Source organism: Aphidius gifuensis, linkage group LG4 (genome assembly GCF_014905175.1).
Source record: "Aphidius gifuensis isolate YNYX2018 linkage group LG4, ASM1490517v1, whole genome shotgun sequence".
Taxonomy (NCBI): Eukaryota; Metazoa; Arthropoda; class Insecta; order Hymenoptera; family Braconidae; genus Aphidius; species Aphidius gifuensis.
In genome coordinates, this window is record NC_057791.1 from 6,084,903 (window position 1) to 6,146,972 (window position 62,070).

At 24.2% G+C, this 62,070-nt stretch overlaps 9 protein-coding genes across 15 annotated transcripts; 4 read left to right on the forward strand and 5 right to left on the reverse strand.

Annotated features, from left to right (window-relative positions):
• Nucleotides 1–3,795: 3,795 nt before the first annotated feature.
• Nucleotides 3,796–5,473, forward strand: LOC122853788 (zinc finger protein 830). The gene is made up of 4 exons (XM_044154208.1): nucleotides 3,796–3,997; nucleotides 4,089–4,539; nucleotides 4,609–4,778; nucleotides 5,323–5,473. Exons 1-4 carry the CDS (start codon nucleotides 3,897–3,899, stop codon nucleotides 5,471–5,473), a joined length of 873 nt encoding a protein of 290 aa, XP_044010143.1. The 5' UTR covers nucleotides 3,796–3,896.
• A 1,651-nt stretch (nucleotides 5,474–7,124) lies between these two features.
• Nucleotides 7,125–16,591, reverse strand: LOC122854889. 6 transcript variants are annotated; one of them, XM_044155918.1, is made up of 6 exons: nucleotides 16,120–16,591; nucleotides 10,099–10,251; nucleotides 9,873–10,013; nucleotides 9,219–9,333; nucleotides 8,883–9,076; nucleotides 7,125–7,717 (listed from the first exon to the last, which is right to left on the reverse strand). In XM_044155918.1, the coding sequence occupies exons 1-6, from the start codon at nucleotides 16,241–16,243 to the stop codon at nucleotides 7,557–7,559; spliced, it is 888 nt and encodes a 295-aa protein (XP_044011853.1). In that variant the 5' UTR covers nucleotides 16,244–16,591; the 3' UTR covers nucleotides 7,125–7,556. The 6 variants fall into 6 exon arrangements, with proteins under 6 accessions (XP_044011853.1, XP_044011852.1, XP_044011855.1 ...); XM_044155917.1 differs by having other exon boundaries at nucleotides 7,125–7,732; XM_044155920.1 differs by having other exon boundaries at nucleotides 7,125–7,762.
• A 1,102-nt stretch (nucleotides 16,592–17,693) lies between these two features.
• Nucleotides 17,694–19,552, reverse strand: LOC122854890 (putative ferric-chelate reductase 1). Of its 2 annotated transcripts, XM_044155922.1 has the most exons (5): nucleotides 19,427–19,552; nucleotides 19,057–19,305; nucleotides 18,389–18,596; nucleotides 18,035–18,104; nucleotides 17,694–17,952 (listed from the first exon to the last, which is right to left on the reverse strand). In XM_044155922.1, the coding sequence occupies exons 2-4, from the start codon at nucleotides 19,265–19,267 to the stop codon at nucleotides 18,050–18,052; spliced, it is 474 nt and encodes a 157-aa protein (XP_044011857.1). In that variant the 5' UTR covers nucleotides 19,268–19,305; nucleotides 19,427–19,552; the 3' UTR covers nucleotides 17,694–17,952; nucleotides 18,035–18,049. The 2 variants fall into 2 exon arrangements, with proteins under 2 accessions (XP_044011857.1, XP_044011858.1); XM_044155923.1 differs by lacking the exon at nucleotides 17,694–17,952 and having other exon boundaries at nucleotides 18,029–18,104.
• Nucleotides 19,553–20,205: 653 nt separating this feature from the next.
• LOC122854888 (uncharacterized protein PFB0765w-like) lies at nucleotides 20,206–23,966 on the reverse strand. The gene is made up of 2 exons (XM_044155914.1): nucleotides 23,705–23,966; nucleotides 20,206–23,264 (listed from the first exon to the last, which is right to left on the reverse strand). The coding sequence occupies exons 1-2, from the start codon at nucleotides 23,763–23,765 to the stop codon at nucleotides 20,434–20,436; spliced, it is 2,892 nt and encodes a 963-aa protein (XP_044011849.1). The 5' UTR covers nucleotides 23,766–23,966; the 3' UTR covers nucleotides 20,206–20,433.
• A 1,212-nt stretch (nucleotides 23,967–25,178) lies between these two features.
• On the reverse strand, nucleotides 25,179–29,251 carry LOC122854893 (palmitoyltransferase ZDHHC6). Its single transcript, XM_044155926.1, has 7 exons — nucleotides 29,029–29,251; nucleotides 28,558–28,736; nucleotides 28,398–28,482; nucleotides 27,442–27,713; nucleotides 27,153–27,365; nucleotides 26,902–27,089; nucleotides 25,179–26,120 (listed from the first exon to the last, which is right to left on the reverse strand). Exons 1-7 carry the CDS (start codon nucleotides 29,081–29,083, stop codon nucleotides 25,970–25,972), a joined length of 1,143 nt encoding a protein of 380 aa, XP_044011861.1. The 5' UTR covers nucleotides 29,084–29,251; the 3' UTR covers nucleotides 25,179–25,969.
• LOC122854894 lies at nucleotides 28,850–31,056 on the forward strand. Its single transcript, XM_044155927.1, has 3 exons — nucleotides 28,850–29,183; nucleotides 29,624–30,481; nucleotides 30,543–31,056. The coding sequence occupies exons 2-3, from the start codon at nucleotides 29,669–29,671 to the stop codon at nucleotides 30,855–30,857; spliced, it is 1,128 nt and encodes a 375-aa protein (XP_044011862.1). The 5' UTR covers nucleotides 28,850–29,183; nucleotides 29,624–29,668; the 3' UTR covers nucleotides 30,858–31,056.
• Nucleotides 31,057–32,008: 952 nt separating this feature from the next.
• Nucleotides 32,009–34,955, reverse strand: LOC122854892 (importin subunit alpha-7). Its single transcript, XM_044155925.1, has 4 exons — nucleotides 34,774–34,955; nucleotides 34,207–34,416; nucleotides 32,946–34,131; nucleotides 32,009–32,862 (listed from the first exon to the last, which is right to left on the reverse strand). The coding sequence occupies exons 2-4, from the start codon at nucleotides 34,414–34,416 to the stop codon at nucleotides 32,666–32,668; spliced, it is 1,593 nt and encodes a 530-aa protein (XP_044011860.1). The 5' UTR covers nucleotides 34,774–34,955; the 3' UTR covers nucleotides 32,009–32,665.
• Nucleotides 34,956–35,236: 281 nt separating this feature from the next.
• LOC122854891 (protein regulator of cytokinesis 1-like) lies at nucleotides 35,237–39,208 on the forward strand. The gene is made up of 5 exons (XM_044155924.1): nucleotides 35,237–35,494; nucleotides 35,749–35,881; nucleotides 35,958–36,998; nucleotides 37,781–38,155; nucleotides 38,235–39,208. The coding sequence occupies exons 1-5, from the start codon at nucleotides 35,460–35,462 to the stop codon at nucleotides 38,589–38,591; spliced, it is 1,941 nt and encodes a 646-aa protein (XP_044011859.1). The 5' UTR covers nucleotides 35,237–35,459; the 3' UTR covers nucleotides 38,592–39,208.
• A 9,940-nt stretch (nucleotides 39,209–49,148) lies between these two features.
• Nucleotides 49,149–58,745, forward strand: LOC122854895 (zinc finger E-box-binding homeobox protein zag-1-like). The gene is made up of 6 exons (XM_044155928.1): nucleotides 49,149–50,729; nucleotides 54,597–54,802; nucleotides 55,113–55,253; nucleotides 55,468–56,916; nucleotides 57,009–57,174; nucleotides 57,263–58,745. Exons 1-6 carry the CDS (start codon nucleotides 50,696–50,698, stop codon nucleotides 57,454–57,456), a joined length of 2,190 nt encoding a protein of 729 aa, XP_044011863.1. The 5' UTR covers nucleotides 49,149–50,695; the 3' UTR covers nucleotides 57,457–58,745.
• The last annotated feature ends 3,325 nt before the right edge of the window (nucleotides 58,746–62,070 follow it).

Sequence of the window (62,070 nt, forward strand, 5' to 3'; positions counted from 1 at the left end):
TCTAATACGAGATTCATATTGAATTTGTTTTTCTTCTTTGAGTTGTCTCAATACTCTCGTATGATTTACCGACATTTCTTCTGCTGATTTACGCAGACTTGAAAGTTTCTCTACAGGTTCAGGATTTTTAATTTCACCTTGTCTTTTTTCTTTTTCATATTCTTCAAGGAAGCTTATTCTTTTTTTTCCAGCTTCACTTGCTTCGCGCTTAGCTGACTTATGATTGTTCCCAATAGTTTCTTTTTCTTTTTGTAATTGTGTTATTTTTTCTTCTTTTCTCGTTGTTTTATTACCATCATTTTCTAATTTATCTATTTTGTTTTTTAAATTATGTAAATTATCTATAGATTCGATACTATAAAAATTGTGATTTCTGATATTTTCTTCATATTCTTTTTCAACTGTTAATCGTTTATTAATGAGTGCATTCCGTTCTTTTTCTATTAAATTTAACACATTTTTTTCCAACTTTGTTAATTTTTTTAGATCACTAACGTCAAGAATTTGTTTATTGCCAGAGTTTATTTGCATTATTTCAAGGCTATATTCTTTCATTCTTGTTTTTATGTCTTGAAAATAATTACCTTTTTCTTTTTTCATATAATTTCCAACTTTATGTTCTGCTGAATTCAATTTCTGTTCAAGAATTTTTCCTTTATTTTTCAAATGTTCTGATATTTTTAGTATATTTTTACCAACACTTGGGGACAACTGAACTCGCACTGTTCGGTTAGGTTCTGGCAATAAGTTTGTGTCAAATGCATCTCCTACGGCTCTAGCAGAACTCACTGCAGCACCAACTGGCCCCAAAAAAGCTAAGCTTGCACCGACAAACTGTAAAGTACCAAATAACGTTTTCAGGACCAGTTGATCTTTTAATATAAAGCTTGTTTTTTCTAAGCTTTTTATTTTATTGTTAATTCCTTGTTCAGTACTCAATTCATTTATCAGCATCGCAATATTTTCATCGAGTTTTTTAATACTTTCATCAATAGCTGACTGAAGATTATTTTCAACAAAATCATTTGCTTCTTCTACAATTACGTGTATATTGTCTTTATATTCTCGTTCAAATTCATTTATATTGACTTCTTTAAGAGCCTTTTTGTACTCTCCAATACGTTTCACTACAATCGTGAAATATTCTGCAATGTTTAGCTCTAAGAAAAGTCCATCAAACTTATGATTCAATCTATGGAGCTTGGTCGCTGCTATTGCATATAAATATTGCAACGCTTTTATGTTTTTACTTTGTTCTGGGTCTTTTTCAATTTTTTTTAAATATCGAGATAATCTATTTAAAAATGACTCATAAATTTCTTTAAACGATACTTTGTCATGGAGATCATAAAACTGATCCTCTATTGTTAGTAATTCAATTATTAGCCCTTCTGTAGTATACAAGTCACTCAAAAGACTCGTTTCATTGTTAATTTGTGAATTGTTTGATGAAGTCAATTCGTTCGATCCATTAGTTTTCTTTCCGTACCATTGAACAACAGATTCTATAGAGAAATAAAAGTTCAAAATTACAAATGACAAAATGTTGTTATAAAGTTAGTTTATTAAGGCTCTTAATAGAAGTAAGTCAATAAATTGTAAGATAATATTTGTTAAAATTTGTCTTGTATTCGGAACGTACTGTCTGTCACTAATTACTTAAATAGGGTGCTTTCAGAAAACTGATTATGTATAATTGCGGGTAAAGATATTTTTTCTTGGCTTGGAAATTTAATAGACAATTGTATATTATACAAGAAAATAGTATAAAAAATATTTTGTTGATCGCTTACCATGAGCAAATACACTCAATGAAAACACTAGTAAAAGAACCAGGAATATTGGCTCCTTCATTTTTTTGCAGTCTCCAACAATTTAATTGACTCGTTGAGAAATTTAGATTTCTCATGAATTTTATAGGTTTTTATTCCACTATTTATACCAAAAGTCTTATCAGTTGATAACTGCTACACTAATTATATTCGTTGTATCGATGTGAGCACGTGTCAGCTATAGTATAGTAGTATGCGTTGTTTGAATTATTTGACTAAAAAAAAGAAAAAAAAATACAAAAACGTAGAGGAAAAATACAACAAAAAAATAAATTAAATAAACATAGATACAATTTATGAGCATAAAAAAAAGAAAAAATTAAAAAATTAAATGGAGATCTATATTATAACCATTATTTTTTGACAAGGTGATAAAAATATTTATTCATTTTTTGTTTTTGTCAATAAAGTACTATCTGTTGTATAAGGTCACAATAAATTATTTGTTACATTCTTCCGCATTTAAATTTTTATCTAAAAAATAAGTTATTTGTTTGATTCTTCCATATTTTTTCTACATTAATGCGTATGATTTTTTATCATGACAAATAAAGATTATCAAAAAATACAAAAAAGCGAGCAATGTCGTCGATTCAATTTTAGTTGGAGACGCTTTTTTGTATTTTTTGATAATATTTATTTGTCATGATAAACAATCATACGCATTAATATATAGAAAGAATATAGAAGAATTAAACAAATAATATATTTTTTAGATAGAATTTTAAATGCGGAAGAATATAACAAATAGTTTATAATATATTGTGACCTCATACAACAGATAATACAATACTGGCAAAAACAAAAATTGAATAAATATCTTTATTATCTTTATAAATACTCAAAATAAAACTTGTCATTTTTATGACAGTTGGCCGTTAATTGATATAATATTATTTGATTTTTTTTAGAGTGGATTTGGGAATAGAAAAAAAAAAATTAAATAAATATTTATATATTATTATAATATTTTGTAACAACTAAGATAAAGAACTGGACAGGGTCAAGTTAAATGTTTTTCAACATTTAAGACTCTATTATGTGTCAAAGATATTTGAAAACATTTTTTTTTTACTCAAATAGAATTAAACTACCTGTAAGACTTTGATTGGGCACATACTCAATTACAATTTGACAGTTTGTCTCGCCAACAATTTTTTTTCTGATTGGGGGTTCTGAATTATTTATAGAACTTTAACTGTCATGGCGTATTACATAATAACAATATAGAAAAAAATGCGGAAGAATCAAATTTTATTGATCCAAAAAACAAACAATACTATTGAAAAAAGTAACCTTGTTTAAAAAATATACACGTAATAAGAGATGCTTTAATATGTAAAAAGATATAAGTAAATTCGTGCTAATATTTTTTTTATTTTTACTTTACATATTACATTTTATGTTTTTTCAACTTACTTAAAAGAATAATATATTCTGTCATAGCGTATACATAAATATATAAAAAAATGATGAAGAAAAATCAAACAAATACTCTATTATTTATGATCTCAAACAACAGATGATACTAAACAGAATGCATTGAATGTCATTAGTGTTGAGTTATCAACTGACAATATTTTTGGTTTAAATAAAGATTTAAAATATTTCAAAACTCATCAGAAAACTAAAATTTTTAACAAGTATTATTATTGAAGACTGCAGAAATATGAAAGAGCTTATATTCGTAACTCTTTTATTCGATTTTTCATTAGGTGTATTTGCAGGATGTTAAAAAAATAATGAAGGCACTAATAAAATCACTTGGTTTATACAAAAAAAGAGAACAATTTAAAGGTACGGAAGTAATGTATAATGTTCGGAGAGTTCTATGACTTAGTTGATATATAAGTTTATGACTTTTCCGCTCTGTCGGCCAAGTAAATTTCGTTTCAATTGTTTTCAAGAAACCCTAGTAGATGGCATTTAAAAACTAAAAAAAAAAATATATATATATTCCAAAGCCTAACATAACCTTCAACCACTTACCACACACAAAACATTTGTGATTGTTTATATTGACATTTTTACAATAAAATAACAATTATTAATAACTAAAAAGAAATGGCTGGAAAAAAATTAACTCAAGATTATTTGCGAAAAGCAATGAATGATCACAAAAAAAAATCATCAACAGTTAAAAAAATTGATTCACCACTTGCAAAATATCCTTTTTTATAAATCATAAGTTTTTTTTGTTTATTTAACATTTATAATTTAAACAATCATAATTAATTTTTCTTAACAATGCTATACGTATACAGATGGTGGACAATTAATGTGTGTTGTATGCAAAATAATTGTGAAAAGTGAAACAATCTGGCCAATTCATTTAAATTCAAAAAGTCACAAGGAAACATTGTCATTGACTAGAAAAAGTCTTGAAGAAAAGGATAAAAAGAATAATGTATCATTCAAAAGACCATGTTCACCATTAAATCAACTAAACTCAAAAAAAGTTAAAGGAATATTGAAAAATCCTGGTCACTCAAGTACATCAACACTTCCATCAAATTTTTTTGACAATCCAAGTGGACAAAGTAGTTCTTCTGTTGTTCCAATAACAAGTGGTCCATCAAAAACTGATTTACATTCACAGAATAATAATAAAAATGTTAGAGAAGCTGAACAAGTTAAAGAAGCTGAATCAAATGCATCAGCAACTCTTCCAGAAGGCTTTTTTGATGATCCAATTCAAGATGCAAAGGTTTTTAAAATTTAACAATATTGGTTAATTTATTTTACATTTATATAACTTTTATTTTCTATTTTTTAGGTAAGAAATGTCGAATATAAGGATCCACTTGAAGAAGAATGGGAAAAATATAAAAAAGCAATAAAAGAAGAAACAGCACAGTCTGCTCAAATAATTGCTGATGATCAAGAAGAAGCAAATACTGAAAGAGAAATGGAAGAAGTAGAAGAACAAATACATAATTATCAAAGGTAAGCAAAAAAAAAAAACCTCGTATTGTTTAAAAATTTATAAAGTAAACAAAAGAAAAACATCTCGAGGTACTAGAATTTTTATCATCTTGATTAATCAATTGTTAATAATAAAATACTAGTAGGCCCTGGCTACATAGTAAATAAACTTCACAAATTATTTTTCAAATAACGTAGTGATCAATATAAAAAAATTGATATTAATTAATTTTACAAAAATAGTTCAAATGAACGTGATAAAAACTGATGACTTGCATCATGGATAAAAAAAAACTCTTAAAAAAATAATTAAGTAGTATGATAACAAACGTTTTATAAGACAAAAAAAAAATAAAAATAATGATCACTGACATGGCACAAGTTCCAACAATTTAATTGATTAATTAAAATTACAATTGCACATGTCAATTTTAGTAATATTAACATAAAAAAGCTGAAGATACTTTTTATTTTAAATAAAAGTAGCAAATATGTTTGTAGTTGTTTAATGTCTTTTGCATTTAATTGTTATTTATTAACTATGTATATTTTATTTTGCTTTTAGGGTAGTGCAAATGGATAGACAAAAATTAGAATTTCAAAGAAGTAAAAAACAAACAAATAATATTGATGTTGACTCGTCGAGTGATGATGACAATGATGATTATGATGAATTTATTGATTGGAGAGCTAAAAGTTCAAATATTAAAAAATAAAAAAATTATATAAAAATAAATATACACAAGTTTTCAATAATTCAGTGGTCTTATTATTTTTTTATTTTAATAATATATTGTTGAGTCAAAACAAATTAGTAATATTATATTTTTAAGATACATAGTTTTATTTAACTTATCGACAATCTATTAGGATATTAAAGATGAAAATTAAATATGAATATTATTTAAAATTTAGGGATTAATGTAAAATAAATCGACAAAGAAAAATATATTCTTTTATTTCGATTTCGTAGAATAAATTAATTGTTGATTAAATAATTTAGGTGATTTTAAAAATATTTCAATAGATCATTTACAGACTAAATTTATAGTTTAATTTATTTTTTATATCGTGCGTTTTATTTTTTTTGAATAATATTATTTATTTTTGAAGTAACAAGTAGTTCAAGCTCTTCCCCAAACTTGAACTACTAATTACCTCAAAACAATATAAAATACAATACTATGAAAAATTATTTTTTTGATAATTTTTCTTGCAAATTGCAATTTAATTTTTAATTACCAAATTTGCAATACAATATATATATTTTTTTAATTTTTAAATAGTAAAAAAGAGGTAAAAAAGGGAGCTTCATCGATGACTTGGCTCTATAAGCTAATAGACACAGAGAAAAAATATATATAAATAAAAATAATCTAATTATCAACTAACAATAAATGCATCTTAATTAAATATTAATTATTTTTTTTTTCATATATATGTGCCAATCAAGTCGTTGTATTTTTTAAACAAATTTATCATCATTTGATTCCGAAGAAAACCTTCCCCAAATTTATCTTCGGATTCGAACAAATTAATTTTTTTTTAGTCAACTCGATTGTTTTTATTTAAAAATAAATAATTGTGTGTATTATTTTTTTTTAGAGTTAAATTAAATACTTTTTTTTATCCTTTATAAATCACAGAATAGCACAGTTGCTATATGCATTATAAATTTATAATAATAATACATTTTTATAATTTTTAAATTTGTGTTACTAAATAGCCTAGTCGATATTAAACCGATGGCAAATAGTGCCAAAGATTAACTATATCATTAATTAATTTATCAATTAATTTTTTATATTTTATTTTTTAAATTATAGATTATTATATTTTTTTTTTTAATTTTTTAAATTTTTTTATACGTGTCAGCATAGGCACTAATTTTACGAAGATAGTTTTACTATATTTTTATTATTAATTATTATTATTATTATCATTATTATTATTATTTATATTTTATGTGTAGATATATTTATTTTTTATTCGTCTACTTGGTAGTTAATTTTTTCGATAGATTTATTTAATTTATTTTATAATCTGTTGATTCGAAACTGTTTCGTGTGGTCCCCTATTCGTGCAATATATATTTTTTTCTATTTTGCATATTTCATCGTAATAATATTTTTTTTTTATTACTACATTCCATGATTATTACATCTTGCAATTTTAATTATTTAATCACGATAATAACATTCACACGTTACGTTACGAATCCTTATAAATTATTGATTTTTTTTTATATTTATTTAATTTTTAAGACGGCATGATAAAACTTTCGTTGAAGAAAAAAAAATAGATAATTCATGAGTGGACCCTATGCAATTATATTGATCTACAAAGTATTTTTTTTTTTTTTTTTTGCATACACAGTAGTTATTATGCGTATGGTGTTTTTTTTTAATTTTTATTTTTACGTGAAAGAAAGATAAAAAATTTTTTACAACAAGCATCAGTGTATAGAATAATTGGCAAAATCGTTGATGCTCATATAATATTGGTGCTTAATTATTTCGATATTTTAAATGTTATTTTTTTTTTTTTATAAGCTTATATATTTTTAATTATACTACTAGTAATAATTTATTTTTTAAATCACAATATTTAGTTAAAATTTTATGCCAAGTGTTTAGCTTTTACGGATCAAATCTCAAATTCGGTGTAGTTGACGTTTTTTAATTAATTAAATAATAAAAGGCTCTACCGATAATCCTTATATTTTAAATGTTTGATTATAATAATTTGAAAAAAAAAAGAAATATAAGCAAGTTTTATTAAAGCTAGTTTATTAATTAATTAAAATGATTGAATATCACGATCAGATATTTCAATGGTAACATCTTCAATAACTGGATCATTTTGATTTGACGATGGTTTCAATGTTTTTATTGTTGTTGATGGTGCTGATGATGATGTTGGATTGCCATTACCACTTCCTCTACTTCCTCTTCGTGAACCTATACGAGAAGAACCTGGCAATCAGACGTCTGTCATTTGGCGTTCTTCATTGTTTACACCAAACGAACATAAAATAATAATATATAACAAAAAAAAATAAAAATAAATACACTAGTATACTAAACAACAAACACAAAAACTAATAACTAATTTTATTTTAAATGATTAATAGTAACTATAATAATTATATATTTAGTCAATACGAGTTTATGATCAGGCAAATCACTTACTTTAGCAAGCAACTATTTTAATGTAATTTTTTGATTAGTATATGGTTTTATAATTATCCATTCAGACTAGAGAGAACAGCTACTACTTCTTCAGTTTGTTTGTATGAAAAAAATTATAAGAATTTGGAATAATTATTATCGTCATCACAACAAAAAAAAAAAGGGAAAATTTAACAATTTTAAATAATCAAAATTATAAATTGATAATTAGACTCTACAAATAAACATTTTCAACTAATTTTTCTTTGCAATAATTTAATTATAATGTGAATTTATTGATAAAATAAATTTCAGTATTTCAGAGTATTTATTGAAAATGTTTATTTGTAAACGTAAATCATCAATAATTTTCTATTTTGTATTGTTTAATATTCAAGCATTCAATTGTTAAAATGACGATTAAATAATATCAAAAAAATAAAGATTAAATTATACCAACGTGCCCACCAAAAATATAATACAAAGACTGCATTGCAAATTTTTTTTTCTATATAAAAAAAAATTGCTTCTATATTACAAATAACATGCCGTATATAATTATATTAATAAGTATTTATTTAAATACATATTTGCCTGACTAAAAAAAATTTATTTAATCAAAAAAAAACTATTGTAAAGATGATACTAAACAGATTGAGATGTTGAAATGTACATTTTCATTAGTTAAAAAATAAAAAAACTACTGATAAATTATATACACTCCAATCAACTCGGAAAAAAAAGGAGAAAAAAAAACACAACATGTTGGGAAAATAAGAAAAAAATATAACAACAACAACAACTTGAAATCGTTGTGTTTTTTTTTTTTTTTTGTTGGAAGAAATAGCTCATTAATTATTTATGTTAATTATATATACGATAGTAAGTTGCTTGCTTAGTAATTGAATTTTAATATAAAAACCCGTACGATTGACTCGCTGTGTGTTTTTCGCACCTGGATGCGAGCCATTTGGTGAATGTGCTCTCAATGAACCCATTGATGGTTGTCGTGATGGTGCACGTTGACTTACTTTTGAACCACGTCTTTCCTGTGCATGTAATAATTTATTATTATCACGTAATAATGATACATTCATCAATCGAGCATTTGGAGTATTGAATATTGATCTATTTTCACCGTATCGTGCTCTGTAAAAAAATTAATTTAATTATTAAATTATCTCATATTTATTATACTGTTTCATTGGCTCAATAAAAATAGAATTTTATAATTTTATTGTGACAATGATATATTTATTTTATTTTTATTATTTAAATAAAATTATCTTACTTGCTAAATAAACGAAGAACAACGCAAATTATTATAAACATCAAAGCCATGGCAACGAGAATGCTTATCATTGCTGGATTAACATATCGAAGATTTTCATCAGCCTGTTGCTCAGCTATTAATTATAAATATTTCATTATTATTTGAAATTAATATTAATATTTCTAGCACTACATCTATTTTTAAAAATATCTAAAAAATGAATTAGAGAGATTGAGCAATTCTAGAAGCTTTTTCATTGATTTAATATTATGATGATGAAATTATATTAAAATGATAAAACTTGAAAATTATTCTATAAAAACAAAGGTCATGTATTATTTTATAATTTTGTTTCATTTGCTGAACGATTTCAAATAATATACAATCATGCAAAACGAAAATCCACACCTTGAAGGTGCGTCATTATTGTTTAAATTTTCTTCATACTGTTTTTGTATTGTTAACATACAATAATTAAGATACAATTATTAATAAACAATAATAATAATTATAAAAACTTTGTCTGATTTTCTGTGGCCATATTTTAATTACAGAGAAATAACAAACCTATTTTTTCTACCGAGAAAGTTATGAATATTTAAACGCTAAACAATTTAAAAAAAAAAGAAAACAGTAATAATTTTAGTATACTTTTGTCATAATTTAATTTACCAACGCATTCAACATAGCCATCAGATCTTGTGAGTGGTATTTTTTCAAATCTGCATATACAACGTCTATCACGACACTCAGTTTGAGGAACACGATATTCACATTGTTGAGTGAAAAAACACGTTTCATTAACATTAGCAGCTGAAAAAAAAAAAAACAAGGTTTTATTTAGTAATCAATTAAAATGACGAAAAAACAAATCAATTAATTATTTGCATCAACTTACGATGACCACACTTGTCAAGATAATTTGTCACTTCAAATTCTTCCCGACAAAAACATTTTTTTGTTCTTGGATCACAGTATGAGCCACGAAAACCACATTCCCTGTCTTCACTGCATTGATCACTAAATTTTTTTGATCCTCTTCCAGTCATATCTATAATCGTAAAATAATATATGTTATTTTCACGACAATATGATAATTTATATATATGTTTAAATGTTTTATTCATGTTGTTTGAATATATTCCAACAACTGGAGCATTATCAATCAAACAAAGTCAAAAACTAGAGCAAAAAAAAATCCATTATGCAGGAATCATCAAAATTTATAACACATTATGTATGAAAATATATATTTGTTTTGGATATAATGACTGGATAAATCAAAAAAAAAAAATATCAAAAATCGAGTGATTATTTTTCATTGTAATGTAGACAGTGGTGACGACTGTTTGTCTATTTTATGACCTATTGACCTGGTAAACAATAGTTTACTTTTTTCAAAAAGAAAGATATATAATTTTAAATTAATATTGTGCAAATTTATTTATAAAAAATATTAATTTTTTTATGATTTTTATTGATTTTAATCAAATACGAATTTTGAAAATTTCTATACGTTTAAAACGATAGTTTATTAATTAATTTTTAAGCATTTTTTTTTTAATTTAATTTTATATTTACAACTAGATAATTATTTTTTTAACGTCAAATAATTGATGATTTCTTAGAATTAATTTTAACTTGTTGATAAAATTTTTTAAAATGATATTTGATATCATGCACATTGTCAAAATAAAATAGGTCATTATATGAATGACAATGATCAATCGTAACACTACTAAATACAAAAAGTAAATTAATGTAATATCAAAACCTGATACATGTAAAATTTAAAGTTACTATTTTTTAAATTAATAATAACTTTATAATATAAATTTTTGAAAATTAACTTAGTTTTTCGATTAACTTAATTACTCAAAAATAATTAAAATTTTTTAAATAGCTCATTTATATTCTCGTCAATTTACTTTATAAGCTAAAATTTATTAACTTTAACAAATATATTATACAGAATAATTGTCATGAAATTTTAACATAATACATATATGTATAATTGTTTTACAAATATAATTAAAAAAAGTTTTTTTACTTTGCAATTAATAAATAAAAAAAATAGTTATCCGAATGCAATAATTATTTAACTCATTTTTTATGCTATTTTTTAAATAGCAATTATTTAAATTTGACATTTTAACAAAAAAATTATCAAAAATTGTTAAAAGAATATTCAACTTATTTTTGACCAATTGTCATCTTGAAATTTTACCTCATTAAATATTGTTTATAAACTTCCTCAATATTGTATTCATTAAAAGTTCAACTTTTATATTTTCCATAATAATGAACAAATAAACAACCAAAAATAATTTCAAGTAAAAAAAATTTTTTTTTATACAGTAATTTGAATACCCTGTGCAGTTGTCTCATCATAGTAAAAAAAAAAACAATAGTAACCGCAAAGTTTCTATCAGGGTATAGATTGAAAAACATGAAAGAAATTCTTTGAATAAAAAACTAGGGCAAGTTATAATATTTTTCGTTTGTTAGTTAAAATGCCTCAAGTCATTTTCATTTTTTTTTTTTTCTGCAGCATCTTTATATCTTGTTTATATTTATATATTTTTTTTCTTTTTGGGTTAGCAATAAACATAGTGTGATAATTTTTAGTAGCATTTCTCGTTTGGGGATTAACAGACAAAGTGAATAATAATGTTCAGTGGTTCCTTGATGCTCACAACACATTGACAATCAGCAATTGAGGTCAATAAATATTCAACACAATAGAGGCACAGTACAATTGCTACCAGATAATCCAAAATACATGGAACAACCTTTTGTTCGATACACAAAATTCTAACAGTGTAAATTTATTGATGGAATTTTAAATTTACAGATTATAATATTTATTATTAAATGTTTAATTTTTTAAAAAATTAAAATAATTGAAATAATAGTTTTGCTTTAAACAATATATAATTTCTTTTCATTTTTATTTTCAAAAATTTAATATTTTTATAAATTGTCTCATTTATTTTTAATGTATAACAAGTTTATTTATTTTTTATTATCATTTTGGCATGTTATCAAACACCCAGAAAATGACGGAAGCTAAAAGGCAATTTATTTTGATGAACATTATAAACGCATTTGCTAATAAATTTTCGAGTAATCGATTATTTTTTTATTATTTTTTATTCGAGTAATTTCTATCAATATAAAAATGTTTTATAGTTTGTTGATGATTGATTGATTGATTGATGGATGCTTAGTCATACGAAGAAAAAATTTAAAATAATATAATATTATTTATATTATATTTTGTAGAATAATAATATTTTTTTTCATTTGAAAAATAAATGTATTTGTTTTTTAAAAAAATGATTAAATAATAAATTTTATTTTTGCTATTCAATTAATAAAATAAATTTAAAAAATACATAAAATAAATTTAAAAAAAACTGACTACAGTTTATTTTAGGGAGTCACTTTATTTATCCAAGAATTTATACCAAAGTCTATCGTAAAAGCTCACTCGCAAACTTGGGAATGAAAAACTTTTTTTATTAAAAAAAAAAAAAAGAATGAAAAATGTAATAAACTTAGTTTATAAATTAAATTGTTTGAAATTTATTTATTTTTTTTTTATATATTCAAATTTTATGAGAAACAAAGTGGCTGAAGTCATGTTTGAATATAAAAATGTTACTAATTTTATATATATTTTTTTTTCTAACTTACATTTACAAAACTTAAAATTTTATTTTTAAATTTTTTTTGTTCTTTAACTTTTGAAACGAGTTTGTTAATGCTGACAACTGTAGTTTTTTTTTTTTTTTCCAAAACAATACAATGTTTTTTACATTTTTTATTGTCTTTCTTCGAGAAACAATTGTTTTTATTTTTTTTTATAACTCTATTGTTTGTTGTCAATAGAATATACGTGTGACTTTTTGAGGCCGAAAGTTTTTTTTTCTTTTATACTGTCCATGAAAGTTCTATTTTTTTTTTTTAAATTTAAATAATTCAATGTAATTATTTTGAAAATTTTATATATATTTGAAAAGTTTTTCTTTGATTTAAAATTTTATTTCTTTTAATTATTTATTTGCCATCCAACAGCTTACACTATTTACAGAAGGATATAAAATTTATAAATGATTTATAATTTATAATTTAGCCTAACCTAGATATAATTCAATTCTAAAAATCAATAATTCATTAAATAAAATATTTAAAGTTAGTAAATCTTAAATAGACATATCGCAATGGTAATAAAATATTATAATCGTTCATAAATTTATAAAAGTATAATATTACAAAGCGATCGAAAAATTGTCCAAGTTTTTTTCCTAATTGAATTACAACAACTGGATTTACTTAATTAAAAATAAACAAATTTATCTTTCAGCTTTGCTGTTAACGAATCATTTTCGATTTAACTATTTCCCAATAAATACACGGAGAAATATTTTCATCAATTTATTGGTTTCTCGTTAACTGTTGAATCAGTCAATAAATAAATAATAAAAGTATTTATAATATTTATTGATAAATTTATTTGAAATATTTCGAAAATTTAATATTTACATTACAGAATTTTAGACTTATTTTCATTTATAATATTATAAAAATATTTCTTGATTACGATTGAGAGTGGTACTGTATAATATGTGGGTTACTTTGAATACAGATTGGCATCGTCGGATGTCTCGTCACGCAAATGCAATTCTCTATGGGATTTTTTTTTATTACTCTGAATTTATATAATATATGACTTGCGCGTTTTATTTATTTATTCATTTTTTGTATAAATTTTATTCACATATGACCTAAAAATTAATCATAAAGAAACAAAAAAAAAAAATTTATAAATATTATAAAAAATACAATAATTTTTGTTATCAAAATATATTAATAATTTTTAATAAATCTTGAATATATTGAAAATTGAATCAAAATATACAAACAGAAAATTTATAATTGTTTACTTAATTTATTTACCAGCTAATTTGTAAACAAATTAATTAATAAAAAAAAATTGATAAAAGTGTTATAAAAACTTTGATATATTTATTTTTTAATTTTAATGAGTCATTGATTATACAAAGTGTAAAGAACAATAGTTAAATAAAACAATAGATAAAAAATATAATAATCACATCAAAGAACAATATTGTTTAAGACATATTGACCCTAAAAAAAAAGTTATATATTGTTCCAATTTTATTATTAAAGAGAATGTAAAAACTATAATTTAACATTAAATAATTCTGACCCCTGAGTCATTACTATATTTTTTTTTCTAATATATTTAAACTCGGTCAAACAACCCTTATTTAACTCTATTTTATTTTTCATATACAATATATTATACTACAACAATTATCATGATATAATATTTAAGTTAATAATAAAAATAAAATAAGGTTAACGATCTTTAAAAATTAAAAAAAGTCGACTTATATCCGCAATGCAGACACATAAATTGAACAAAGTAAAAAATATATATTAAATAGCATTTAGCCAAGCAACAATGCCAGAAACACGAGTAATTTTATTATACATATAAAAAAAAAAAAAAATCCACAACAACAACCTTGAAACTTTTAAACAACAATTTTATAAATTAACTTGAATAATTATTGTTGAAATTAAATTATTATTTAAACGTTTATACTGTAAAAATAAATTCACATAAATTGTGAAAGATATATCATGATTGCACCCAATGGATCGTTTAATTGTCTGGATAATTCTCAATTGGTTAAATTTAAATGTTTGTCTAATATATGGGTTGGTCCACGATAATTAACTGTATGATTTATTTGATGATAAATTTGTATTAATTGTCTTTGGTAATATTCCTTTGACACAAATTCAATCAATCAAAAATATTATATATATATTTTGTGTCAAATTAATCGAATAATTTGGCGATAATTTATTAATTTTATTATAATAGTTTATTTAAATAATTAAACATAAATATACACGCGTTGTACGTTTGACCTCGAGACACACAAACCATAAAAAATTACGTTGTAATTTTCATTTTGTCGATAAAGTTGAAGTACATACATATAGAAAAACGAAATAAAACAGCAAAACTTTTACTATTTTATCGATCCAGTTGTGAAAAATGAAAACCAACTAGAGACGACATAATTTGTTATTTAAAAATATTTTTAAATGAAAATTTATTTTAAAAAAATTCAATTTGACATGATGCTTAGTAAATGTTATATTGAATTTTTTTTTTTTTCATTATAATTATTTATTTGTATATATATTAATGATGGTGATAAATTGTTATCTATCATGCAATAAAAAGTTTTTTTTTTTTTTTTTTTTTTCAAATAGACCACATCAGAGATCATGGATTTGAATGGAAAAAAAAATAAAAAATGTGACATTGAATCGCGTGATTACATCAGCTGAGTTGACTATATTTTTTGTTTTTTTTTTTTTTGTGTTAGTGGTGGTATATGCAATAATACTTAGCAATAATAAAAAAAATGAAAATAATCATATTGAGGGTGTGTATAATCAAAATAGATATCAAAAAAAAAAAAATTATTATACTGCATTGAAATAAAAAATTTAATACAACCTGCTGCTTCTTTTTTAAATTTGAACTTTTTTTTTTTTTTTTTTCGTTGAAACATAGATAACAAAGTCAATACACAAACATGAAAAAATTATTTGGCAAACAGCCACCGAAACCAGATAGGTCAACCGAAAATATATATTTCAACACTCAAAATTTTTTTTTTTTTTTTTTGTAACCACAATTTTATTTATTTGACATCGAAAAAAATTAATATCAATTTATTTCAATTAAAAAATTAGTATTTTAATATTATAAATAATATTATTTTACTATTTAAATAAATTTTTAATTTACAGTTTTTTTTTATAGTAGAAAAAAAAAATTTTTTTATTTAAAATTAATATTTACCTTCAAGGGTTGTTAACTCTGGGGGGTCCGGGACCCCTCGGACCGGCAAACCGAGGAGTAACCATTGTAAAACAATGAGGCTAAATAGCCGGGCACCTCGTGATAATTTAACCAAGTCAAACATAATATAATCAAGCCTGGCCCCGCAAGCTCAGGCCCTTATTCACAAACCAACTCATATTTTATTAAATTTCATTATTTATATATTTTTTTTTTTTGTTTATTTTCCAACACAATATTATCACAATATTCTTCACTTTCCAATAATCAAAATAAAAAAAACAACAAATAATTCCACCCTTTAAAAATATAATTATAAAAAAAACAATCAAAGAAATATATATATAATTTTAATAACTTTTTTCTTTTTTAAATATAAACTAAAAAAACAAATTTCGTAAAAACTATAATTTAAATATCAACGCAAACAGAATGCGACTGATGAGGTTTTGCGACTTGCACAAGGGGTTGAAGAAAGTAAAAAATCAGGGAAATGAAAATTTTTTTTTTTAAGGGGGGTTGTATTGCGGACTATGTGTCGTCTTTAAAGCGCCGGCGTGACCTCAACAGCCCCTATTATTTGCTTCTCTCTCAATTGAGCTTTCTACCTACTCATTTTATCATTTTTTTTTTTTTCCTTTTGGGTAGTTGGGTGTATTGGAGTTTCACCCCCTTTATCACCTTCAACCCCACCTTTTTAACTTGCATATTGCTCTGATATCAAGTCGAAACACGACCACATACAATGTTAACTATTATTTTCTTTTTATTTTTCTGACTCATTATGACAAGCTCATCAATTCCTCATTAGCGATATTCATTCATTGAATTTATGTATATAAAAAAATTATTTTTTTAATTATAAATACAAAAATTTCATCAATTCAATTATCAGTCATTCATAAATAATTATATTCAACAAATTTAATGAACATAATTAATAAAATTAATATACATTTAATAATTATAATTTTACATATTATTTCTGATTTAAAAAAATCAACAATTTTTTATTTATTTATATTTTTTTTAAAGTTATTATTATTATCAAGTAAAAAAAAAAAAATACTTAATGGATCACAAAGTTTTATGAATAAAGCTTGTAATATTTTATATAGATAAATTTATTTATAAAAAATATAAAAAAATAATAATAAAGTAAGACGATGCTGTATAGTTGTATCTATTTTAATAACTTGTCATCGATCCAACTTGAATATTTAAAAAAAATGTCTTTAAATCTTTATAGATAAAAAAAATATATATATTTTTTTTTTATATGGTAAAACTAGTAATTAGAGGAAATTATAAATTTCACATTTGGACTTTGATTTTATATTAAAAATAATATTTTATGAAATTACTGTTTACATGCTATGACCAAGGACAATAATTACTTTCATGCGTTTGGTCTTACGTGAATCATGTGGCCCACTTTTACCATCAAGCTTTTGCGTAATACCATTCACATTAATCACGTAATAAATTTATACAAACCTGTTTTTTTTTCATCAAGCTATAATCTCTCATCTAAACATTATCAAAATTATTAGTTTTTAGAAAAAAATTGGCTATTTTTTCATTTAAAAAATTTTTATTAAATTTATTTTATATATTTTTATACATTTTATGAATTAAAATTAATTTAAAGTTTAATATACTCTCATCTAGTTTGAATAACAAAATAATATTTATATTTAGTTTATTATATAAAACAAGAAATAAAGTTGGTTTTTTTTTTTTTTTTCATTAAAAATTTGACTAAAACTTTTTCTGTTATCTTTTGGATGCAGCCAAAGCTTTGTTCATTTTATAATTTTTTTTTCTGTCATTCTGTAATTAAAACAACATTAAAAATTGCAAAAAAAAAACAAATTTAAAGTTTAATTTAATATATGTTTTTCTTGTACATTACCTTTTAAAGTAGAATTTATTTCGATGCCAAATCAGCCCAGAAAACAGCATAATCTTTTAAGACACTTCCACTGTAAAAAAAAATCGAAAATAGTTATTCAATAATTACGAAACTTGGTTCTAAAAAACCGGTTTAATTTCAATAATTGAAAAAAAAAAACATTATTTATTTAATCTGTATAAGTCAGTGTGATAAACTGTTTATTTATGTTAATAATATTATTTAAGTTATCTATTTAATTAATTAGAAATAATTGTTACGAAATATTGAAATGATTTGGATATTTTTAATTCAACTTTTTATATTTGTAAATAAATCATGAAATATTTGTCATTTATATTTTAAATTACTTACGTAAAGTAGACTTGTCCCTGACCAGTTGTTGGTGCATTCCAAACAAGTGTTGCTTCTTTTTTGTCTTTTGGATCAGCATGGGTTATTGCACTACATTCAGAATGAACTTTTGTATTTGGTGTCTGTGCAAATCTACCAAGCCATTCATTAGTTTTAGCATCTCTTGCTTGAATAAAGAAACCCTTAAATGTGTCACCTCGAATAGCAACTAAAAAAAAAAATATACATATTAATTTGAATTTTTTTTTTTCACAAAGTTACATTTTTCTAAAACATTTCTTAATTGAATTAAATTTTTATTTTTTTTTGCAGAGTTTTAATTAAACACCTGGGAAATGTCAAAAAAAATTTACTTAATTAATTGTCTAATTATTATTAAACAAAAAAAAAAATAACAATAATAATTTGCTGCAAAAAAAAAATAGTTTCGTGTCTCACATGGTTATGACTTTTTGAAGCAATCTGTCGTACCAGTTTCACCCCATCCCCAAAGAGGTCAATCGATGCCACACGAGACTGAACTTTTTTTTTTTTTTTACATTTTTTTATTCCCTCCATTTACTCCTTAACATTTTCATTTTATTTTTTTTTATTTTTTATTAGTTTTAAAACCATAAAAACTTTAACCAATTGTTTTTTTTTTTTTTTTAATTCATAAGTTTAATTACCCTTGATTTGTTTGCCGGGTGAATATTGAGTTGATGATGCTAATATTTGATAAGGACTTGTGTCAATTGGCTGAGAACGAAATTTTCCATGATAAGGTTGATTTGGACGTTCCTTGACACATGCATCAACTGGTGATCCATCAGGAAAACCATTGACATAATTACACACTGTCAAGAATAATACACCTGCTATTATTACTAAATTTGTCATTTTTTTGTTTTTTTTTTTAAATTAAATGACAATAAAATCTAAAACAGAAATAAATATTTTATTAATTTAATTTTACATTTTGTATTAATTTAAATATATTATAAAAGAAAAAATTATTATCATTTACTGATTGATTATTTTAAAAAATTTTCTATTGACCTTTTAAAATTTAATTGATTTATTTAACACAATTATGTTGACTTTGTTGCTGTCCAAGTGAAACTAAAATGTTTACTGCATGAAAAATATAAATACACGAATGTGTTATACATGGTGTTGTCGAGGTCGTAAATGCACATACTGAAAGTGATTGGATGATTCCTCTGATAATTTTTAAATATCCTTGATTTTTTTTTAACACACAAATGTCTTGTTTTAATAGCATCCTTTATTATTTAAAAAAAAAAAAAACAATCATAAAATTTAAGAAAAAAAATTACGTAAATACTTCCTATTTATTTTTTTTTTCTGTTAGTAATATTATTATTTTTTTTTTAAATTCATATTTCGAAATATATTTTCAATGATAATATAAAATATCATTTTTTAATTTAGAAAGATGTATTTTTTATATAAATGATTAATTATAGCTAGTTTAAATTAACTTTACATAAATTTATAAATTATTTATTTATTTTATTAATTGTCGATTTAATAATCAATTAATTTTGTGATAATTTGGGTGAATATTATGATGATGATTGAATTTGTAGTCAAGTTTCAAGTTGAGTTTATATCGTAAATTTGAATTGTCATTTTTATCTCTTTCTCTTCACTCAATTTGTATGAAAATGTATGTCGAGTTAACATTGGACAATGTGACTAATATGAGATATTCATAGGTCAAATAAAAAAAATATACAACAAACTTTATAATGAATAAAAAAAAACTTATGTTAAAAAAAGTAATTTCATTAAAAATAATAAAGAAAAATTCATTTTTTTAACATTTATTTTTATTAAATATAGTTTTTAAGCCCTTTTTAAATCCATACATTTTTTATAATCACAAAATAATTATTTATTCAAAAAAAAAAAAAAAACATTTTCGAAGGAAGAAATGTTATTTATTAAAAATAATAATTGTTCTGTAATAAGAAAAAAAAAAATCTTGATTAAACAAAATTTAATTATTTCAGTCAAAAAAAAAACCAAACTTTTAAAGATTAATTTGTTGTAGATACTAATTTATAATATTCCTCCAGGTTGCTTTTACACTCAGCAGGCTCAGGATAAACGTATTGACCAGTACCAACAAGTCGAAGATCAATTGATTCATTAATATATTTAGTGAATTGGTCAAAATTAAATTCATCAGTATCAAAAAAACTCAGTTTCCACATGGTAAATGGACTAAGTATTGCACGATTTTTAGTCAATACTTGATATACAACATTTCCAGATTCAAATTCCCCGTCACGATTGGGCATAACATTGTGTTCAAATGTTTGTGGACACTGACTCATAATAAACGTTTTGTTTCCACATCGATAATATGAATCACCAAGGTGGATCATATTTATATGAAGATTAGATATTATTTCATCAAACTCTGCCTGCATAGTAAGATTCTCCATTTTAAAGTAAACTCCAATGTTGTTAAACATGACGGCATGTCGATTATCAAATTGTTCAGTACTTGCTCTTAGTGTTATTTCTTGTCCTTGCAGTAACTTTGATATTTGATCTTTATATGATTTATGACTCCAAGTAAAATAAGGTTTTATTGTTGATATTTGTTCAGATAATTGAATCAAATCAATTCGTATATGAGCTTGACTCTCACTATGTAGTGCAGTAGTTGAACGTATCATTTTTTCTCGAAGTGACTCTATTTGTACTATAGATCTATTTATCAAATAGACTGGATTGTTATATTTTAACATTACTGAAAATTCACCAAGATAAAACTCTGCATATGGAAACACATGTTGTTTGAATGCATTTATAGCTTGTTCATATTCGTGTAATACCATATTTGCTTTTAGTACCAATTCTAACGTGTCAATAATCTCATTCATTTTTGGATCATTTGTTATTTTATTATTTCTAGAAATAGTAGCAATGTAATTAGCTAAAGCCATTCTATCCATTTCATCTTGTATACGATCATACATTTTAATCATAGTTTGTATCCCATAATTTACTTGATCAATAGAAAATTCAAACTGATTTTGTGCATCAAATCTTTTAATCATATCTAGTACTTGTTTTTGTACATCTGTTATTGCATCTTTTATTTTCCATTTTTTAATATCAAGCTCTACATGAGATTGATCATCAAAATTGTTTTCAGATGAAATAGATACTAGTCGCTGAATAAAAGGAATAAGTGTTTCGTAAATAGATTGTTCATATTCTCTTAAATCTTCTATTTCAACTCTTGCTTGATCTATTTTTAGCACTGCTTTAATTTTTGACTGATCATTCTTTGTCTTACTATAAACTTCGAATGCTGATTCACCCATGCTAACTGTATTATGAACAGAATTTAATAATCTCATACGAGATTCATATTGGATTTGTTTTTTTTCTTCGAGTTCTCTTAATATTCTCGTATAATTTACAGCTATTTCTTGTGCTGATTTGCCCAGGCTTGAAAGTTTCACTGACGATTCAGGATTATTAACTTCACCTGGTCTTTTTATCTTTTCATATTCTTCAAGAAAACTTATTTTTGCATTTTCTAATTCACTGACTTTGAGCTTAGCTGACTTATGATAGTTCTCAATAGTTTCTTTTTCTTTTTGTAATTTACCATCATTTTCTAGTTTACCTATTTTGTTTTTTAAATTATATAAATTATCAACAGATTCGACACTATAAAGATTGTGATTTCTGATATTTTCTTCATATTCTTGTTCAACTGTTAATCGTTTATTAATGAGTACATTCCGTTCTTTTTTTATTAAATTCAACACATTTTTTTCGAACTTTGTTAATTTTTTAAGATCACTAGCGTCAAGAATTTTTTTATTGTTAGAGTTTATTTGCATTATTTCAAGGCTATATTCTTTTATACTTGTTTTTATGTCCTCAAAATAATTATCTTCTTCTTCTTTCATATAATCTTCAATTTCATGTTCTGCTAAATACAATTTCTGTCCAAGAATTTTTCCTTTATTTTTCAAATGTTCTGATATTTTTTGTATATTTTTACCATCACTTGCAGTCAATTGAACTCGCACTATTCCGTTAGGTTTTGGTAATAAGTTTGTGTCAACTGTACTTCCTACAGCTCTAGTAAAACCCACTGCAGCACCAACTGGTCCTAAAAGAGCTAAGCTTGCCCCGACAAACTGTAAAGTACCAAATAATGTTTTCAGGATCAGTTGATCTTTTAATATAAATCTTGTTTTTTCTAAGCTTTTTATTTTATTGTTAACTTCTCGTTTAGTGCTCAATTCATTTATCAGCATGACAATATTTTCATCGAGCTTTTCAATACTTTCATCAATAGCTGACTGAAGATCATTTTTAACAAAATTATTTGCTTCTCTTACAGTTACGTCTATATTTTCTCTATATTTTCGTTCATATTCATTCATATTGACTTCTTCAAGAGCATTTTTATACTCTTTCATACGTTCCACTACAATTGTGAAATATTTTGTGATGTTCAGCTCTAAGTCAGTTTCATAAAAATTATGATTCAATGTATAGAGCTTGGTTGCTGCTATTGCATATGAATATTGCAACGCTTTTATGTTTTTACTTTGTTCTGGGTCTTTTTCAATTTTTCTCAAATATCGAGATAATCTATTTAAGAATGACTCATAAATTTTTTTAAACGATACTTTGTCATGGAGATCATAAAACTGATCCTCTATAGTTAGTAATTCAACTATTAGTCCCTCTGTAGTATACAAGTCACTCAAAAGACTCGTATTGTAAATGTGTGAATTGTTTGATGAAGTCAATTCGTCTAATCCATTAGTCTTTTTTCCGTACCGTTGAACTGTACTATTTTCTGACACTTTGAGCTTCGCAACGGATTCTATACAGAGAAAAAAAGTCCAAAATTAGAGATGATAAAATGCTGTTATAAAGTTAGTTTATCAAGGCCCTCAATGGAAGTAAGTTAACAAATTTGAAGATAATATTTTTAAAAATTTTTCCTCTATATCAGAACGTACTGTCTGTTATTAATAACTAAAATAGGGTACTTTCAAAAATCTAATAAATGTCATTTTCCGTAAAGATATTTTTCTTTGACTTATTGGAAATTTAATAGACAATTTCATATTATACTTCAAATGAGTTGTGAGCGGGCTTTCTGATTGGGCACATGTATCTAACTATATTTTATGTTACTAGGGACAGTGGGAATAATGTGTGAATTTCCAAAAAACGCACTACCCCTCTGACGCTATTTGGAAATTCACACATTATTCCCACTGCCCTTGTGACATAACAAATATTTTGTTAATCACTTACCATGAGCAAATACAGTTAATGAAAACACGAGTAAAAGAGTCAGGAATATTGGCTCCTTCATTTTTCTGCAGTCTTCAATAATTTGATCCACTCGTTGAGAATTTTAGATTTTTTATAAATTTTATAAGATTTCAAACTACTTTATACCAAAAATCTTATTAGTTAATAACTGTCAATGTCAATGTAAGCAAGTGTATCAATTGTATAGTAGTATATAGCTTAAATAGGCTATAGGTGTGTCGTTCAGCCACTGTACACACTGAAAAGTAAAATATGTATAGAAATATAATTTTAACAAAAATTAGCTAATATGCACGGGAGCGACGCTAGAGCACGCTAGAGATAGCTACATACATTTGGGTGTATCGTTCTCACTCACGCATGCGCACATTGAATCTTGTACAGTCAACGTCAAAACAAACTATGGTGAAAGTTTTACCAAAAGTTCACCGTGAAACCGGCCAAAGGGAGCGACAGATATCATGTAAACCATGAATGAAGATATAATTAAGCTAATACTGTTCATGGTTTACATAAAAACTGTCGCTCTCCTCTTTGGCCGGTTTCACCATTGTTCACCATAGCTGTACTACACGATATAAAAGTCCCATATTTTAGTACCCAGGGAAAACTCATCAGATCAAATTAGATCTAATTTGATCTGGCTCAGATAAGATTTGATCTAATCAGATCTGTGTACAGATTAAACATGATCTGATTTCAGATCAAATTTTATCTGACCAGATCAAACTTGATCTGCACTTAGATCAAACTAGATTACGAGCGAAGTTAAATTGAGTTCAAGTCCGAGTGATGTCAATTATTTATCGTAAAAATATAGAATTCATAATTGTATTTCATTAAAACTATAAGAAAAAAAACCAAATTCTTTAATCGAGCATTGACTAATTTAAATTAATAAATTTTTATCCAGATCAAGTCAGATTTGAAATTGTCCAATAATCCTTATCTGGCTTGATCTGGAATATGCCAGATCAAATCTGATTTGATTTGATCTGATGATTTTTCCCTGGATAGTCTCAACCAATTTTATGTAGCTAAAAAAAATTATGTATAGTAAGCAACATTAATTCCTTAGCTTCATCTCTTATTTAGCTGTATACATTTTTTCGGGATTATAATTCATTTTTGTTGCTTCTGATGATAGTTCCAAGTTTTACCGCTAGAGTAAGATTGTTTTATACAAATGGATAAAACTAAGAATAGTTTAAAACATTATGTTTTATACATGCCCATCCCTGGTCCCACCTACGTAAAAATGCAAAGCAAAATTGTAATTTTTAAAAAACTATAATTTAATTTATGTATTTTTTCGTTTAAATATTTATAAAATTTATAAAACTAATTTGTTATTGTATTTTTAAATAAAACTTGTATTTCAATTGTTATTTTGTATTTTTTTTATTTTTTTTAAAACATTTATCAAAGTTATATAATTGATTTATTTTTTTTCTTTGTTATTTTATATTTATATTTATATATAATATTGAGGTGAATATACAAATGTTGACCACGTAAACATATCAAGTACATCTCGTTAATCCTGTCGACATTTATGCATGTTAAGTTAACCCTACCCCCTTTTAAACCTCCCTTGAGTTCACAAGTTTTACCCGATAATCACGCTCTCAATTGCGTGTCACAATTTCTCGTATATTCCACATCATGACATTTTTTCAAATATTTTTTTTCTCTACTACACATTTATTTCATTTTTTCTTTTTTTTTTTCATTTACAATAATACACCTAGCATTTGCTCATTATTTTTATTATAATTCAAATAAGCCAAGCTGAGCTATTGATTTTTTAAAAATATAATTAATATAAATTATATTGCAATAAATAAAAATTGTATAATATTATTTTTTTTTCAATTAATTACATATAATTATTAATTTGTAAATAAATAAAAAATATTATTATTCTGTATATATACTTTTGTTGTTATTGTTTTTTTTAAATTATTATAAATCATTATAAAAAATACATTGACATATTATTGTTATTTATTTGAATAAAAATTTCTATCGTGTATCCTTGATCAATGTATGTAATTTTTATAATTACACTTGCCTATTTTATTTATTTATTTTTTAATAATTGTAATTATAGTTTTGTTTTTTATTTGCGCATATGAATTACATTCAATGAGTCTTAAAATAACTTGTAATTGCGAGAATAATTTTGTAGAAAAAAAAAAATAATAAATGTAAATAAAACACGCACAATATTTTTTTATTTCTTCAATTGTTGAATGAATTTTCGTCCTTCGAATTTTCTGACGAGTCCATGCCATTCTCTATGACTTCAATGACACAGGAAGTTGGAAACCAACCACGGATTCTTGTTTTTGGATTGTCATTGATGTTTTGTTTCTCCCCGAACATCCAATGCCTATGAAAATTGCGAATTTAATTGAGTTTATCTCATGGATATTAGAAATAAATATCAAGGCCCTAGATTAAATTATCCACATTAAATTTTAAATAAATTTCTATTTACAAATTATTATTGATAAGTATTTCATGAATAGGAAACATCTTAGTTACAATATTCTAAAAAAAAAATTTCCCGATCAAAAAATCCCAAGAAAAAATATTCGCGTAAAAATTATCACCGAAAAAAAAAATAAAATAAAACCTGATGGATAATATTCTACAATAAAAATATTCACGATAAAGTGAAAAATAAATCAACTACTGATTTATACAATATTTATAATAATCATCTTATTAAAAATATATAATAATGAATTTTAAAAAATAAATAAAAAAAATTAATATTTCATGAAAAAATTTGAATTGTAAATATTAAGAAAATTGAATTTGAAAAAATGATAATATTCAGTCATTACAATACAATGACTAGTTAATTTATTATTTAATTAAGTAATTTTAAATGTGTCCAAGATGTATGATAAAAGTAAATTGTAAAACACAATGATTATTTATTTTTTGTATTTGTACTGTTGTCATAATAATTATTGTGGACACATTTAAAATTGTCATTATATCATTTATGCTTCTGTAATTTTTGTTAAAAATATCCAATGGTTTTAATGCTAATAAAAACTAAAGCTTGTTTTTATCCAGGGTATTTTGAGAATAAAATTGTTGTGATACCATTTCGTTGTTTCTTATTAGAATTGATTAAAAAAAAAAAAAACATTGCTTACCTTCGCCACCTTGTCACGATAACTAAATCATCAATATCTAATTTAATTCTAGGCTCAGTAGTAAGAGGCGGATGACAAAAAACACGCCATCCATGTGTTACTGGTAACCAAGAACCCGATGAAGGAGATATGACTGTGTATTTTCTTGAACGTCTACGTTTTTCTTCTTTTTGCAGGATTTGTTCAATCTGTTTATTATTTAAATTAGTTATTTTGAAGATATCTATATAATATTTATAAGAAATACATACTGTTAAAGTGTACTGATGACAGCCATCATTAATTGGCCAAGTGATTCCATCACCATCAGCAGCACAATGCCATTTTAGAACTTGTTTAATATTAAATAATTTGTTTATCGAATATGGATTAATAAATACATCATCTGTACCATGTCGTCGGTGTTTTGCCTTTTCAAGGATCCAGTCTTCTATACCAGTAGCATTTCTTAAAATTCCAGCTAACTGAAAACAAAAAGTTAAGATATATACAATACTTATTTATACAATTTTTTTATTAATAAAAAAATTATATATTTACCTGATGATAGAGTAACAATCCAACAGCAAAAACTACTCCAATTGCCAAACCAATAGCAAAAATAATGATAATAAGTACATAACTAGATGGTAATGGAAAATTTCTTTGTGAAGATATTAATGATAAAAGCCAAGCAATCAAATTAAATGTTGATAAACAACATCCACAAACAGCACAAGTTAAAAATGCTGTAAAATAACCGTGATTATAATGTCCAACACAATTGTTTATCCAAGGACAATGATGATCCATTTTCAACACACATCTGTTACCTTAAAAAAAAAGTAATTCATTAAATTGAATATGTTAAGTAAGTATTTATTATTTATATTATATTATTATGTTTTAGTTTTTTCTTGGGGGTTTCAACCAATTTTGATATATAGTTTTTGGAAAAATAGATTTGTAGAAAAGTATATGGGCTAAAATTATTTAGATGTTTAAGGTGATGTGTCAAATAGTTGCTATACAATTAAAAAGACTAAATAATTAGGACTATATATATGCGTATATACACAAATGACACTGTAGGAAATTCAAGTACAATTTAATTGCCTTAACAAGTTAATAAAACTTTTAGATTAAATTTGTAAAATAGTTGTATACATATTATGTCAAATTTTCATGACAATTGTCTTGCTAGTTTAAAAAATATTTTTTGTTTAAATAAATAACTTTTAGCACATTGGTAAATTGACAAGGATAATAATCAGTTATATATTTTAAATCTTCAGTCTTTTTGAGTCTTGACAGTTTATAAAAAAACTAATTTAAAAAAAAATTCATACTACAAAGATATTAATTTGAAAAGAAAATAAAATAATTACTTGAACTCCAAATTTATATACAGTGGACTCTTTAAAAGACTATTCTTTTATAGATCTATTTAGTTTTATGTAAAATTTTTTATCATTTAAATTATATTGCAGTAAGATAATAAGTGTTAGTTTTCTTACATTTTCTGCAGTGATGAGATCGAGGTGCCTTGTATCCTTCACATATTTTACAAAATTGCAAATACTGATAATCTTCTTTGTTTTTCTGTTAAAACAATAACAAACAATTTAAATTTACTATAATATTTTTTCAAAATTAATATTAATTTCATTAACTTACTGGATGCCATTTGAGTGGCAAAAATCCTGGACCTTCATAAATAGCAGTAATAAAATAATACAATGATGATCCACTTAGATAAATAAAACCATAAAAATTTAAATAACTCAGTAGATCTTCAGGTGGCCACCATTGTCTAATACAGTGAACTGTTGTTATTGTCACAACTTTCATAAACGCTATAAATAATAATTAAAAATTAAATAAACATTTAGTAATTTCAAAATTTACGCGCTTAAAAAAAAGCATGATAAAAACTTGACAACCTCAAGGCTCAAGTCATCTGATCAAAGGTTGACCATTTTTTTAATTTTTTTTACAACTTCACACCGGTCCATAACAATAAATAAACAACTACTCCAATTTTTGTAATTTATAAATACAAATTTTGTCTATTTATATAACGTATAATTAAAGAAAAAAACATTACAATAAGTATTGTTAAATTAAAAACAATATAAATAAACTTACCGAGAGCAGCAAGTGGACCCCAGTGAAATATTTTCCTAAATGATATCATTGACATAGTGATATAATTATATATCACCACACATATATTATTTTGAACAACAATTACTTTTCCAGTCTTGGCTGGAATTTATTATCCAGTATAATTACAAATACAGGTAAATATAAAACATTAATTTAAACAAGACAATAGACTAGATATCTTTGTAAACATTTGAGCTATTTCATGTTGTCAAAACTTTTGTTTGTTTTTTTTCTATTTCTTTATTTTTCAATATTAAATATGTTGGCAGCAATGAGACCTCCTAGTTGGCGCTGAAAAAAATAAATCATATATATTTTTCAATATATTATTAAATAAACAATAATTAAATTTTGTTTATATGAAAAAAAAAAAAATTTTGTTACGAAATTTTTAGGTTATTTTATTATTAATAAATAAAATGTTAATTTAAATTATTAATTAAGATTTTTCAAAGTGTTTTGTAAATTGTATTTAAATATGGATATTAAAAAAAATCAAGTAATTTATTTTATTTATTAATAATTGTTTTAGTAATTTAATTATTTATTTACTTTATTTTTTTTTATTTTATAGAATTTGATAGCAGTTGTGCCTCGAGCAAGGCCACCTCTTCCCAGAATGCAAACAAAAACATACAGATCAACAAGAACATTACCAAAATGTTATGATGAAGATATTGATGATGATGATGATAGTAATGATGATTCTGATGACGAAGATAAAAGTCAAGAAGAAATTAGATCAGAGGGTTTTCATAGAATGAGTAAAGAACATTTGTTGGATAGTCTGTCACCAATTTCAGGATCACCAGAAAAATCAATAAGACGAAAAAACAGACATGATCCTGATGATAATGATGCTGACGATGACGATGATGATGATTATGATGGTAGAAAATCATCAAAAACACAAGTTGATTCATCTCGTAAAAAAAAGAAACCATTGATACAACAAATTAGAAAATCAGAACCAGTTAAACATAATTTTTTTCAATGGTTATTTTTTATTGGACTTGTAATAATTTTTATAGCCATTATACCATATTTATCTGTAGCATTAAATGCCCAAAATGTTGAATCATCAGTTAATAAAACAAACAAAGAAGATGTTAAATTAATAATGAATAATTTTAGAAAAAATATCAATGATATAAGATTGATATTTAAAAATCAAGATGATACAATATGGAATGATATTGAGGGTAGAATTTATGAAATAATTGTCAATCCAAAAAGACCAACAGTTATATTTTTATTTGCTAATGATGATCAGCCAATGTTTTGTTTAGCAAGACTTCTTGGAAATGCAAGTCGTACAGTATTAAATTGTGAAGAGGATCTTCTTCTTACTGCTGATGATTCAATACTCGGTGATGATTATGGAATGGTTATTGAAAATTTAAAAGATAAAATTATTCAACAACGAGTTGTTGTAAGTTATATTAATCATTAATCATTAATTAAACAAAGTATAAATAATTTTTCTATTACAGATTTTTGAAAATATACTCAATATTAATCCAGAAGCAATGAGAGCATTTCACAATCTTTGTGACAGTGAAAATCCACTTGTTAGAAATGCAATATATATATTAACAATGGTTAATAATAAAAATGATAATAATTATTATAAAAAAACAATGAATACAAGAGAATCAATGAAGTTTATTGAGCATCAATTGACTCAAAAATTAACTGGTAATATTGATCCAGATAAACTTCAGCCACTTGTCACACGAATGACTGATGCAGTCATAATAAATGTCCAATCAGAACCAGAATTTCAATCTTGTCCTCTTCGTTATTAAATGTTTATATGTTAAATTAAGATCAAATTTGTATAAAAAATTTTTAGTATTGTTTTTAAAAAAAGAAATTGAAAATTTGTGTAAAATTATTATTTTTTTTTTTTGCTTGTGTAATAGTTCAGAGATTTATATATAATATAATTAATTTTTTCGTATAGATTTACTTTTTTTTTACAATAAAATAAATATTATTTCAAAATTATTTAATTTTTTTGTTTTTTTATTATTCATTTTTACCAACAAAATTAACAATACATTATTCTTTTTTTTTTTTCTACAAAAGAAAAAAAGCATAATAGTTAAAATTTTTTTTTTTCTTTTTTCATTGCCATATTGAGTGTTAAATTTTTGCATTAATATTTTTCTTTTGTTGTTAACAGTTGCGTATCGTTTTGTTTTTTTTTTTTAAATTAATAATTACATGACCATCAATGCTGAATTTTATTTTCACTCTAATATTTCTATCAGTAAATTAAAAATAGTCCAAAATTTAAATAACAAGTATATCTATATTAAAACAAAAATTGTTTCAAAAAAGAAAATAAAATAAAAAAAAAAAAAGTAATCCTACTTGAGAACAAATTAAAAAATCTCATAATTTAAAATTAAATTAATTTTATAGAGATTTTTATGTACATTGTAGAAAAAAAAAGAAAAAAGTTTTTTGGTCATGTAAGTTATTATTTATCTACTTAATTTTTATAATTGTATGTTACGTTTTTTTTTTTTTATTATTATTTTAAGTTCATCACTCTAATAGCAAAAAGGCATGAGTGCCATTTTGTGTGAATATTTTCTTTTTTCTAATAAGAAAATGTATTATTTTTTTTTCGAATCTCTAGATACTTTTTACTGTAAAAATCATAGCTCTAAATAACCCAGATTTCATTATTTAATTAAAACATTAAAACTCAAAAATTATTAAGATTTTGTTTGTTTATTATATTATTGTTAAACAATTGAAGAGTTTAAATTTTAACAAATGATAAAAGCACAAGTATCTAAAATTGCAATTCATCAATTATGAATTAATAAAAGAAAAAAAAAAAAAAAAACATACTAATCACAGTATAAATTTGATTTTATAATTGACTTTTTTGGCATTTGTGCCTGTTTAATATTAGAGTGACTATTTTTGTAAAAAGTGTATCGTCGTATTTAATTAATTTGTCAATAGTTTTTTTTTTTTTCTTATTTTGTCATACGATAACGTTAGTCTCTTGTTTTCATCACATTTATTTTGTCAATCAGTCAATGTCGATTTATATATATAAAAAAAAAAAATAAAAATAAAAAACGCTCATTATTTAGAAGCATCTTTTAAGCAGTGTGTAAGTATAATACGTATTTTAATAATCACTCAATGTTGCTTGATTTTAATGGTTTTTTTTTTTATACATTTGTTAATTAGAAACAAATAAAAATTTTAAATCTAAAAAAAAAAAAAAAAAAATGATCGTTGTACAATTTATACAATGATTGCTTCGAAATATATTTTATTGACACATAAGCTATAAAAAAAAAAAAAGAAATTAGCGACTTGCTTTAGTGTTGAGGTCAAAGTAACATGCGACATGTATTTTTTTTTTTTTGTTTTTCTCCAAAAAAAAAAAGAAAAAGAAAAAAAGAAAAGTTGTTAAACATCACCTAGTACTTGAATGTTCCCTTTAACGCAATTGTAACCATTTTTTTTTTTTTAAATCATTTTGTTATATATTTTCTTAAATCAAATTGCTTAGTTTGAATATTGGGAAGTAAGATTAATATTATTATTATTGTTTTAAAAACAAAATAATATCACGTTGTTATTAGAATTGGAAGTTTTGAACGGGTAACTGTGGTTGATCAGGAGTATTAAATTGAAATTGTTGTCCTTCTGAATCGACAGTTGGTGCAAGTCTAGTATCTTCTTCATCAGATCCAAAATAACGTTCAATAATATCAAACGCTTTTTGATAAATTTCCATATTTTGATGTGACTGTAGAAATTCAATTTTATCTAGACCTAAAAACAAAAATTAAAAAAAAATTATAATCATCAAAAAAGCAAATAAATAAATAAAATAATAAAGATAATAAATTATTTACCATAACACTCTTCAACAACAACAGCATAAGGATTAATTCCATTATGAAGAGCAGCATCTTGTTCACCAAGTCGAAGAATATTTTCCAATCCATTTAATGCAACTTGTACAATTTTCATATCCATAACAGTTAGTAAATCACAAAGTGGTTGAATACAACTATTATGAACAAGATAACGTATTTGTTCTGGTTTACCACCACTTGTTGCATTTGTTATTGCCCATGCTGCTTCTTTTCTTGTTTTAAATTCAGCTTTTCCAAGTATATCAATTAATACTGGAAATATTGATGCATCAATAACAGCTTGTATTTGTAGTGGATTACCAGCAGTTATATTTGATACAGTCCAACATGCTTCTTTTCTAATTGTTTCACGTGATGAACCCAATAAATGTAATAAACATGGTAATGCAGAACAATTTAATACAACTTGTGTTTGTACATCATCACCAGTAACAATATTACCAACAGCTCTTAATGCAGCACTAACAACATTATTATGTTCATGTGTTAATAATTCAACAAGACGTCGACAAACACCAGCATCAATAACAGCTTGTATTTTTTCATTTGGACCATCACTTAAATATGATAATGCCCAACATGAATCAGCCAATACATCAACATCAGTATGTACTAATAAATGTGCAAGTACTGGTAAACATGGTGCAACACTTGGAAATTCTGGTGGTGGATTTTTACCACGGCATAAATTTGACAATGTCCATACAGCATTACGTAGCATTGAAATTCTTGTTGTTTTTGTTAATAATATTAATAATGGTGTTAATATACCACTATTTAATATATGATCACGACATTCTGGACTATCACCAGCAATATTACCCAATGCCCATACAGCTTGTTCTTGTACATCTTCATATGTTGAACTTAATAATTTAATAAATGTTGGTACAGCACCAGCTTCAATAACCATATGTGTTTGTGGTGATGTACCACTTGCAATATTAGTCAATGCCCATGCTGCTTCAAATTGTAATGTACAATTTGTTTCATTATTTAAAAATTCAACAAAACGTGGTACAATACCAGTTTGTATAACTTCATCAATTGGTGGATTTGGTTCTTTTGATAATAATTTACGAAATTTTTGAGTTGCTGCTACTTGTTCTTCAACATTATCACTGTAAAGTGATTGTACCATATCTGCAGTTATTACTGGGTGCTATTAAATTTAATTTATCATTATTATTTACAATTTTAATAAACACATTTCATATGTAGGTTTATATATACTTACAGAATTTGTTGATGTTGGATAATCATCACTGCTTGTAACAGTATCATCATCACCACTAGTTAATATTGGTACATTACGACGTTTTGACAATTGTTGTTCACGTTTTTGTTTACGTAGTTGTACACCTTCTTCTTCACGTCTACGTCGTAATTCTTGGGAATCAAGACCAAGATTTTTGTAACGATATTTATGCTGTGGTCCAGTTGACATCTAAAGTATTATTAAAATTATTATTTATATATTTCTTTTTTTACAATGGCTTGTTGAAATTTATTTTTAAATAAAGGGGTTATGTTGGCATAAAGTTATAAAGGCATTTTATGACAAGTTTATTAATTACAATTTATTAATTATTTAGCTAGTTTATTTATTCAAGTTGTTATAATTCTATGGTGTAAACATGATACATGTGGGTGTGATCAAAACAATTATGTCTTTGTGATTACAACATTATTGTACACAGGGGCCATGACATTGATAAAAAAAATTTCATCTAAATACTTTCTATTTATACAAAGCTCATCATATATTTTTAATGATAATTATTAATTAATCGTATATACTTACATTGGATATTTATTAGTACAATAAAAAAACGTCAAGTTTTTTAGATGATTCTTATTATTTATTAATAAAAAAAAACAGATATTTCCCAGCCGCTATAGCACAATATTTTTTTTTACTCTTTTTTTATTTTTTAACGAGTCCGCACACACAAATGGCACCACACAAATCATCAAGACATGGTAATTTTGGTAAATTAGTAATACCAGGGGTTGGGGTTTATAATTTACCGTAATGTTTACAATAAATTACCGCAAACATACCAAAATAAATTTGCTAAATTTTGGTGTAAACAGTACCAAAACAAACTGACCTGTCCTCTGGTGATTGTAAAATGGCCTAAAATTTAGTGTAAATTGAACTGTAGGCTTCAATTGTGTACAGTGTCTGCTACACTTACTATATATTATTATTTACCAAGATGTCGTTAAAATTTTGAGCCAATCAAAAGACGTTTGTGATATTCAAAAGAATAACGTTCATCCAGACTGGATTCAGTTCAGGCGTTGTTGATGGGTTAAGTTTACAAGTAGAGCCCCTTTAATTTTTGTGTGTGTTTTTTTTATTTTTTTTTTTATTTATTTAAAATATTTATGTACTCGATTGACTCGAGATTATCGTGAATTATTTATCAGTATTGTTACTGTTGTTTTATTATTTTTTTTCGTTAATTAAAATTATTATTCATAATGGATGATACATCAATGGTCGAACCGTCCACAGCGTGAGTATTAAATTAACAATTAAACTGGTAGATCCTTTGTTAATACCTATATTTTATTTTTTTATTTTTATTTAAATTAATTGCTAGTTTATATTATTAAATTAATTTGTGATCAAGAAATGTATTTTATTAGTCTTGATCTGATTATTGAAAATGGCCAAAAATGTCAATGACATTTGTGTGTGTGTGTGTGTGTTGCTTGGACAGGGGAGAGCTGTTGTCCACCTGTTTAATTTATTGTTTAAATATTTCAGTGACAATGTACTTCAGCTTCTTGACTTCGAGAGTAAATCCATTATTCCCCAGTTGTTTCAAAATTGGATTGAAATTGGTTATGATAAAAAAACAATTGCAAAATTTGGCTCTGAAGTTGTTGCACATCACAAGGTAAGTTGACAATTATTATCAACAATTATTAATTGTTAGGTTTTTTATGTTTATAATTGTTTAAATTAATCAACAGAATTTATTGGAAGAAATGCTAGTTGAAACACAATCAAGAAGAACACGTTTATTTCAAGATATTGAAGCATTAGTTGAAAAAATATCAGTATTATCAAAAGAATTGAAAAAAGAAGTTAATCTTGATTATAAAAATGAGCCACTTGTTGAGGTTGAATCAAAACTACGTGCTGAATTAAAAAATCTTCAAACAATTAAAGAAGAACGTCTTACAAAATACAAATCATTATTGGAAAAAGAACATGAAATATGTCAAATACTTGGTACAGAAGCTGTTGGTATTGATACATCTTTACCATCAGAAAAAGAAATTAAAAATTTCCATGCTCGTTTAACAGAACAAGAAAAAGAAATTATAAAATTGAAACAAACATTTCAACGAATACAAGCTGAAATACTTGAGATGATTGGTGAATTATCATATGAGCCAAGTGATGATTTTGAAAAAATTATTTGCAATGATTATGATAGTTTTATTTATTCTGTTGATAATATGACTAAACTACGTGAATTTCGTGATAGACTACAAGGTGAAATTGAAGCATTGAAAGAACTTGCTGATAAAAAACGTCAAGAACTTATGAAGCTGTGGGATTATCTTAATGTAACACAGGATGAATGCAATAAATTTTTAAATGAATATCCAGGCTTTGATACAGCAACAATAACAGCATTGAATAAAGAAATTAAACACTGCAAAGACATTCGTAAAGCAAATATGGAAAAATATGTTGAAAAAATACGTCAAGAAATAGTCAAATGGTGGGATAAATGTCGAATTGGCCAAGTTGAACGTGATGATTTTAGACCATTTAATTATGAAACTTGTAATGAGGACACACTTGCGATTCATGAGATAGAAGTTGAAAAATTACGTAGATATTATGAGGAGAATGAACAAATATTTGAAATGTTAAATCAAGAGAGTGAAATGTGGAGCAAGTTGAAGGAGTTGATGCTGAGAGAAGATGATCCAAACAGATTTAACAACAGAGGTGGACAACTGCTGGAAGAAGAGAAGCAAAGAAAAATGATAAACAAGGTAATAATAATTTTGCAATATTTTATTTAATTTTTATTTATTTACATTTTAAAATTAATTTAATCAATTGAACATGTTGTTTTTTTACTTGTAAAAAAGAGGAAAAAGACCCAAATCTACAAGTGGGTATAAAAACTCTTTCATTTTCATAATTTAAATATATTTCTTTGCTTTTTTTTATTTACTATATTTAAATTATAAACTAACCGTTTTTGTTTTTATTATTATTGTTGGTAATAATTATAATTCCAACTCTTAAAAAACTGGTCTTTCTTTAGGCATCAATAAAAATACAGCAGCTTAGTTTTGAAGATGTGCTATTACAAAATTAACAAGACAAAAAATTATAATAATAATAGAGTTGTATTATTTATTTTAATACTCAAGACATGTCTTTTTTGTAAATTATTAACTTTAAGAAATCAAATGGCAATGAAAATCAAGTCCTGCTGTTATTAGTAAAACTGAAACTGTTAAACAATTACAACTATCACATTTTTGTCAGTGAGCTTTTAATAGTCATTTATTTATCAATTAACAAGAAAATTTTCAAAGGGTTTTTGTTGTTATATTCAAGAAAAATTAAGTATGTAAATCATTCAATTATTGATGGTCTTCTTGGTTTTAAAATAGTCTCAAATATAATTTTTTTTCTTTAGATACTTTTGATAGTTTTTAAAATAAATTATTGTAAATATCTTCACATTAAATTTAAGAAAACATTACTATTAATATTGTTATTAAATATTTTAAATAAAAAAATATTTTATTGATAATTACAGGCACTTCCAAAAATAAGTGAACAGTTGATACAATTGTTGAGTCAATATGAGCAAGAAAATGGCAAACAATTCCTCATTGATGGTGTATCATACGAAGAATATCGTGCCAGTCAAATACAACAATTCAATGAAGAAAAAGAAAATATTAAAGTTGCCCGAGCACGTGCTAAAGATGAAAAAAAATCAGCTAAAAAAACACCATTAAGTGCATCAAGACGTAATCTTACACATATGACAACATTGAGAAATGCTAGAACATCTGTTAAAAGAAAAATTGATGTATCACCAGTTTTGTGTACCAGTAAAAAAAGAATGATTAACAGTGAAAAAGCACGTACACTAGTTGCAAGAGCAAGAAGAAGTGGACAACATCATGTAAATCAATAATTTGATAGTTAATTATTAATTTACCAATAAAAAAATATATAAAACTAATGTAAATAATTTATTTTAGGTGTCAAGAAAATTATTGAGTAGTTCATTTAATAGTAGTAAAAATTCAGCAAGAAAAAAAACACCTAAAAAACCAACAATGAAAAATAATAAACCAGAAGATTTAACACCATATGAAGAATTTCAAAATGGTCTTGCAAATAGAGATGAACTTAGAAGTACACTAGTTTCTGATGAATTGACGAAACCAAAATCATTGAGAAATGCTCCAACACCAGTTAAAACACCAGCAAAACCATTGAGAAAACGTCCTGGTTTATTATCAGTACCTGGTACACCAAGATCATTGGCATCAAAAAGTCCAGTTATAAGCAGTACACCACGTCTTACTGCACTTCGTGGTGAATATAAATTTTAAACTACAATTATTTTTATTTTAAATAATCATCATTATCATTATTATTAATATTACTAAATACCCATGACGTATTTCTTTTTTTTTCTACACTAATCATAATTTTTTAATCTTTTTAAAATTATATTTTATTATTTTCAATATAAATGAAATAGTATTACAATAAATTTAAGTTAATCAAGGTTTTTGGTATATTTAAATTCTTTTTTTATTTGTACAACAAATGTAAATATATTTGTATTAAAAAAAAAAGAATAATAAACAAAAAAAAAACAAAATGAATTAATTTATTTCAATTATTGTTTCAATGTATTTTAGCAGCAAGAATAGTGAGTGAGATACAGGTGTTGTGGGTTTTTCAGGTAGACAAAGCAAATGGTTATTTAATAGTAGGTGTGGCTTGTAACTCCTCCCACCTGTCAGCATTCTCGAAAATTATCAGGTCACAGGTGTGAACATCAACCCTGAATAATATTGTTTTTTATTTATTTATTTTAATTAATTTTTTATTTAAAATATTGTTGTTGATAATTCATATTTTTTTTTCAATTTCAGTATACTTTTTTTTGATATATTTGAAAGTAAATAATTATTTTTTAAATTAACAAAAATGGATAAACTTGAATTAATTTGTTTCAATATACAAAATAAATGTTTAAATAAAAAATATGTATATTTAAACATTGTGTTTTTTTTTTTTTGTTTTAAAATTTCGAAATTAACACAAAAAAAAAAAAAATGATTTCTTTTGAGCTTTAATAGAAAATTATCATTCAAAATAAGTTGAGTATTTTTTTAACAGCAGAACAATACAGAAGTGAAGCATAATTTGGGAATAATTTTGAAAAAGATGTTAAACAAATAGATAAAAAGAAAAACAATCTTTTAATAACCGGTAATTTCTTAAAATATCTAATTGATATTTATAAATTTACAAAATAAAATCATTAACAGAAAAAAATAGTAATTCAATTTCGAAATTAATAAAAATATATTTTTTTCGAAACTTTTATTATTTATTTCGAAATGTCCACTTAATAATGTTATACAATTGACATAATGTTTATAAACGAACGTATTGTTAGAAAAAAAACAAAATAGATAACTAAGAAAAATGGTTGATAAAAGTTGAAGGTGAAAATATATTTAAATTGACGATCCATGAGTAATACACCCTTCTGTCATATCATAGATTTTCATTAAATGTATATATGAAAATAAATATACAGAACCAGAAATGAATATTCGGACGCTTGACTGGACGGATTGATAAAGATTAAAGGTAAAGGGACGTGTCGTTGCATGAGCCACCATAAAGGGGGTTGATATAAAAACCAAAAGGGAATGATAAAGAAGGGGAAAAAAATAAAGAACGTGTTTGGAAAGCTAGGTGACAGAAGTCACCCAGCGAAACGAACTCAAACTAAAGAAGGGGAATGATGTCATATAGGGGTTTTTCTATATCTGTGTATGTATATATGAGTAACATTCTCTTCTCTTATACATATCTTTTCTTTATTTTTATTTTATTTTTTTCGCTTGCGTATATGCGTATAGAGTATGGAGATATATACAAAAAGGGACGAGATTGATGATGAATCTACCAATCTTATATACATTGACGTACTCGACTAAAATTAAAAATTTATCAAAAAATATATTTTTAAATATTTGAATTGTGATTTCAATGTTACTATTAATAATTTATATCGAAAATTTATTATATGATTTTAAAGCTTTGGTATTTAATAATATTCAATCGAAAAAAAAAAAAAAAAAGAGTTATTTCGAATCGAAATAAAGTTTATGTCGTTGTTTCGATTATCTACATACTTCCAATTTTAAAAACTACATCAATTAATTAATATATTTATCTAAAATATATGTTAATTAAATATAAAAAAATATTAAAAATCAAAACAGTTTTTCTCATTTGTAACTGACAATTTGACATTTTTTAAAATATTGATTTTATTTAAATAAAATTTGAAAATTCAAGCTAAATATTAAACTAACAATAATTTTTCTAATTACAAATGAGTATATGTACTATTTTGATTTTAATATGTGTATAGTATTCCGACGCCAATGTAATGAAGAGACTCGAAATCCAATGAGTGACTCATGTTGATCTACAGTCAGCTTCCCTACTCGAGTAAAGAAAAAAAAAATATATATATCCCACACAAATAAAACTCAATATATATCTCCCCATATGCGTTATATTTTTCTCGTATGTGTAGGTGCATAAATACAATGGATAGAATGGCAAAAGGCCGCAAAGGTAAAAGCCCAATTCGTTGGGGGTGAGTTATGAGATGAGAGGGTAGCCACGTGGCAAATATTTTCTTCTCTTTTTATTATTTATATTTTTTTTATTCTATTTTTCTTATCTTGCCCTCTTTTCCTTCCTCATCTTTTTTTTTATTTTTTTTTCTTCTACTTACACCTAAAATATTTTCCCTTTTTGACCTCCATTACAAATATTTCTATCCATCAACAAAAAAAAAAAATTTCTATCCCAAATTTATCATAAAAAAAAAAAAGATATGAAATACTTGCTATCATTTTTCTTTTTTTTTTTTTCTAATTCATTAGAGAATATACTGAGCATAAATGTAAATATCCACCAGCAAAAAAAAATAAATATAACAATAAATACAATTCGCATACAAATGAAAAAAGAAATTTTTTTTTTTATTATTTTTTCTAGGGGATGAATAGGTTCCAATCTGTTCCATCATCTCTTTGTCGAAGGTAAATGCAATGGCTCGTGCCGCGTGTGCAAATCCACCTCTGTATATATCATTTTTTTTTTTTTTTTATTTTTAAATCTCCCCTGCTAACCCTCGGGGCTCATCCCCCGTGGCTGCACACGCCTCACACCTGAGTACAATAGGATTTTGTGATTTTCATTTTCACCCCCCTCTCATTGACGCGGGTTTTTACTTGAAATTTTTATCTCCACAAATGTTCCATTTATATATAAACGTGTATTTAAATATTTTCAATTATTTTTCATTGAGGGGGTGGAAGGGTTGATAAATTAATAGTATTTTGAACCCTCTGAAAATTGTTTGAATTTTTTTGGTAAATTCATTAATGTTTATTAGTATTTAATTAATATAATTTTATTTGAGTTTATATAAATATTTTAATTTGAAATGAATCACTATTTTTTATTTTCAATGTTTTTTTTTTTGGGTGACCTCAGGGCTGATTGTATGCAGTGCGGGTATAGATATTTATAAATTGAGTTAATTTATATAAATTATTAAAGTGACCCGCAGTCTACGTGTAATTGCCAAAAAATATTTATTTAATTAAATTTCTACCTTTATAATAGGTAGACAAATATATATATCATTTAAGTAGATGATGGAAAGGTTTTTTTTTCATTTTTATTTATAGAGATGATGGTGTTTTTGTTGAAACGAGGATATGCGGGTTCATAAGAATATTTTTATCGTTCAATTCAAACGGTAATTGTTTAATTGAGAGATGTTGTGAACGATGATTGTATGAATTAGAAGTTAAATTTTATTTTTAATGTTTATGTGTGTGTGTTTATTTTAAATATATATTTATATTTTGATTATAAATAATTACAGTTTAAATTATTTATTTTTATGAATGTGTTGGTCGAGTGAATATTAAATATTAATTATTATAAGACAATCGTATTAATAATTATATTATATTTTAGATACTTTTATTTTTTGAATTTCAGATTCCTGAACAACATCCTCTGCATGATTAAAAATTTATCTTGGTATAATTTTTCATTGTTATATACCTATACTATTTATTTTAATTTTATTTGTATATACCTATACTATTTAATACTGATAATGTTGATGATGATTTTTTTTTTTTTAAATTTTTTTATAGGTCAAAAAAAATGAGTGAATTAGAATTTTCAAATGAGTGCTTTAGATGTGGACGTTGTGTTGATAAACCCAGTGAACATATTTGGAGGTGGACTGCATTTTTGTTTGGTCTTGATCTTGTTGTTTATCTTGATACAACGACACTGAGAATCAGAAGAAATCACAGACTGGACACTGATCATATTACAATTAATCAAAGGAAACGTAATGTCATGATAAGGTAAATTTAAAATAAAAAAAATACTCTATGTATGCTGTTGATAATTAGACTGGTCCAATTGATACAAATTGATAAAAATAATTTATAAATAAAAAGTATTCAACATGTTTCAAGTGCTCACAATAAATCATTTAATATATCAATCAATTAATTATGTCATGAAAATAAGCAGCATTATATAATTTTGTTTTTCATCAAAATATTAAATGTATATTAATATAATTTTTGTTTGTGACTCGCGTTGTTAGTCAATGTTTAATTTTCATTAAGACTCAAATTTTTTACTTTTAAATCAAATGAAATATTCTCCAGATAAGCAGCAACTCTGTATATAAAAATGGTTTTTTAAAAAACTATAAAATAACAACAGTTATTTGAAATAGTAAAGTTCAATTTAAAAGTTATATCTGCAGATTGACATGTCAATTATTGGTGAATATTTTACTATTGAAAAACAAAAACACAACCAATAAACGTATAACTATATCAGGCTATTTAAAACATTTAAATGCTATACTTACATATATTATTATTATATGTATATAACATTTTAAGATTAATAACATAATGACAAATCAAAAAAATAAGGTAAAAGTATAGTTTAAAGTACACAATCACAAACAAAAGAAACGAAAAAACAGCGAGAGCTAAACTGTATATATAAACATGAGTCATACTGTGCGTCAAAATTCCACATTTATGGTCAATTTCAAAGACATATCTTTTTTAAAATTAACACTCTTGTTTAAAAAATATTTCGTATTTACAGAAGATCGTACCACTTGATTTTTCTAATTCTACAAATTTTTTTAATCTCAAAAGTTTGACAAAGTGTGATTCATGTTTACAACAATGCTGCATCTCTCATTCTTATCGCCACTACTGTGACTCTTAATAAATATATTTAATAGATACATATATACTTTTCCAAAATAAATATCCAAATTTCTAGTTTACATATTATCATTATCTACATACATATATGTATATTTACTTTTATATATATGTAAAGTAAAAAGACACTACTATCTAGAAGTAAAATTGAAGGGTATATATATATATATATATATATAGACATAGTTATAGACTATATAGTTTCTATTCTTTCCGTTTGCATGCACATCAATTCGAGTTATTGCATTACTGGCTTAGCTTTTACGTTCATTTTTACCCCCCATAACTACATATATATATATATACAACCAACACATTTAAAATCCGTCTCATATGATTGCCAACCCCTTCCACGCATATCTTTCTCCCTTGTTTCATTTTCTCTTTTCAATATACATAAATATATTTCTGATTTTATTTTTCATCTCTCTTAAACTTTATCTGATTTTTTTTTCTTATTGTTTACCCCCTGTTCCTCCCCCTCAACCTTCTGGTTTATTTGATGCACCCCCTTTTTTCCATCTGACCAATATCCAATATCATTTGTAATATTCAACGTGGATATCATGCTGTACCTTTATCCAGAAAAATCATGAAATTATTTTCACGTTCTATTTAAAGAAAAATATATATAAATATATACATATGTGCAGGATAGGGGATGAATGCAGTTTTATTTTGAAGAGATTATCACACTTGCATTGTTACAGTTTAGGTATTATATCTCCATTCAATCATCACCAGGTACAACTGCCATTTAAATTCAATTCTGCTAATTTTATATTGATTTTTTTTGTGTATATTCAAACTTTTAAATTTGTAATATTTTTAAATAGTAAATTGAAATTTATATATACATTTATATTGGAAATAAAAATAAAAGAAAATGCTACAAATACAAAAAAAAGTGTCATTTAAAATTAAATAGAAAATTAATATTTAAAATGAGTCAATTAAACAAGTAAAAAAAAAATGTTAAATACATTAATTTGACATTTTTTTTTTTGACATTTAAATTTTAACAGTTTGAGCTTGAAGTTAAATTAACATTTAATTAAAAATTTAAACCTCAATCATATTTTGGCATTAAAATTATGATAAATTTTATCATTTTTTTAATTGTGTTACGTAACTCTAATAATATTTTGTCTAATTATTTGTTCTACCTATTTTTACTTGGAAAATAAAAAAATTATTTTTATATTTTTTTGAAAAATCAAGACAAAAAACTATTATTTTTTATATATTTTTTTAAAAATCAAATTACAGATATAATTCTCAGTATATCTGACATATGACATGATGATAAATGACCAATTTTTTAGTTTTACGATTTAAAAAAAAAAAAAAATCCAACAGATAAAAAAGATACTTAAATTTTATAAATTTTTCAAAAAAGAGTATATAAAAAAACTTCTGAAAGTTGATAAATATAATTACAATTTTGTTTATCAAGCAATTCTTGAGCCCTTTTTTTAAAAAAATAAAAATTAAATTTTTTTAGACAAACAAAAAAATAAATAAATTAAAATACAACTCCCACGAATTAAAACATTAAATTTATTCTCATGGGAGCGACAAGTATATACACTAAAAAAAAAAATTAAAAAAATTAAAAAAATATATATTCACGTGTATATATAATGGTACCCGTGAGAGTGTATGTGTATCTGAACCCAGTGATGAGAGAACATTATTGTTAGGGACCGAGTTGTATGAAGCACATGGAGTGGCCCTCTTGGGTTGATGATTTAAAAAAAAAAAAAAAATTATTTCATCTCTCTTTTTCACGTCTGTATGATGCACTCGTATTAAATATATATAAAAAAAAATCTGTTCTGCATACGGGTCTTTAAAAATAATATATAAAAATAACATTTAAAAAAAAGAGAGACGACGACGACGACTACGACGACGATGATGATGATGATGGTAAAGGTACACAGACCTCGGGCTGTTGCCCAGATGGTGACCAAGACCCCGGGGGGGTTAACGTGTGCAATACCCACGTTTATATATAGGTATATATATACCCTCTTTTACAATCATACCCCCTTAAATTATTTTTATTTTTTTGTCTAGGTTTTTGAACGTTATATAGTCACTTGAGTGGTCGCCAATCTGTCGAGCACATGTGAACGATCGATTTTACCTGACTGTGATTTTTTTTTCCTCCCTTTTGACATGTACCGAAAAAAAAAAATAAAAAATACAAACATATATTTCATCTGGTTATTGTAACTTTTTTATTTTTTTAAATTTTTAAGGATTTTTGTTTGTTTTTTATTGTTTAAAATAAAATTGGTAAGTATTTTATGTATTACTCAATTTTAGAGTGTGGTTTTTGTGGATGATAATTTGAGGAATTATAAACGGTGATACATATGTTTGTATATTATACTTTGAGTAACTGAGTCATTTTGTACAACAACCAAACGTTTAAACTAAAACGAAATCTCTCATCGTACTTTGGCCTCTCCTTGACTTCCCATATCCTCTTCAACATATCACATTACATCCCTCCTTTATACTCCAGAAAGGAAAAAAAAATAAAAAATTCTTCATATATATAACCGAGTAGGTAATATAATTTCCAGCTTCGATGAAAAAAAAAAAAAAAAACGTATATTTTTTACACACGAATAAAGAAAATATTATCTTAAAATAAATTGAGATAAAAAAATTCTGTCATAAATTAATGTATCACCCTTTTTGATTAGGTATTCATCAAGATATTTTTTATTTTTTTTTCAAATAAGCGATAAACCTATATATGTATATATGCGTGCTTTTTTTATCACAAAATAAATAAAAAAAAACAAGATAATGATTTCTGTGAACGAACAAAAATTCGGTAGCATGATAATAAAATCCTTATGCTGTAATAACAAGAAAAAGTATATTTATTATCATTATTTATTTTTTGTTTTAGTTTTTTCTTGGGGGTTTCAACTAATTTTGATATATAGTTTTTGGAAAAATAGATTTGTAGAAAAGTATATGGGCTAAAATTATTTAGATGTTTAAGGTGATGTGTCAAAGTGGCTATACAATTAAAAAGACTAAATAATTAGAACTATATATATGCGTATATACACAAATGACACTGTAGGAAATTCAAGTACAATTTAATTGTCTTAACAAGTTAATAAAACTTTTAGATTAAATTTGTAAAATAGTTGTATACATATTATGTCAAATTTTCATGACAATTGTCTTGCTAATTTAAAAAATATTTTTTGTTTAAATTAATAACTTTTAGCACATTGGTAAATTGACAAGGATAATAATGAGTTATATATTTTAAATCTTCAGTCTTTTTGAGTCTTGACAGTTTATAAAAAAACTAATTTAAAAAAAAATTCATACTACAAAGATATTAATTTGAAAAAAAAATAAAATAATTACTTGAACTCCAAATTTATATACAGTGGACTCTTTAAAAGGCCAATTAATTTATAGTTTTACATAAAATTTCTTATCATTCAAATTATATTGCAATAAGAATCATTATATTGAATATATGAAAGTTGATAAAAAATCATATAAGTGTTTGTAAATTTTCTATAGGGTTCTTTGAAGTAACCCGTTCGAAGAAATAATAAAGAAATTTGAAGAAATTTATCTGAATTTCATGGTATCTTTTCCAACTTGTTTTTTTTTAGTAGTAAAATCGTGAGAAAATATATTCAAACTATAGAGGTTGATTAAGAAATTTCTCCATGTTTTTCTTCAATAAAAAATACTCTAGTTGTAATTTATCAACAAACAAAAAAAATTTCACCGTATGAAAAAATTACGGAGAATTTCAATAAAAATCCAGAAAAAATAACATTTCTACCAGGGAAACCATGAGTTTACCATATTATAAATCGTAAAAAATATAAAAAAATCATTTTCGAAATACAAAAGTTGGAAGCTGATGCAAAGACAAAAACACGGTAGATATATATATAATTCTCTCTCTGAACCGGAGCTGAAAGCGAGACAGAATGATAAAATTATCGAGACAAGGGACACACAAGTGGTGCACACATGGCGTACATTTGTGTGTTTCTAGAGGTCAGGTTTTGCGGATACATATATCAAAATAAAAAAATACTTATATATATCTGTAAAATAAATGAATATAAATAATAATAAATAATCAAAAATTTATATGTATATCTATACATACCGGTGTACTTGGTTGTCCGACGATAATATAAAGAAACACAGTTGCGAATCACGCCGTGGCGGCGCCTAATGGGCGGCAACAAAACCCATCACCGTGTTAGCGGGTGAAAGAAGAAGAGGAGGAGGAGGAGTAGAAGGGAGACAAGAGTGATATTTCTCTCTCGAAGGGATGAAAAATATAAAAAAAATCATCCACAAGATCCGCTGCAGTTAACAGTATATATCCCTACTTTAACAACAAAATTCGCGTTTCGGTTATCTTCGTAAATTTTCGTTACAATTGCCGCGTCATCATTGCTGGACCCGATTCTCAATAGTGAAATGCGCGTATATTTTATCCAGGAGCGTAATTTTATTATATCAAAATAAATATACACACGTATTTATTTATTATTTTTTATAAATATGACATAAATAAACAAGTATTATAAATTAATTCTTTAATTACATTAGTAAAAGTAATTAATAATGGTTTTTTTTTTTGTTTTTATTTTTTATATAAAAACTTACTATAAATATATCGATGTTTTTTTTAATTTAAAGCACAAAAAGCATTGTTTTTCTTTTTTTTTTATATTTATATTCATACTGTTATTTACCGACAGCTGCATACTAATAATAGCCAATATTATTTTTTCTCATATGTATACCTTTTTCGCGTTTTGTTCATTTATTCTCCCCTTTCCCCTTTAGCCTTGTATATTAACATTTTTATATATATATTTACCAAATGAAATAGTCATACGTGGGCATTGATTTGTCCCCCCTTCCCCCTCCCTCAAATAATGTATTTTAAAGCAACTTGGTGAAGTAAGTTTGTGTTAATTTAAAAGACTTTTTTTTCATAGCCCTTTATGTTTAAATGCACGAGTAAAATTAAAGAGCAATAAATTGGAGTAGAAAAAAAAAAATTTTTAAAAACAGTTTATTGATCAATTGTATAATATTTAAAAATAAACAAAATTTTTTTTTATCAACTAAAAATGAGTATATTTCCGCTAACAAATGCCTGGTAGATAAATAACTTGTATATGCATGCAACAGCAGCATCACATATCAGAAGTATCCGACAATATCATTTCCTTGATATCTAATTACCCACATGTAAAATAAATATATGAAAAAAATAAAAAAAAAAATAATAATCTTTCTTAATTAAGCATATATAATAATATAAATTTGAAGGAAAAAATAAAAATGTATAAAAACATTATATGTTTGATTAAAAATATTTGTTATTTATTAAAATTAAAATAAGAGAATAAAATAAATGATTATAAGGGCACAAAAATACAGCATCCACATCCCTGGTTAAAAAGATTTTGTGAATAGTGGGAAGTATTATCAGGTAGGGGTTAAAAAAAAAAAGTAGGATACTGAGTGGGAGAAATGTTGTACACATATATAGGCTAGTAAATAAAGGTAAACGGGGGCGGTGGCTCAGACAATCCGCCATTATAATCATCAATACCAACACAGTACGAGTACCACGCCACTTTATCCAATCTCTGTTGACTCCCCTCTTATCCTCTTCCAAAAAAAAAAAAATATATAACCATCTCCACAACTAAAATAACCACCACCACTACTACCATCATCTTATTCTCCTCTCGATGTGATCTATCCGCGCTTGATTCTCTCTCTTCTCTCCACTTCTATACTCACCTTCCTAGATGGACTTTTAGTTATTATACCGTAAACGTCGTATTCTATCGCCTTGCGCCTTTATTATTTTTTTTTTTCACACTAACATTTGCCATGTCCTAGCTAACGGTAGTTACACCACCATCAACGCATTGTCGCGTTTTTTGTTATTTATATTATTCGTTTTTTTTTTTTTTTAAATATTTATTAACTTAATTTAATACAAATTAGTTTTAATTGTTTTTTTTTTTTTTTTTCATTATTTTTTTTTTTATTTTTTCGTTGAATCCCTCCCAGCCACCCTATTTTTTACGGTTGTTTATTGTATTTTTTTTTTCAAATTGATTTATTTTTAAACCTTTCCATTTTCCGGTTTTTTGTTTTATTATTATTTTTGACACATGTGAATAGTTGAAAATTAAATGGTGATTATTTTGTGAAGTGATTTTTTAATTATTTTGTGTTTATCTCTGTGTATGTGTGTGACAAAAAGTGGGCTGATTAAAATTTGGTGTTATATTGTGCCTATTTTTATTGAAAAAAAAAAGAAAAGAAAAATCCAAGTGTTTAGTAGACTTTTTTTAAAAAAAAAATATTTAACACTGTGAATTATTTACAAGAAATAGTTTTTTATTTTTTTCCGTTTAAAAAATTTCAAGGTTTTTTTTGTGGTTATTTATTTGAAGAAAGAAGATGCCTATTTTGGAGGATAATAAATACTTGAAAAAAATAATATATTGACTAAAAAAAAATAAAAAGTTTTTAGACGCCACACACACACATTCTCTCTTTTTTTTTTTTTCTCTCATGGAAAAAAAAAAGAAAAAAAATTTATATATATTGCCCCACCTTCTGCCTTACCGACACACGTACACGGATAAATATAGTCAACATATATATATGTGAATTAAAATTTGCAAACAACAACAACAACAACAACAACAAATATATATAAATAAAAAGGATTACAAGAAGAAAAACAAATAAAAAAAAAGTAAAACTGTGAAAAATAGAGAAAAAAAAACCAAAGAAATTTATTAATTTTTAAAAACACTAATATTGTTAATTAATAAAATTAACATTTGATAAAATCATCACAAATTAATAACAATAATAATGATAATAAATAAAATAAATTTTTTTTCTAAATAAATATTAATTAATAAAATACTGGAGTATAAAAAAAAGTTGCTGGCGCAAGAGAAACATGAATAATTATTTTATTTGAAATATATATATTAATTGTTGATTATTAATTGATAAATACTTGAGAAGTATTTAATATGAGCATGACTCTTGTGCGAAACTCTTTTAAAGGTAACTAATATTATTATTAAAAAATATAGCGAATTTCTTTTTAATTAATAATAATTATTTGAGGCTTAAAAATTGATTAATTGTTTATTTATTTATTTATTTATTTTACCTTGTTCATTGTTAACAAACACATACATATTTATTATTTAAAAAATATTATTTAATGAGATTTTATGTCAAAGATCAGTAGAAACTCATCAAAACAGAGGTCAGATAAAAGAGTTCTCGATACATTTCATCACAATAATATAACCATTGACGTGGCAATGTAATAATTTCACGTTTTTTAAATTAATTCTAAACAATAATAATAGTTATTATCATTAAAATATATATATTGGGTAAACACGCAGAATATATTTTTATATCAGAAAAAAAAACCCCAAGTAAAAATAATTTAAATGAAAATATATACATTTTTTTTTCTCATGAGAGATGATAAAGAGATGTTTCAATTACGATTATTATTTTGTCCTCGATTCGTCACTGTGTACATCCATATAGATGATGAATAAGTGAGAGCATGAGGTGTCCAATAATCACGTGTATATATTTTATTTTCATTATGTATATATTTAAGAAAGCTTTTTTTCTTCTTTGTTTTAAATATTTTTTTTTATTATAATAAAATTACTGTGACTAATATATTTTTATTTTTTTATGATGCAGTTAAACATGCGTATATAATAATAACTACATCTCATCTTGAGTGAGAAAAATTGTCATTTAAACACCTGCATACACTCAAATTATTATTTTTTTTCATTCTCGCGTTTCAAGCTTCTCAAAATGTGTGTGTTTTAGAGGGGCGTTATTTCAGTATCGTGTTACAGTATTTTTTTTTTTTCCTTTTTTTTTTTTGGAGTTATTAGTCAAAGTTGAAATGTGATTCCAGGTGACATTTGTGACTTTGTTGCAATTTAACATCGTTAAATAAATTTCGTTTTTTAAATTTAAATACGAATCGATTGAAATATAGTTTTTTTTTTTTATTAATTTTTTATATAGGTATAGAGGTATGAAAATGAAAAGGGTGTATCATTAAATTAATATATATTTGCACTATTTTTCATTGATAGAAAATATATCAAATAATATGAAAATAATAACATTATTTTAATAATAAAATAACTATCGAAAATATATTTAACCACAAAAATATATCTGATAAAATTTTACATCCTGTTTACTCCGGTAAAAATAATTTTTCTCCGTTTTACTCCATTTTTATCATTAAAATTTTCGAAAAAAAGTAGTAAATCAAAAATCATAGAAAAAAATAATCGAAATAATCTTAGAAAAAATATAAGTAAAACAAAAAAATTACTCCAATTTACTCCATTTTTTTCAATCAAACTTCAACCTCATTTATTTAAACAAAATAAAAAATAATTTTAAAATTTTATCATTGCTAAATAAATATAAAAACACTAAATAATACAATTTAACAAAAAAAAACATAAATTTAACGCGATAAAATAATAGTAACAATAATAATAAAAATTTATTTTTTTTCTGGAATTGATGCTGCAGAGTGAAATGAGATGAGGGCGTTTGAATTTATCGTGTGTGGCTTCCCTGTTGCCAGATACATACTCTGGTCCAGCAACTGTGTATTTTATATAAAATGAAGAGATGATATTTGTATATGTGTTCGCGTTTTAATGGCCGCCACTGCCGCCGTCGCCGCGCCCCCGCATAGACGACGTCGTCGTCGTCGTCGCGCCAATACAAGGCTCAACGACCTCAACAACAACTATATATATATGATATATATGTACATTTTCGAATGCTTTGCGCGCTTCTCAACATCTATTTTATTTTATATATATTTTTATTATTATATTTTTTTTTTTATTATTGATAAATGACGTCATACCAATGATATGATTGTGTGCGTTTAATGACCCACCATATTTTACCATCATCATCAATGAGATACCACGTGTCTCTTATCCTTAATTTAGTTATTTATTATATATATATTAAATGTTCATATAGATTTTAAATTTTAAATTAAAATTTTTTAATACACACATGTATTGTGTTCTCAAATAAATATAAATGCTTTTTTTATTAATTATTTTTATCAATTGTTTATCGTTGAGGAAATTGAATGATTCATATGGTCATTTTTTTTTGTATTTAATTTTTTTTTTTTTGTTTAAATTGTGTGAAAATGATACACACAAGGTGAATCACATTTTTTTTTCTTTTCTTTTTGTTTGTGGTGATGAGCTGATTTGACGTTGGACCATCATCCTGTTACTCATTTGAAAAAAAAAAAATTCTATTGTATCTCTTTGTGTGGATTTAATAAATAGAAAATAATGTTTTATAAAATAAATAAGGTATGATTGTAATCGTAAGAACAACAAGAATAATAGTTTATTTAAAATGAGATAAAAATAAAAATATGTTTGATGATGATATGAGTTGAGAAAAGGTCATGGCTTTGACCAGTCTTTATCAAACCATTATTTATGATCAAAGTTCATTTGTATAATTTCAAACAAAAAGAAAAATAAGAAAAATTAAATAAATCGTATATAAACATTTACTTGTTTAATAAAATTTGATAAATAATTATTAATTGTTTTTAAAAAAATTTACAAATTTTTTTATATAATAATTACTGAAAATATAAGATTATTAATATATAACTAATGTATTATTATGACGAAAAATTTCAAAAATAAATTATGCAATTTATTTACTCGAATTTGAAAAACAAACACTTTGGAAATTATTTAATTTTTCTTTAATTTTATGCGCTATTAAAATTATTATATTCAAGTTCTATAATAAATTATATTTTTCTAATGTTTGTTGTGTTTACAAAATTATAAAAAAATAATCAAGATTAATGAATCGATTAAAATTCGGTAATTTTTTAAATTGTTTATGAAATTTTTGATAAAACATAACAATGAGCTCTTTGATCCAATAATTAATAAAGATAACTCGATTTAAACTACATGAATGAATGATAATAAAAAAAAGACCCAAACAAATATAAAAAACTAATTCGATATACAAATTTATCATCAAAAATGATTGTATAAAATAAAAAATTGATTTGTTAAATTAATTAATAAATATTGAAACGTGACAAAAATAATAATTAAAAGGACTGGTTAAAACAAAATTTTAAAAATTAAAAACCACGTGCTAGTTAAAAAATATATTTATAGAAAAAAAAAAAAAATTGCATCATCAATAATGCAAATGAATTTTGCCAATAAATTTGTTTTTTTTTTTAAAAATAAAATACCGTTAATCACCCTCAAAAATTTAAATAGTCTTTCTCCGGGGTCCATATAAAAACGAATAGTCTCTTTTCTATATATGTGACCCCCCTCGTAATGTTAAGTTGCACCAAGGGGGGGAAAGAAACAAATGTATTTTGCCATGTGCCACTTTTATGCAGAGTCACCCTGTTACACACACGTCAACCTGGCGCGTGCCACCAATAACAATACATTCACAGATTTTTATATATCCTATTCTATATATATATTCCCTTCATTTTCCACCCTCTAATTTTTGTACCTTAAAATATATTAAATCCCCCCGTGTATGAGGGTACTTTGTATGAATTGACATTGAGGCGACAGAACCGGTAGACCGATGATGGGAAATATAAAATGCGTAACGCAGTGCAAGATGAGAAGATCAGTCACAAATATACCTTTGTTGCACCCCTGGTTGTAGTTGTATATTTTTATGATAAGGGCAGTAAAGGGATACATGAGGCAGAGGGAGAAATTTTTTTTTTTTTTTTTGATTAGATACACATTAATTTTAATCCCCTCTTTTTTTCTCTCTACTTCTAGAGAAGAATAATTTTTGATTTTTTGATTTCAGGGTGTAGTGAGGACGAAATAAGCGTCGAAATAACAGACATTGCTAGTAGTACTGGTGAAGGTGGATCAAAAAAACACGAAGAAAGGTGCCCTCAGTGTGGTATTATTTGTCGTAATATTCATCATCTTCAATTACATCTTGAAGATATTCACAAAACATCATTTTCAATTGATAAACACGATTTGAGTGGACAATTTTCACAAGTTGTAAGTAAATTTTTGCTAAATTGACTTTATAAAATTCTTTACTTCAAGTGTAACAGCATCATCATCTTTTAAATGACTATTAATTTATTTTATTATTTTTAATTGTTTGTTATTTATCCATTCAATTTATTTAAAGTTTATTATTTTTAAATTTTAATAAATAAAAAATTTTTTAGAAATAAACAATGACATTTGTTTTAAAATTAAAGCTGTCGTATTGCAAAATCTAGTTTTTAAATTTTAAAAATATAATTAATTAATTCAGGAAGTAAAAGAAAATATTTTTATAATTATTATATTTTTTTTTCAGTCTTGCAAAGTTTGTAGTAAAACATTTGCAAACGTTTATCGTTTGCAAAGACACATGATTAGCCACGATGAAAGTGCAGTCCTACGAAAATTTAAATGTCCACATTGCGAGAAAGCATTTAAATTTAAACATCACCTAAAAGTGAGTAAATTTATTTTATTTATATTGATATTAATTCGATTACTAAAGAAATATTTTAAAATATATATCTAAAAATAAATTTTAAATTTCTAAACTCTATATACTTTTTTTTTTTCTTTTTGATGTAAATATAAATTAAAAATAGTATCTATCTCATGTGTGAAACCTTGAGAAAAAAATAAATATAGAAATAAAAAACAATTTTAATTTACAGGAACACTTGCGTATTCACAGTGGAGAAAAACCATTTCAATGTAACAATTGTGGTAAACGTTTTTCTCATTCTGGCTCATACTCAAGTCACATGACATCGAAAAAGTGCCTAATACCAAATTTAAAAAAACCTCGTCAAACAAATAATTCAATAACACCATTAACAAATGAACAACGTAATCCAAAAAAATTACAACACTTAAATAATCAACAACAATCACAATCAACTGATATTATTAATGCATCAAATAATAACAACAATAATAACACATTTTTACCAATGTTACAAAAATTATTACCATCTGATTATCAAGATCAACATGATAGAACTAGAATATATGATATACCAACATTATTACCAGGTGTTGAAGAATTAAGACAGTATTTTTATCAATCATCATTGCAATCTTCAATTGGTGATTTGCTCAATAATTTACACAATAAAAGATTAGTTGATGTTACTGAACAATTTGAATCACCACGTGAAACAATGAGTCCATCAACAGCTGATTCAGAAGATACTGAATTAAATGATGATAAATATTTAACTGAACAAAATGATACACAAGGTCTTGATGCTGTACGTAGAATATTAGAAACAGTTAATACAACTGTTACAAAACAATTACTTGAAGCAAATGTTAGAAAATTAACATCATCACCAGTTATAATAAAACGTGAATATGATGAAGATTATAATGATCAAGACAGTGAAATGTCTGGTGAAACAATGAATTTTAATGATTGGCAATCAGTTGGTGAACAATATGATTCACAAAGTGAAGGTTTAGCAGCAAAATTAGAAGATGCTAATCAAACTGAAAGTAATAATAGAAAAAGGAAATCTGATTATATTACTGTTGATAGTTCAATTGAGGCTGATTCAGATGATGATGATGTTAGAATACAAAATGGTGATACTGGTAGACGTGTTAGAGCTAGATCACTTATTGATGATGAACAATTAGCTGTATTAAGAGGTTATTATAATCTTAATCAACGTCCTAAAAAAGAAGAAATTGTAATGATTGCTAATTTTATTAAATTTCCAACACGTGTTGTACAAGTTTGGTTTCAAAATTCAAGAGCAAGAGATAGAAGAGAATCTAAAATGCCTGGTCTTGTACCAATATCAAGTATTGGTAATCATCATCATCAACAACATATTCAACATCATCAACAACAACCACAACCACAACCACAACAACAGCAACAACAACAAAATTTGCCTCTTGAACAGCCATTGGATTTATCAAAAAAAGATTTTCCAGCTATAAAAAAAGAAAGTGATACTTCATTTAGAACGACATTGTCACCCATTGAAAATGTACCTCAAGAAAATGATGACACTGAAGAAGCACCACTTGTTATTGATGAGGAAACTAATGAATCTAGAGATAATAAAAAAAATGCTACAACAGTAATTGCTAATCCTGTTACTGTTATTAAGGTAAAATAATTTTTAGTATCAATAATAATTAATATTTGAATGAATATTTAATTAAAATAAATTGTGTGTTTTTTTTTTTTATTTAAATACAGAGTCCATCGAGAGTTCAACAGAAGAGTGAACGTGAAAGTGTTCTTGCGACAAATGAAACACTACAAATTACTGAAAATGAACAAGAGGGTAATTATGTTTGTAATCTATGTGATAAAACATTTTCAAAACAAAGCTCACTTGCTAGACACAAGTATGAACATTCCGGTAAGTTTTTTTATTTATTTTTATTTGTCAAATTTAATCAATCATTTAATTTATCAATTGTGTTTTTTATTTTTTTGTTTTTAAACAGGTCAAAGACCATACAAATGCGAAGAATGTCCTCGTGCATTTAAACACAAGCATCATTTAACTGAACATAAACGTCTACATACTGGAGAAAAACCATTTCAATGCATTAAATGTCTTAAACGTTTTTCACACTCTGGCTCTTACAGCCAACACATGAATCATCGTTATTCATACTGTAAACCCTACAGAGAATAGTTTAAAATATGATAATAATAATTTTATTTTTTCTCATCCTCTGAAAGTCCATGGTTCAGTTTTGAAAAGTGACAAATTTCCAAAGTACGTATATATAAAATTTAAAAAACAAAAATAATAAACCCAAAATTAATTCATTTAATTTTTTTTATAAAATAAATTAAATTAATTAGTTTGATATTTAAACGAAACAACAAACATCACAATTAAATTGACTCTATTGAGCCATAATAATTTATTTATTTAAATATATATAAATTTTTTTTTCATTTGAAAAAATAAGAGACAAATAATTACAAACCGAATAAAAAATTAATAAAAAAAAAAAAAAACGTAACGGTACCAAAAATGCATAATGCAATAATTTATTATATAAAAAAAAATATATATAATATAACATAATATTTGTTTATTTTTATTAAAGAAAAAAAATAAAGAAATAAGATAAAAATTATATATACCATGACAATAATAAGAACAAAAAAAAATAAATAAATAAAACAACTAATTAATGTACAAATTTGTTAGAGAAAAAAGATAATATTCATTCATTAATATTAATGAGTGAAGGGATGATGATTAATAATTAATTATTGTGACTGAGATTTTTAAAAAAACCCTCGTGTCAAACCTGAGGATATATAAATCAAAAAAAGAAAATAATAATTGAAAAATTTAGATTATTCGTATTCAATTAAAATAAATATGTGAATTGATAAATAAAAAAATTGATATTTAAAATATATATATATTATATACATAAAATATATATCTATTATAGCTGCATTTTGAAGAAAAGAAAAAAATATAAAAAAAAAAAAAAACATTTTGCCAAGAAGCTTTATTCCAAGCTCAATAACCAAGATAATAATTAACAAATAATTAACCAGAGACATTATTTTATTTTTTAATCTATTTTATACTTAATTTTTGTCAAAAAAAAAAAAAAAAATTAACATAAAAAAAAAAATATTAAAAGTATACACTTGCAATTGTTATTCGACACACATTCCTGAATTTTATTATTTTGAAAATGAAAATTATTTTCAAATTAATATTGGTTAAAATTTGTCTTTATAAAAATTTTTAAAAAATAACAAATTAAAAGTGTAATGATTATAATTAATTAATAAAACTGACAGGGCCTCATTTGATTGGTGAATTACTGCGATAATTATATTTTTATTAATAAACGTACTTACGGGTGCTATAATGGTCCAGAAAATATTTATTTATTTTTATTTTTCATTTTTTTCTTTTACAACATTGTCACATTCCGTACAAGCATGGTAATTTTTATATTTTCATTTTTATAAATTAAATAATGTCCGGATATTAAAAACTGATAATAATTAAATAATAAAAATTAATTAATCGCAGTAATAATCGACGTAGCCGATTTGTATATTTAAAAGAAAAAAAACAATTTTTTTAAAGTTTAAGGTATGATATTAAATGCTTCCAATAATTATACTATTAATAAATTATCGATTAATTAATGATAAAATTTATTTTATTGGTTCCTAGATGAATTTAAGATAAATAAATATATATTATTATTATAAATAAAATAATTAATTGAAAGAAAAATTCAAAACAAAATCGTCCAGCAATGACAAAAAAAAAATGAAAAAAGAAACGACGATAATAATTAATAAATAATAATTAATAATAATACTTGGAAATGTATTTTATAACAGTTTATTCGTCTTTATTATTAATTTATGATATTAAAAAAAAATAATTAAAACAAACAAACAAACAAATTACAGCAAGTGATAAGTGATATTGTTAAAAATAAAAAATACGAATAAAATTCTCAATTGCATGGGATTAAAATTCTCATATTGTTAAACAATAATATTATTCAAAATGAGAATTTAATAAAATTATGATAATAATAATTGATAAGAATAAACATTAATTATATATTAATTAATAAAAAAAATAAAACAATGCTGATAATAAAATTAAAATTTTTTAAATTACATTTTTTTGATTTAGTAGAAGCTTCGGTTATCCGCGACGGGCATCGTGTTCATAATTAAAAATAAATAAGCATGTGTATGATGTGCGTAATACTCATTTATTATAGTGTTAATAAACTTGAGAAATATATATTTTTATATAATTAAAATATAATAATACTAATTAATGATAATAATAATGATAAAAAAAAAAAAACTCGTTTGTTTGGCCAAAAATAAGAAAAAGATATTTTTCTTTTTTTTTAAAACAATTATATATTTAATTGACATTTAATTTGCTCACGTTCCAAAAATGCATTTTTATTAATTCAAATTAACGACAATAAAAGTAAACAAATAGATGCCAAATGAAATATAGAAATTCTTGAAAAAGGCTGGATAAATAATACAAAAAAAATATTTAAATACAGAATTTTTACGATTGTTGAATAAACGATTAATAATAATGATAAATAAATAAATAAATTGCCATACGATGCCTTCCGTGAACAACCGAGCTTGCCTAGTTGCCAAAATAAAATAAAAATAAACTGTAAACGAAACACAAAATGACGAGTTTATATTTGTAAAAAAAAAAAATTGCAAATTAATTTTTTTAATTGCATTTTATATTAATTTGACGTAAAGACGATTAAGTTTAATCGGTGTCTACGCAAGTGAGCTTTCCATGACTATAATATTAAATTAAAAATATTACGATATTAGTAATAGTAAAAGAAATAATAAAAAAAAACAAATATGTATATAATATATAAAAAAATAAAAGTAAAAATACTCGGATACAACGGACAATAATAAACAGTTGTTTCAATTTTACTAGATAATTAAAGAAGAATAATAATTTACTAAAGTAATTTGAATAAAAAATGAATAATTAATTAATAAAAACGACACTAAACAAGTATACATGTTGAGATAAAATTCTATTTGAAATTTAAAAAAAATATAAAGATTAAGAACAAAAAAAATAAATAAATATATATAAATTCGTATAAATATTATATATACAAAGGGCAAGTGCGTTCTGTAAGTTTAATTAATAAAAGTGTGAAAATTATAATTAAAAATTGTTTAATGCAATACTTACTACCAAAAAAAAAAAAAAAAAAAAAAACGAAAAAAAATACAAAAAAAAAAACTATAAATTATATTTCAATGAGAAAATTCAAAATTAATTAACGTTAATTTTTTCGATTTGTTGATAAAAAAAAAAACGAACCCGAAGCAATTAAAAATAATAAAAAAAAAACAATAATTATTATATTGTAACAAAGTTCCATCCATAGTTAAAAAAAAAAATATTATACAGGCCAGTTCGTGCCTTTTTTTCTGCAGGGAGTTCCGAACCAGTGTGTTAATTTTAAAAATAATTGAAAAAAAAAAAAAAACCATCACTGGTTGAGCGTGGTTACAACAAATAAATGAATAAATAAATACGGGATAAAAAATAAAAAAAAAATTGAATAATAAATATTAATAATAATAATAAAATATTATATATGTATAATCTAAATTAATTGATTGATTTAAATAAAAAGTGAGAATGCAGGCGAGAGAGTGTGAGGATCAAGTGCATTCAATAAAGTTTATAATTAATAATAAAAAAATATTGTTGAGTGTGCTTGAATCACAAAACAATGAAAAAATAAAAATGAAAATGAAAAATATATTAGCGTTTGTTTGATAAAATGCTAAATTATAATTAATTAATTAATTTTTATTTGTTTATGAAATATTGTAAAACAGGCTATTAGTTATTATTAGTAATAATATTTTTCCATGAATTCTAAGCGGCCAAAAACAAACAAATTATCTTTTTTTTTTTTTTGTTTTTTTGTATATTTTTCATTCCATGCAATAATTCAACGTGCATGATAAAAAGTACTTTGATAAATATTACCATTATTATTATTATTATTTTTATTATTATGGCAAAGTGCATCGAAATGTTTTAATTTACTTTTTTTTTTTTTCTGTATATTTTATATTTTTTAAATTATAAAAGGAAAAAAAAAATGTGCATCTCATTTATGTTTTATTTTTAATGTTTTTATCGTTTATATATAATTATATAAATTAATTTTATTTGAAAAATTAAAAAAATAATGTTTTGGTATAAATGCAAAAAAAAAAAAAAATGAATAAATAAATAAAGTTTCATTTTGTCAACATAATATAACATTTTGTTGATGTTTATTTTATTATTATTTTAATAATTCTAGATGAAATATCTTTTTTTTTTTTGTTTAGAATAAGCATCAAAAGATTATAATTTTTATTTGATGACATTGTATTTTACGGATGTGTTGAAGTTTTCAAAATATGATTATATAGGGGCGAGGAAAAAATATATATATATCAACAAATTTTTTAGGTTACCATCAGAGCTCTTTATTCAATCCTTATATGTGATTTCTGTGTTCCAATATAGTAATCATATATACCGGCAGCTATTTTTTATACCGACTTCAATAAAATAATTTTTTCCCATTCACATTTTTCAACTTTTATACATTTTTAGTTTCTTTAAAAAAGTATGTCATAAAAAACAATTATCAGCTTTTCATAAATTATAGTTTAAGTCAGTCTTATATATTTCTATATAATTTTTTTTGTTTTTAAATAT

Excerpts from the sequence above, each read along its gene's own strand:
- LOC122854892 (XM_044155925.1), bottom strand. The coding sequence starts at position 34,416 with ATGTCAACTGGACCACAGCATAAATATCGTTACAAAAATCTTGGTCTT. Across the intron at positions 34,132-34,206 it reads ATCCAACATCAACAAATTCT|CACCCAGTAATAACTGCAGA; the intron begins GTAAGTATATAT and ends TAAATTTAATAG. Across the intron at positions 32,863-32,945 it reads TGTTGTTGAAGAGTGTTATG|GTCTAGATAAAATTGAATTT; the intron begins GTAAATAATTTA and ends TTTTGTTTTTAG.
- LOC122854891 (XM_044155924.1), top strand. The coding sequence starts at position 35,460 with ATGGATGATACATCAATGGTCGAACCGTCCACAGC. Across the intron at positions 35,882-35,957 it reads AAGTTGTTGCACATCACAAG|AATTTATTGGAAGAAATGCT; the intron begins GTAAGTTGACAA and ends ATTAATCAACAG. Across the intron at positions 38,156-38,234 it reads GAAGAAGTGGACAACATCAT|GTGTCAAGAAAATTATTGAG; the intron begins GTAAATCAATAA and ends AATTTATTTTAG.
- LOC122854894 (XM_044155927.1), top strand. The coding sequence starts at position 29,669 with ATGCAAACAAAAACATACAGATCAACAAGAACATTACCAAAATGTTAT. Across the intron at positions 30,482-30,542 it reads TTATTCAACAACGAGTTGTT|ATTTTTGAAAATATACTCAA; the intron begins GTAAGTTATATT and ends TTTCTATTACAG.
- LOC122854893 (XM_044155926.1), bottom strand. The coding sequence starts at position 29,083 with ATGTCAATGATATCATTTAGGAAAATATTTCACTGGGGTCCACTTGCT. Across the intron at positions 27,366-27,441 it reads GATTGTTACTCTATCATCAG|TTAGCTGGAATTTTAAGAAA; the intron begins GTAAATATATAA and ends TTTTGTTTTCAG. Across the intron at positions 26,121-26,901 it reads ATCGTGACAAGGTGGCGAAG|GCATTGGATGTTCGGGGAGA; the intron begins GTAAGCAATGTT and ends CAATTTTCATAG.
- LOC122854890 (XM_044155922.1), bottom strand. The coding sequence starts at position 19,267 with ATGACAAATTTAGTAATAATAGCAGGTGTATTATTCTTGACAGTGTGT. Across the intron at positions 18,597-19,056 it reads ACCCGGCAAACAAATCAAGG|TTGCTATTCGAGGTGACACA; the intron begins GTAATTAAACTT and ends TTTTTTTTTTAG. Across the intron at positions 18,105-18,388 it reads CAGGGACAAGTCTACTTTAC|TGGAAGTGTCTTAAAAGATT; the intron begins GTAAGTAATTTA and ends TTTTTTTTACAG.
- LOC122854888 (XM_044155914.1), bottom strand. The coding sequence starts at position 23,765 with ATGAAGGAGCCAATATTCCTGACTCTTTTACTCGTGTTTTCATTAACT. Across the intron at positions 23,265-23,704 it reads ATTAACTGTATTTGCTCATG|AATCCGTTGCGAAGCTCAAA; the intron begins GTAAGTGATTAA and ends TTCTCTGTATAG.
- LOC122853788 (XM_044154208.1), top strand. The coding sequence starts at position 3,897 with ATGGCTGGAAAAAAATTAACTCAAGATTATTTGCGAAAAGCAATGAAT. Across the intron at positions 4,540-4,608 it reads ATCCAATTCAAGATGCAAAG|GTAAGAAATGTCGAATATAA; the intron begins GTTTTTAAAATT and ends TCTATTTTTTAG. Across the intron at positions 4,779-5,322 it reads CAAATACATAATTATCAAAG|GGTAGTGCAAATGGATAGAC; the intron begins GTAAGCAAAAAA and ends TTTTGCTTTTAG.
- LOC122854895 (XM_044155928.1), top strand. The coding sequence starts at position 50,696 with ATGAGCATGACTCTTGTGCGAAACTCTTTTAAAG. Across the intron at positions 54,803-55,112 it reads GTGGACAATTTTCACAAGTT|TCTTGCAAAGTTTGTAGTAA; the intron begins GTAAGTAAATTT and ends TTTTTTTTTCAG. Across the intron at positions 55,254-55,467 it reads AATTTAAACATCACCTAAAA|GAACACTTGCGTATTCACAG; the intron begins GTGAGTAAATTT and ends TTTAATTTACAG.
- LOC122854889 (XM_044155915.1), bottom strand. The coding sequence starts at position 16,243 with ATGTTTGACTTGGTTAAATTATCACGAGGTGCCCGGCTATTTAGCCTC. Across the intron at positions 9,077-9,218 it reads GTTCTTCGTTTATTTAGCAA|AGCACGATACGGTGAAAATA; the intron begins GTAAGATAATTT and ends ATTTTTTTACAG. Across the intron at positions 7,733-8,855 it reads AAACACACAGCGAGTCAATC|GTTCTTCTCGTATAGGTTCA; the intron begins GTACGGGTTTTT and ends TCTGATTGCCAG.